This window comes from Phocoena sinus, chromosome 1 (assembly GCF_008692025.1).
Source record: "Phocoena sinus isolate mPhoSin1 chromosome 1, mPhoSin1.pri, whole genome shotgun sequence".
NCBI classification, from domain to species: domain Eukaryota; kingdom Metazoa; phylum Chordata; class Mammalia; order Artiodactyla; family Phocoenidae; genus Phocoena; species Phocoena sinus.
Genome location: NC_045763.1, coordinates 119,797,380 through 119,869,468, shown reverse-complemented (window position 1 = coordinate 119,869,468; position 72,089 = coordinate 119,797,380). Strand labels below are relative to the sequence as shown.

Sequence of the window (72,089 nt, the reverse complement as noted above, 5' to 3'; positions counted from 1 at the left end):
AGCACAATTAAAGTAGGTGAGGCTAAGCTATAATGTTTGGTAGCTTAGGTGTATTAAATGCACTACAACTTACAATATTTTCACTGAGATGGATTTATTGGGACGTAACTGCATCGTAAGTTGAGGAAAATCTGTATATGGAAATATGGAAGTAAATACCAGAAGAAAAAGCTACAAGAATTTAAAGTGGTTACTTCTACAGAACAGGACTGGGAGGGAGGTTCAGTAGAAGTGGGGCAGAGGATTAGTACTGTTTTAATAATCCTTTTACTATCACTTAATTTTCTAAACACATCAAGGAAAGTAACAAATGAAATCCGTGAAGCATCATTTTAGTATTAATAAATTTATCAGATCCTTTTCGCAAAAGGGCTTTTGTTGGAGCGAAATCTGGAGAGAGCATATGAAAGTAAGAAGATTTCACAAATTTCTTTAACCCATACTGTTGGTACTGTTTCTGGGACTCGGTCCGGGCCCCGTCCTACTCTGTCCTTCCTTGTCTTACTCTACGGTCATTACCATTTTATCCACATCTAGACCTTTAATTACTCTCAATAAATTGATGACCCCCAAATCCTAACTCCAGCTCAGACCTAGAATCTAGTCTGAACTTTGTCACTAATGAGACATGCGACCTGGGGGGAGTCACTTCTCTTTGCCTCTGGGTTGCCTTGTCTGTAAAGTGAAGTACTCGGATGAGTGATCTCTTACGCCTTCCGCAGATAAGAGTGGTAACGAAGGAGACACGTTTGTGTGGGTCTCGTTGTGGTAGGACTCCTCCTGAAATGTTAATCTGGAGCGGGAAGTGGACTCACGGAGCACTTATGCTGGCATTCTGAGATACACATACATATTCCAACATTCTGGAACCTCAAGTTCCCACTTTTCTCCTAATGGCTGAGCATTTGAAACTGCTGCCCTCTACTGCACAGAAATAATCCCACCAGGAAGGCTAGGAGGCCTCCAAGAACCAAAGCCAGCCAGGACAAGGCCCTCTGGGAGGCAAGTGAGTCACAGGAACTAACCTATAAAGCAGTCAGAAAATAAGTGAAAAATCAAGCTATAAAAATCTGCTTAAGCAAATACATTCTGCTCCAGTACTTCAGATATGACCTCATCATTACCCTCAAGTTTTGCTTACTCCAGCCCCCTGATAGCCAGGCAAATTAAGGTAGGACAAGCAAGGGGGCCAAGGGATGCTGCCACATTCCAGAGGACTCCAGAAAACTCCAGAAACAAGTCCCTGGGAGTGTCACTATTGGAAGGCCACTGAAAGATGGATACAAGGATAGGGTGAGGCAAAAAAGCACTTTCCTAATAGCTGTTAGTTGAAAGAGTACTATGGGCCCTTAATTTGATCACCATTAGGGTATTCTCATCTCTGAGAATAGGCCAATAAGCAAAGTAGTTAGTCTTACAACTTTGTTCTCTGCGGGGATAAGTTTTCAACTTCCACCTGCAACCCAAAGTACAACTGTAGCTCTGTGTTTGTTTTTCTTCTCACTCCCCAGAAGCAAGTTATCAAGATTCCCATTCCATTTCCCAACAGCTCAGTAAATGGGATTGAATAGAATTTAGTGTCCTCTGGCCTTTTTCTCTGCTGAGACAACCCAACCAGTGCCAAATTCAGCCTGCCAAATGCGCTGCCCCTTAGTATGGCTTTTATGAGCAGTGGACAGATGTGGGCTGAGAATACAAGAAAGGGAGGGGGGAAAAGTATGAGAAAAACTTTTCCATTGAAACAACTACACTTATCTAAATATAGCCCAAGTCTACTCTCGAATGTTGGTTAGTTACTCCCAGAACTGCTCTTTGCTATTCCCCGCAACTACACACACACATACACACACACACACACACACACACACACACACACACACACACACACGCTTTCCTATAAAGAGGAAATGTAGCGTAGGCTCAAGAACAGTAATTGGCTTGGGACTGGTGTTGCATAACCTTGTCGTGATTCCCCTTATTTCACACTGACTTGAGCACAGCCCTGGCGACAGCCATCTGGTTCTGATCATCATCTGGTATCTCTCTTGTTGTGCTTAAAATCCTTCCTCCTTTGAGACTGTAGGCCGAACCAATCTCTTACCAAGTTGCCTTTCAATTGAACTGCTAATTGTGAAGTTCACTGAGAGCAACTGCTCTCCCTTCACTATTAGTTTTTTCCATTCCTCCTCAACCTTGACAACTTAGGAGTTGCAACACACAACTACTACATTACTTTTCTCTTTCAAAAGCTATAGTTGGTGCACATAGCATTTTTTAGAATGTTGTTGGGATTAGGAGAAGGCACGGCAGGAAGCAGATAGCATAGTAATGAAAAGCAGGGGTTTTAGAGTCAGATAGAGGTGGATTTTCATTCCTACTGTTCCATCTACTAAGTTACGGAATTTTAGATGTTATTTAAACTTTCTCTTTGGTCAATGAATTATTTTTCAACGTATTTTAAAACTCAAAACGCATAGGGAGTAAGATATCTATTTTTTCTTCTTAATTGAGGTAAAACTTCGAAGAGTAAACCAACTTATCAGTTCTAATAACTTTTATGTAGATCCCATAGGATTTTCTTGGTAGATGGTCATATCATCTGCAAATAAAGACAGGTTTACGTCTTCCTTTCCAAGCTGGATGCCTTCTGTATCTTTTGCTTGCCTTATCACACTGGCTAAAACTTCCATACAACATTGAAGTGGTGAGAATGGACATACTGCCTTGTTCCTGATTTGGGAGAGAAAGCATATAATAGTTCACCATTGTGATATCAAACTGTAGATTCTACATACATGACATTTGTTTATCTCATTCATCCCTCTATCCCTAGTTCAGTAAGACTTTTTATCAGCAAAGGATGTTGAATTATGTCAAATGCATTTTCTTAATCTATAATTTGTCTTTTTTAGGCTGTTAGTATGGTGAATCACATTGATTCATTTTCAAATGTTAAACCAATCATGCATTCCCAGGATAAATCCCACTTTGTTATAATACATTATCCATTTTATATATCATTGGATTCAATTTGCTAAAATGTTAAGAATTTTACACCTATGTTCATGGCAGCCAGCCTCTAAGATGGCTCCTAATGATCTCTGCCACCTTCAAGCAGTCCCTTCCAGTATTGCACAATAAGTGACCAATACAAAATTCAGTAAGTGTTGCTATGTGACTCCTGAGATTAGCTTATAGAAGCGGTGGCTTCCATCTTGCTTGCTCTCTCTCTTGCTTGGATCACTCATGCTGAGGAAAGCCAGCTTCCGTGTTATAAGCAGCAATCTGGAGAGGCTCCATAGCAAAGGAACTGGGGACTCTTGCCAACGGCCACATGAGTGAGTTTAGCATCAGATTCTCCAGCCCTAGTCAAGCCATCAGATGATTTCCACCTTGGATGACAGATTGATTGCAACCTGATGAGAGAACCGGAGCCAGAACCATGCGGCTAAGCCTGGATTCTGAATCTTCAGAAACGATAAGAAAATATATATGGTTTTGTTATGCAGCAAGAAAAAAATAATACAGACGTCATTAAATTATGTGGACACAGTTCGATCCTTTCGGCCTTGCTTTTAAGCTTTGTTAGGCTGCACAAGAACTGCACTTAGTCTAAACAAGAACTTTCTTAGTACTCTACCCAATAATGTGAATTACGAGGTTTTCCACTCCAAGCACTGTCCTTTCAGATGGTTCTTTCCTCAGCCTCAAGTAGTTTCTCTACACACATGTGATCATACTCAACTGAATACTCAAAGAAGTGCCTTTGCAGATCTTGTTTTCTTTGTGCAGCTCTCTCTTCTCTAGTATGCTGTGCTATGAACTCCAGCTACTTTGGCTTTCCCAAACTCCTAGCTCTATTTCCTCAACTCAGGGAGACAGCCATATTTTTCCTAGTTCCTCCTTCCTGGGCTATTGCCTGCAAATCCTCTCCAGGCAGCCATCTGGGACAATCACAGGGCTTACTTCATTTGTGTCCTGTCTCCCAGGGATTACTGACCTTCACTGCCTGATGGCCAATGTCTTCAGTGCCATTGTTTCATTTATTTAATCTGTTTTTTTAGTTGTTTCAGGTAGGAGGGCAAACCCAGTTAGTCTCTCTTAAGCTCCAGAGAAACAGACCAATAGGATGTGTGTATATATTGAGAGATTTGTTTCAAGTAATTAGCTCATGCAATTGTAGAGACTGGTAAATCCAAAATCTGTAGGGTAGGCCAGAAAGCTAGAGACCAAGGGAAGAGCCAATGTTGCAGTTCAAGTTCAAAGGCCATCTGCTGGCAGAATTCCTTCTTGCCCAGGACAGGTCAGTCCTTGTTCTATTAGGGACTTCAACTGTGATTGGAGTTGAAGGGATTGCCTGCATAAGAAGGGTAATCTGCTTTACTCAAAGTCTAACAATTTAAAGGTTAATCTTACCCAAAAACACTGTCACAGAAACATCCAGAATAATGTTTGACCAAATATCTGTACATTGTGGCCCAACCAAGTTGACACATAAAATTAACCATCACAGTAATATAAAGAAAATAAATAATTACACTGATTGTTAGGAACCAAGATTTTCAGCTTAAGAAGGGACACAAATATAAAGTCCAAAAAGTACCTGATTTTTAAAAATTGGAATTATCAGTATAACACATCATATTTTTCTTTTCACAACAAACAAAATGTATTTTCTAGCTCAGTCTCCTAAAAGAGTCTAGAACCTCTAGCAATAAATACTACTAGTGCCTAGATATTTACAGTATCTAAATACCATTTCTTATTCAAAGGAACCAAGGCTTTTTGGAGAAATGGCTTCCTTTGACAAGTTGGACTCCTTTCCCACTGCTGGGCACCACTGGGTATCTCTATCTTTAAAGGGCTTGCAATCTCATTTGAAGGTGACCTCAGTGAGGTTTGGAGGAATTATCCAGATTTAACTTGTATTGGAAGTATGCAGAACCATCTACAAAGTATTTTTTATCAAAAAAAAAAAAAGCCTGAATCTGATCAAACTTCAGATACAACTACAGTTTTCAGGAAATATGGAAGATAGAGGAAAATGCTAAAGGACACCATGAACATGAAATCCAAAATCTGCAAAATGACACTGGAAAAACAACTAATTTTTTCCAACTAATAAATACTTTTTAAAAAAGAGGGAGGAGGACCTAGATAGGTTAAAAACAGACAAATAGTCAAAGGCAATAAATGAACTCAAGCAGAGCCTGATTCAAATAAATCAATATTAAAAAGACAAATATGTGATACTTGGTGAAATGTGAACACTGGTTGGATATTAGATGATGTTTTGATCCATTCAGGCTTACTATAACAAAAATACCATAGACTGGGTGACTTGTAGACAACAGAAATTTACTTTTCACATATCTGGAGGCTGGGAAGTCTAAGGCCAAGGTGCTGGCAGATTTACTGTCTGGTGAGTTTCCACTTACTGGTTCATAGATAGATGGCTATCTTTTTTCACTGTGTCCTCACAGGGAAGAAGGGGAAAGGGAACTCTCTGGGGTATCTTGTATAAGGGCACTAATCCTATTCATGAGAACTCCACCTTCATGACCTAATCACTTCCCAAAGGCCTCACCTCCTAACATTATCACACTGAGGGTTAGTTTTCAATATATAAATTCTGGGAGGACACAAACATCCAGTCTATAGAAGATAATATAAAATAATTATATTAAGGTTTTTATGTAGAATTAAATTTAAAGTAACTCACTGGGGTTTGGGAAGTGGGAATTAAATGAAACAGGATTAGCCAATGTTAATTGTTAGGAACTAAGTAACAAAGGGTCATTATTCTGTTCTCTACTATTGTGTATGTTTGAAATTTTCTGATTAAAAAATTAACAAAAAGAGTGGGTCTCTGGATTCAGACTCTGGGTTCACTTTCCAGCTTTGCTTCTTACTGGATAGATATAAAATCTTAAACAATTTACTTAACCTCTAAGCCTCAGTTTCCTTATGGACCAAACAGTAAGAGTTCTCACCTCATAGGAAAGTAATAAGGATTAGATGAGACAATGTACATAACATGCTTAATACATGCCTGGCTCACGGTTAAGCACCATAATGAAATGCTGGGCATAGTTATCATTACTTAATTACTCACTTTGTATGTTCATGAGATTTAATCTCCCTTCTGTCAAATTTCAGATCTTTTAGAAATACATAAATTAGGAGAAATTTTAAACTTTAAAACGAAAGCTGTCAAGTCTCATTTCAATCTTATTCGTATCACCTATGTTATTTATTTTACCATATAGAATATATATATTATGAGTTCTACATATCATTTTGTTAAAAAAAACAAACAACTGTGCCTGCCAGAAGAAAATCTGTGAAGGAACACTTCCTGAGAAGTAGAGTCACTGAGACAGAAATAAGAAAACTGATGTGGAAACAATGAGTCATGAAGCTATGACGATAGACTTTTCGTTCTTACGTTGTCCTTTGTTCAGAACTTTGAAAACGCTATGTCTACATAAACATATTTGGTGTCAACACTGACTCACTGAGCTTTTGGCAAGCCTATTAGGCCTCTCATCTTTAAGAGGCCATAATAAAATATTGAATTCATGTATTACACTACAGGACTCATGTTAAGCCTCTCCCAGAAAAGCTATAACTCCAAGTGGATTACTTTGAATTCTTATAGCATATTTGCTTCATACACCAGTCTGAATTACATCATCAAATTTCACAAAGACGTTCCAAGTAATGCCCAAGCTCAGAGAGAACAGCATATGAAGACCATGTTGTTCTACACTACAGTAGTGCACTGTCAATATTCCATTATCTGAAGGTACGTTTACATCCCCCCAACTTTACCACAGCCCATTTTACCTCCAAGTTCTCTCACAGCTGTACCTAACTAGTTAATGTGAATACCCATGGTTTATCCTTTGAGCCTTCATAAAAGGAAAAACATCATAGTTACTAAGAATGAATTATCCAAAAATTTATGAGAGAAAAACACCCCACCCATAATGCCATCACCTTAACGCATCGTTTTACTTTTCACTTCTCATTCAGCTTGAAATATAGTATTTTTAAACAAAATTATTCATTAACTTTCTCTTGTCCCCTATCATCCCTTGTTTTAGGAAATGCTAAGCCAAAGATGGATAAAATTTAAAAAGAGCACTATTTAGGGTGGTTCCTTTCTAGCAGTCTGAGATATCTGCAAAATCAAATCGTCTCCAGAATGTTTGTTTCCCGGCCCCATCCATCCATCCTGTTTGTGCTGTTCTTGTCAAGTGAAATCTTCTTCACTCTTTGCCCCACCCCTTGTCTATTTTTCCAAAGCCAGAACACATTCAAACTTTTCCCCTCTCACCCTTGGTTGTTGATCTCTAAATTAAGTCAACATCTCCAAGTCAGTGATTCTCACTTCTGGCTGCCCTTTACAATCATTGAATGTTTTTTACAAATTAGCTACCCAGGCCTTCCACCAGACTGAGAATCATAACCTCTAGGACTGGAGTATGTTTTTCTTAAAGCTCTCCAAGTGATTCAGAGAACCGACAGGGCTTGGAAACCACTGTTCTAGCGATTACAATTGTACTGGTCAGGCCTTGCAAATTCCATCTTCCATTCCTCTACCAGTATTTGTACTGGTATTTTTTTTTTTTAACATCCTTATTGGAATATAATTGCTTTAAAATGGAGTGTTAATTTCTGCTGTATAACAAAGTGAATCAGCTATATGCATACATATATCCCCATATCCCCTCCCTCTTGAGCCTCCCTCCCACCCTCCCTATCCCACCCCTCTAGGTGGTCACAAAGCACCGAGCTGATCTCCCTGTGGGATACAGCTGCTTCCCACTAGCTATCTATTTTACATTTGGTAATGTATATATGTAAATGCTACTCTCTCACTTCGTTCCACCTTACCTTTCCCCTTCTTCGTGTCCTCAAGTCCATTCTCTACGTAAGCATCTTTATTCCTGTCCTGCCCCGTTCGTCAGAACCGTCTTTTTTTTTAGATTCCATATATATGTGTTAGCATATGGTATTTGTTTTTCTCTTTCTGACTTACTTCACTCTGTATGACAGACTCTAGGTCCATCCACCTCACTACAAATAACTCAATTTTGTTTCCTTTTATGGCTGAGTAACATTCCACTGTATATATGTGCCACACCTTCTCTATCCATTCATCTGTCGATGGACACTTAGGTTGCTTCCATGTCCTGGCTATTGTCAATAGTGCTGCAGTGAACATTTTGGTACATGACTCTTTTTGAATTATGGTTTTCCCAGGATATATGCCCAGGAGTGGGATTGCTCGGTCATATGGTAGTTCTATTTTTAGTTTTTTAAGGAATCTCCATACTGTTCCCCATAGTGGCTATATCAATTTACATTCCCATCAATAGTGTAAGAAGGTTCCCTTCTCTCCACACCCTCTCCAGCATTTGTTTGTAGATTTTTTGATGATGGTCATTCTGACCTGTGTGAGATGATACCTCATTGTAGTTTTGATTTGCATTTCTCTAATGTTTAGTGATGTTGAGCATCCTTTCATGTGTTTGCTGGCAATCTGTATATCTTCTTTGGAGAAATGTCTATTTAGGTCTTCTGCCCATTTTTGGATTGGGTTGTTTGTTTTTTTGATATTGAGCTGCACGAGCTGCTTGTATATTTTGGAAATTAATCCTTTGTCAGTTGCTTCGTTTGCAAATATTTTCTCCCATTCTGAGGGTTGTCTTTTCGTCTTGTTTATAGTTTCCTTTGCTGTGCAAAAGCTTTTAAGTTTCATTAGGTCACATTTTTTAGTTTTTGTTTTTATTTCCATTTCTCTAGGAGGTGGGTCAAAAAGGATCTTGCTGTGATTTATGCCATAGAGTGTTCTGTCTGTTTTCCTCTAAGAGTTTGATAGTGTCTGGCCTTACATTTAGATCTTTAATCCATTTGGAGTTTATTTTTGTGTAAGGAAGTGTTCTAATTTCATTCTTTTACATGTAGCTGTCCAGTTTTCCCAGCACCACTTATTGAAGAGGCTGTCTTTTCTCCATTGTATTCTCTTGCCTCCTTTATCAAAGATAAGGTGACCATAGGTGTGTGGGTCTATCTCTGGGCTTTCTATACTGTTCCACTGATCTATATTTCTATTTTTGTGCCAGTACCATACTGCCTTGATTACTGTAGCTTTGTAGTATAGTCTGAAGTCCAGGAGGCTGATTCCTCCAGCTCTGTTTTTCTTTCTCAAGATTGCTTTGGCTATTCGGGGTCTTTTGTGTTTCCATACAAATTGTGAAATTTTTTGTTCTAGTTCTGTGAAAAATGCAGTTGGTAGTTTGATAGGGATTGCATTGAATCTGTAGATTGCTTTGGCTAGTATAGTCATTTTCACAATGCTCATTCCTCCAATCCAAGAACTTGGTATATCTCTCCATCTGTTTGTATCATCTTTAATTTCTTTCATCAGTGTCTTATAGTTTTCTGTATATAGGTCTTTTGTCTCCTTAGGTAGGTTTATTCCTAGGTATTTTATTCTTTTTGTTGCAGTGGTAAATGGGAGTGTTTCCTTAATTTCTGTTTCAGATTTTTCATCATTAGTGCATAGGAATGCAAGAGAGTTCCCTTGGTATTTTAAAGAATAAAGCTATTTAGTTTCTGGCTCAACTATTCTTGCTCTAGGAAACTCTGTTTCTCCCCTCATTTATGTTCTCTTTTTGGTACCATCTCAGAATGTTTGCTTAGCCACCCTGAATTCTCTTATGGCAGTGGTTCTCAAATTTGAGTATGCAACAAAATCACCTGGAGGGCTTGTTAGAACACAAATTTCTGGGCCCCACCCACAAATGTGTAATGTAGCAATTCTGATAATTTGCATTTCTAACAAGTTTCCAGGTGATACTGATGTTCCTGATCAGGAGACCACACTTAGAAAATCACTGTCACAGATTTTATTAACCCATAACTTGGACATAACCTGGCAACTTCACACAGGTAAGTGACTCCTTCTTCCCAGAATAATAATCTGCCTTTAAAAATCCATTTCTGGGGCTTCCCTGGTGGCGCAGTGGTTGAGAGTCCGCCTGCCGATGCAGGGGACGCGGGTTCGTGCCCCGGTCCGGGAGGATCCCATATGCCGCGGAGCGGCTGGGCCCGTGAGCCATGGCCGCTGAGCCTGCGCGTCCGGAGCCTGTGCTCCACAACGGGAGAGGCCACAGCAGTGAGAGGCCCGCGTAACGCTAAAAAAAAAAAAAAAAGAAAAAAAAAAAAAAAATCCATTTCTGAATCACAATATACGTTTGCATTTTAAGGCAATTAAAGTCAATAAGTCAGAGTAAACATTGAGTGCTTACTAGGGGCAAAACAGGGTTCTGATTACTAAAAACCTCACTGACTTTTCATTATACATGTTAGAATTATTGACATACATTTTCTTGTTAGAACATAAACTTCTGACCCCAATTTGAGAAGGGAAATGAGGAGGTTCTTTGTTGAGTTCTGCCACACCAAACTCCAGGTCATAACGATGACCTTTAACTGTTACTGAACTTTTCATTCCTTACATTTTAGTACTAGATTATCTTTCCAATGTGTTAAGTGGGTTACTTTTATCTCTTTAAGCAGAATGCAAGCTTTGTAAGGAGACGACCCTATGTTACACTTTTTATCCCTTAGTAGTGCTGGACATGTGATAGGAACTCAACCTTTATTGGCTGACTCATTCATTCATCACTTCCCAACATGCTTTTCCTAAATCGGGGCTCCAAAGAGGATCATGAATTGCAAAAGCATCAGTCTCAGCCAGAGAAAGAACAGATTTCTAAGCCAACTGAATGACTTGTGTTTTAGTCACTCTCCTGGGTTATGCATGATTTTTCCTTGCCTCTTTTCTACCTGGATAACTGAGATCTTACTGTACCATGATGAATCATCAAGAGGAAATGCTGGAGAGAGATAGAGTTAGAAATGAAATTACATATTACCAGTGACAGCCCGAACTTCTAGGAATAGAAGGACTAGAAATTGAAAATGGAATTCTTTTTGTTCACCATCCTATAGATAACACTAATAATTCCTTTTTAGACATCAAAACTGGATCAATCTTGAGAAGCAAGAGAGAAACTGAGGAAAAAGAAATATTCAAATATCACACTCTATTGGGTTTATACGTTCATTTGTGGCTATCGGCAAAGTTATTAACACATAGCAAGGGTGATTTTGACCAAACTCAGTGATTATTAACTCTAACATAAATTCTACCATGCTGTTGCCAAGTGATTCTAATTCATATTTTGATAAACATTTTACCCAATTCTATATTTGCTGAATTAGAACAATAATTTGACAAGGACTCATGAAGGTACATAATGCTACCACCTTATAATTTCATGGCTCAGAGGCTCTCCAACTCTTTGCCCTTAATATACCCAGTGTTCCCCAGCCATTCTTCCCCTATAAAACCACTACCACAACCCCATGCTGCCAGTGCTCCCCTTCCCTGGCACTACTAGTATGATCTTAAAGATGGGGAGACAGGAAATAGCAGATGAAAGTTCAGAAAAAAGGAAATGAAGCATACCATTCAGATGCTAAAGACTCGGCAGTTCTGTACTCACAATCCATTTTGGAGATTGTTCTGATGAAGAACTCAAACCTCACACCCTTTTGAGAAATGGAACAGATAACAATAGCAAAATTGGGCTGTTATTGAAATAAAACAGAAAATATGCTAGACACAATATTTAAGCCTTAGCACACACACACAAAAATTTTAACTAGATATAAATATCATACAGTCTTCAAAAAAAAAAGTGATCCTTAAACTTTGTACTTATAAAGAACAAAAGACCCACCCATGACATTCTATCATGTGACAACTTATCAATGGAAAATAAAATTTACTAATGTCTCCTTTAGACATAATTTTTAGAATTTTTCATTTATCCAGATGTCAATTTTTATGCTTTTGGTCAGTACTTAAAGGCTATATAAAATGCATTTATAAAACTCAACATTTTTATGCAAACTACATGTTAGACATAGAGAATCCTTACTAACAACCAATGATCTATGGCCCATATTTAAAGAACCACCTTTGTCCTTTTTTTTTTTAAATATGACATCTTTTTAAAAAAAATATTTATTTATTTGTTTGGCTGCACTGGGTCTTAGCTGCAGCATACGGATCTTTAGTTGTGGCACGTGGGCTCTTTTAGTTGCGGCACGAGTACACTTATTTGCAGCACGCGTGTGGGATCTAGTTCCCTGATCAGGGATTGAACCCGGGCCCACTGCACTGGGAGCGTGGAGTCTTAGCCACCGGACCACCAGGGAAGTCCAAAAACCACTTTGTCTTTTTAATCCTCTAGCTGAAAACAGCAGAACAAAACTGGAATAGTAGTGATTAACTCACCTGGGGAAATGTAGGAATTATATTCTTTTGAAATCCCAAGTGCCACCAAATATTCGGGCAAAAGAGGATAGCCAATGATATACAAGGTTTTTCAACCTTTACAGTATGGGTCAGATAATTCTTGTTTATAGGTGGTTGTCCTGTGCATTGCAGGATGGGTAGCAATATTCCTGGTCTCTATTCATTAGATGCCAGTTCTACTATCCCACCCTCTCAGTTATGACAACAAAAAATGTCTCTAGGGCTTCCCTGGTGGCGCAGTGGTTGAGAGTTCACCTGCCGATGCAGGGGGCGTGGGTTCGTGCCCCGGTCCGGGAAGATTCCACGTGCCGCGGGGCGGCTGGGCCCGTGAGTCATGGCCGCTGAGTCTGCGCATCCGGAGCCTGTGCTCCACAACGGGAGAGGCCACAACAGTGAGAGGCTCGCATACCGCAAAAAAAAAAAAAAAAAAAAAATGTCTCTAGACATTGCCAAACGTCCCTTGGAGGAAGGCAAAACCATCTCTGGTTGAGGGCCACTATTATAAAGTGATAGGAGGATAAAGTTCAAAATTAGATATTCATAAAAAAAAAACTAGAAGATTACAGTCACAGAGGTATCAATTTGATTTTTTGCATTATCTCGAAGTTTCTCCAAAGATTCACATTTTCCCAATGGAAAATTGGGTACAAGGTTACAAACGACACTCCAGAGACAAGAAGAAAAGTTCAATTTATTGTCCAATCATTTTCTTAAAAAAATTTAATTTTTGATAAAATAAAACAAACTTTTAGTACCATAGAAACCTTTCAACATGTACAACGACATATTATTACTATGTACAGCTTCAAAAACAAACGCTGCCAGCTCCAAGTAAAGTGATGCTGATGAACACCCTGACTACATGTAAGCTGTAGGAAATTTCCTAGATGGCCAATGTGTTCCTTAGCTTGGAAAAAAAAGGATACAATTGAAAAATATAAATAAGACCTTCAATCAGTTGAGAATCATAAAAACACTTTCTGAAGTTCAGTCATCTGGATCTTGGGGAATATGTAGTAGTTACGAGAGTTCAACAATTAAAATGAAAGCCTGTGGATATTGAAAACTGAGTATTCCAGGAGAGGTCCTGTAGGTTCACAGTCGGTCTATCAAAAATAAAAGCTATTCTTATTGTGGTGGAACTTGGTATCTGGCTCATATACCATTCTTCACCAGCTCATGGACTCCATTCTCATCAATGATTAAAGGTGCGTGGAATTCTTTATCTGCCACATAACTTTCTAGTCCCTACAAGAAGGGTTGAAATGAAACACAGTTAGAAATTTGGTGGACACTAGTCATGTAATGCTGGACTTAATGGCTATAATAATGACTTGGGTTGAGATACAGAATTTACAAGTCAATAAAAAATCTACTTAGTTTACTTTTTAAACTGGGCTTAATGACCTATTTATGGAATCATAAAACAAACAACAAAAAGAGGGAAAGTTATTCTGATTATAATAAAAGTTTTAAAGTTAATAAGATGATAATCATTCTTCCTTATAATCATCACTTAGTAGAGTTAACATTCTAAGCAAGGTGGCTGTTTCTGATGCTAGAAGTGAACAATCTGACAAGGATCTCCAGAAAAAAATATTACGTATTAGAATAAAGGGGTCCCTACATCCCCCAGTCTTAAAGGTGAAAGTATTAAGCATATGAACAAAACAGACCCACTGAAAGGAAAAATTACATCACACTAAAAAATGACAGACGATTTACCTAAAAAACAAGGATTATTTTTTAAAAGCCCATTGCATTTCAATGTGTAGGTGAAATGAAGTAAACATTAAACATTCTGTTCATGGCAACTAATGGATAGATGCAAAGCCATAACAGGAACTCTCGAAGAGAAGGTTTCTCATTCCCAGGACGAGCTCCTCAGGGCAGGGCCACTGGAAAATGATGTGTCTTCTCTAAGGACAACTCTACTTCAACATAAAACAATATCACAATCCTACTTCTAAAAGAACAGGGAAAAAAGCAAAAAGCAAACTTACTTCTCCAGCATAGGAGATAAGAGGAGAGATTTCACATTGTATTGGTACATCATTGGCATCCTTCAAGCTAAGAAAAAAAATCAGACATGGTAAAGATTCTGCTTCCCATGTTACTTGCCAGAGCGAAGATACAGACCATAATTTCCCTCTGAGAAACCTGCAGATAACAAAATTCTCCTAAACAAACAGAGCAGGTCCTACCTTCATGATCACTTAATTCCCTGAGGAGTAAGTTAACATGAAATCATCATGGTCCAAAAGACACTATCTGGGGTAATCACCAGTAGCTCTTCAAAGTACTTCGCCAACATTGATACACTTACCCCCTAATGTACGTATCATTTTTTATCATTTCCAAATTTTAAGTTCATAGACAAGGGACTAGTTACTGAGTACGCACTGTGTTCCAGGCTCACTGCGAGGCATTTTGAATCCTTCGTATTTGATTTTAACCCCTGCCACAGCCTTGCATGTTACGTACTAATGTTGACCAACATTCTAAAGCTGCACTGTCCAAGACAGTGGCCACAAGCCACATATGGTTATTTAAACTTAGATTAATTAAAATTTTAAAAATGAATTAAAAATTTAAAATTCAGTCCCTCAGTCATAATAACCACACTTCAAGTGTTCTGTAGCCATAAATGGCTAATGACTACCAAATTGGATAGCACAGATACAGAACATTTCCTTCATTACAGAAAATTCCATTGGACTAAACGGTCAGTTAAATTATTTCCCAGTACAGCCCAAATCTCCTAGATTAGCTGAGCTGATTTATTCAATGTTTCAAGGTGCTTCTCGGTTACTTTCACCAAGGTCCCTTTTTTAAGAGCTAAGGCAGAATGCACCCAAGTGAAGGCAAGGCCAAAGTCACCACTTGCTTCCTCTAGATCACGTTCTAACATTTACAGCCACCTGCGATCCTGAGTTTCTAAATTACGTAACACAAAAGTCAATAAACAGTGCTTTTAATATGCTTAAAGTCACTAACTTCACTAACTTTGGTGGAGTCAATAAAATCAGAGGGCTTCTGAGGTTAGCCACACCCAATCTTTCTGTCAACAGAACCATTTAGTGAGCCTTCAAGGCACTCTATACCCTACTCCAACTCACTTGTCCTGCTACTTCCCACTCAAACCAGCCCAGACACATGCACTTTAGATTATTCCAAGTCATTCTCAGCTATGGTCCCTCTAACTATCCAAATCATACCCACCCTCCAAGACATAACTCAAGCCCCAACCTTCCTTTGACCAATGCATTTCACAGTGATTGCTCTCATTCAGTTATTTATAAAAAAATAAATAAATTTATTAGACATGTGATAAGTCACTGCCTCCTAGGGTAATTATTATTTACACCACACATTTAACACATACTGCCTGATGACGTTACTTAACTTTTATGTATGTGCATCTTGAATCTCCCAGTAGGCTGTAAGAAATGACTTATTTCTCTTGTGTAAGCTACTTCAGCACCTGGGATACTAACAGTACCTGAAGGTCTGTGTGCAGGCCTACAAACGCTTGCTGGCTGAATGAATAAACGAACTATGAGGGTAGATGGATGGCAGACTAATTCAGGTAAAAGATGAACTAAAAGATGGAGCACATATCTCTCCAGCCAGAGTTGCAGATATGTATCAGATTCTATCAAAAGAGCTCAAGAGATCTGGTCCAGACCCTCTGGGGCAGCTTGGAGTCCTATAAAACCAAATGGGAAAATGAGGACCCATTCCACTGATAAGATGTATATAACCCAGCCCCACCTGAACCCCTAAAGGATTTGGTGTGCCAGGAACTGAAGGTGTTTTTGAACCGGAGGAACACATAGCCGACCTGAATATAACTTCCCTTCTAGTACCACAAAGATCCCCCAAAAAACTAAGAAAGTTGGATGCCCGAGAGGAGAAAAGAGACGAGCTCCCGTCACCAAATGTAAAATCTCAGGAGATAGGCAAATCAGCCCCCAACAGCCCTGTCCCCTAATTCTTTAGTCAAGCATCCTTCTGGTAGCTAACTCTGTTGAGTAGGTATTCAGGTAAAAAATAAAAATAATGTCATTTTGTCAAAATTCAGCATCCTTGCTTCCATTCTTTCAGAATACCTCCAAGCTGTTTCTTCTCTCTTTTATAAAAAATACGTTCTTTCCATCTCTCATTTTTAAGTAATCTTTTCTACTCTATGAGGGCATCCTTTAATGCTAAGAATTTCAGCAGGACTTATTTCTAATTCCATGATCTCATTTGGGGCCAAACTTTGATTTCAGTTTAACTATTCAACAAATGGTTAAAATGAAGTAAATTGGGATGGGGGGAGTGTGAGATAAAAGAACCCAAACAAGAACTAAATAATGTTTAAAACTTTTTGTATCTTAACTGAGATAGCTGGATGTTGTTTTCGGTTGTATAATTAAGAAGTTGTTTCACTTAACAGGTTAAAAGCTGTGGTTCAATCAGAAGGAAATTTAGGGTCAAAAATTTATTTTTTTAATTGTAAAAGCAGGTTGCTTCCACATATTAAAGACGATGGATGGGACAGAAAATGACAAAGGGCACTGCGTCCCAGCTGCCATGGCATGAAGGGCAATAGTTAGCTATGGCTGCTATAAGAAACTAGCCAGCTCTGTGAGTCCACTTCCTTGTCTCCAGGGCCACATCCCAGAAACAATGACACTCACAGGGACTTGTCTCTACAGGGCAAAGATGAGTGGCACAGGCAGGAAAAAACATACAGATGAAACTCACATCATTGCCACTCTATTTCTGAGAAAACCCCCATCTCCAGATCCTTGGCTATGTACACATTTCCCAAATTATCTTAAAAACTTAAAATTCAAACTAACCTTATTACTTTTAAAGTGTAATAAGAATACCAAGCTGTCTCTTTAGCTATAAAGATAATAGCTTTTTCAAACTCTGTCAGTACCCAAACAAGAGAGGATACATGCTACTTCTAGCTAAAAATTATCAACCATTAAGACAAAAAGACACTTTCTTTAGGAGCAGGAAATAACTGACTAAAATTAACACAGAGAGACGAAAAATGGAGCTGTTACTATGAGAATAAATCAAAAGGACAGTTTTCTCCACGTTAAGAGCCATCAAATATGTCAGGAGTAGTTAGCCTTTATACTGACAGCATATATCCAATTTGATAAGACACATCTGCAGAATGTTATTTTTATCTAGCTTATGCTAAAAGGGGTACGCTGGGATCCAAATTTGTTCTCCCTGGCCTGTAACCTGCTCTAGATTTTATCTTTTACTTGTTAACTTGTCACTACAGGCTCAAATACCTATGGTCAAATTCTTTAGAAAAGCATGCTCCCCATTTCCAGCATGCACTGAGATTCTGAGTTAGTGTCATCCAGCGAGATACCTGCCACCAAATAAGCAGTACCCCCACCAAAGCTTCAATCATCCACCCCCCCCGCCAGACCACCAAAAGGCAGAGAGCACTAAACTACAATGCCAGTTAGTATGGAGGGAAGCACAGCCCCATCACCATGCACTGCAGGCAGGCTGGTATATTTACTTGTGATTGACATCAGCTGTGATGGTCTCTGACTTTCCATTTGTAGCACTGCTATGTAGGAACAAATAAGCATTAATGGGAAAGGAAACATACCAAACAATAAAAATGAAGTGGAACTGCAAAATATACTTGACTGAAAGGCATGTATTTATGGTAAATTATAAACTTGGCAAAGGAGATCTGAGGGGGTAAAAAAAAACGAAAAACAAAAAACTCAATGGTCAAAGATGAAGCATGAGGACAATATGACATGGCACAGAGCAAGCCTGTTGACAAGACAGAGCCTGAAAGTAGCCTTGGACTGCGAGACAGTCTACTACTGCTCCTTCTTGTAAAAACACAGTTATGGACCAGTAAGTTCCAAGGCCCAATGTTCTAACCTTTACCAAGGCATTCTAGCGCTTTTGTGCATACAAACAATCTTTTTATCCCTTAAGAATATAAATTATACGGCAGAATGTTTTTTACAAAAGTATAGAAACATCGAATGATTTAGAAAGGGGAAATTCTAGGTGCCAAGAGGTTTTATCAAAAAACATAAGACGTAACTTACTTTATCTCACATTTGAATAGCTCCAAGGATCTTCTTTTTTTTTTTTTTTTTAATTCTAAAATCCTAAAACATTTCCAAAGTTTGAGTATCAGTGAATGTAAGTAGCATGCACATCCCTTCCTGGCACCTCCCTCAGCAATCTGAAAGTGCCATGGTGAGAACTGAAGTACGCCTATGTCTCATAGGCAGCCTGTGGGTGGCAGGTCTTTTGAGGGTTGGAGGGCAGGGGCTCGTAGATAGCACTTAAGTGAGGCCACAGACATATGGGCAGCAAAAATCAATCCTCTTGCACTGTGACATAGTGGCCTCTGATGGACTTTAACCATGGGGCACACCAGAAGAATTACCTTCTGACCATCATTCAGTAGGAGTCAGTTCACTGACACAGTAGAGAGGCATCCAAAAAACCAAGAGTTTTAGAAGATTCCTCTTTAAGGGGAAGTAAAGCTACTGTTCTCTTTGTAACAGGCCAAGCCTTCATTACTTCACATCAGGATCTGCCCACAACAATACTCTGCTTTTTTTAAAGTTCTAGGAATACATCAGAGATAGAGGAAAAAGAAGTCCAAGAGGAGAAGCCCAGGAAGCGTACACACAAAAGAGAAAAGGCATCAACCTACCGCGGAATTGCTGGGAGGCGAGAGCCATTTTCATCTATGAAGTGGCCCCCGGCATTGAGGACCCAGCAGTGATGGAGGGACATCAAAGCATGCCTTGCAGTAGTGGGGTTGTCCTTCCCATTCTGACTGTCTGCATTCTTCAGTGGGGAAAACTCATCTTCCCGTAATACTTCATACACCACAAACTTCCTAGAGTAGAACCATACAAACACTGCTTTATTATGAAATAAAACTGTGCACACAGCTTCTGACTCCTCTCTATATAGCTAAGCCTTTGGTCTTCAATTACAGTCTCTCTTAATCCAATTTCAAACGAATGCTGAAAGAAATAATGTTCATCCCTGGATGAAATAAAGTTGGAATTCCCTTCTTTCTCTCTGCAAAATGAAATATTATTTCCAACCCCAACAATAAAATACTTCATCTAATCTTAAGTCAGATTAGAAATCTTAATACAAAAAGATCATATTAGTACCTATTCTGGAACAAAAAAAAACAGGCAAAAAGGATGATTTAGAAACGTATATAGGAAGATTACTCTTCTGCATTTTCATATTGGTCAAATTCTGAGACACAAATCTCAACATCAATGTGATCTTTAACAGAGAGCTATATAAGATAAAAACATGTTCACTGAAACATTTACTCAGATCAGTAAGACATCCTAAACACAAAATGGGCCAATTCTCTATCTCAACCTTTTCTGTCTCTCAGCCAAAATAAGTGACTTTAACAATTTTGCAGGAGAGTCAGATAATAAACTAATTGAAATTTTTAAAAAAGTACTCACAGGCAACTCAAACCATATTCTTGGATTGGTGGTTTCACACTAGAGGATGATAATGAGTCAAAACTATACACTCACGATCAAAATGCCATAACTGACATATATGCTGTCAACTGTTTTCTGAAAAGAGTGTTCTGCCTAGAAGAGTAAAGGGCAACGTTTCAAGACATACTTAATCTTACTGATGCTATTCGAAACATACTTTGCAAACTGGAAGATGTCAAAGACAAATTTTTCCATCTTTATTCCATTTGGTTTGTCTGGCTTAATTAACTGCCCCTGGGAATCCACATATGGAATCTTCTTTTGAGCCACATGGTGCTGCAACTGAGGTTCATAAATACTAAGTAGGAAAAGACAAAAAAAAAAAAATCACTTTCCAAATTTAAAATGCCAGAGAATCTGATAAACATACTCAGGAGCAAACGCACCAACAATGAGTACTAAGATCTCAAAGGGAAAAGCATTTGTTAAATTTCAGTTCACGTTTAAATGAAGAGACTTCCCTATTCATTTCCTTAAATTAAAAAAAAAATCAAATCATGATCTCCAAAATAAAAAAGTACACACACAGCTCACACCAATATCTCTCCCATGATTTCCATGTCTTTTATAAAATGTTCCATTCTTCACCCCAACTTTCCCAACTGAGATACCATCAAGTGTTAGATGGAAAGATGAGTATTTATAATACTTTGGATGAATTAATAACACAGCTACAAAAAGCACAGTGGAATGGGAAATATTTTGGGACTGGAGTTGAAATTCTAAAGTAAACCTGAAAATGGAAATCAAAAGAAAGCTGGAGTAGCAATTCTCATATCAGACAAAACAGACTTTAAAGACATTACAAAAGACAGAGAAGGACACTACATAATGATCAAGGGATTAATCCAAGAAGAAGATATAACAGTAAATATTTATGCACCCAACATAGGAGCACCTCAGTACATAAGGCAAATGCTAACAGCCATAAAAGGGGAAATCGACTGTAACACAATAATAGTAGGGGACGTTAACACCGCACTTTCACCAATGTACAGATCATCCAAAATGAAAAAAAAGTAAGGAAACACAAGCTTTAAATGATACACTGAACAAGACGGACATGACTGATACTTATACGACATTCCATCCAAAAACAACAGAATACACTTTCTTCTCAAGTGCTCATGGAACATTCTCCGGGATAGACCATATCTTGGTCACAAATCAAGCCTTGGTAAACTTAAGAAAACTGAAATCATATCAAGAATCTTTTCCAACAACAATGCTATGAGACTAGATATCAATTACAGGAAAAAAACTGTAAAAAAATACAAACACATGGAAGCTAAATAATACACTACTAAATAACCAAGAGATCACTGAAGACATCAAAGACAAAATCAAAAAATACCTAGAAACAAAAGACAATGAAAAGATAACAACCCAAAACCTATGGGATGCAGCAAAAGCAGTCCTAAGAGGGAAGTTTATAGCAATACAGTCCTACCTCAAGAAACAAGAAAAATCTTAAATAAACAACCTAACCCTATACCTAAAGCAATAGAAGAAGAAGAACAAAAAAACCCAAAGTTAACAGAAGGAAAGAAATCATAAAGATCAGATCAGAAATAAAGAAATGAAGGAAATAACAGCAAAAATCAATAAAACTAAAAAATGGTCCTTTGAGAAGATAAACAAAATTGATAAACCATTAGCCAGACTCATCAAGAAAAAAGGGAGAAAACTAAAATCAACAGAATTAGAAATGAAAAAGGAAAATAACACCTGACACTGAAGAAACACAAAGGATCATGAGAGATTAATACAAGCAATTATATGCCGATAAAATAGACAACCTGGAAGAAATGGACAAATCCTAAGTAAAGCACAACCTTCTGAGGCTGAACCAGGAAGAAATAGAAAATATAAACAGACCAATCACAAGCACTGAAATTAACACTGTGATTAAAAGTCTTCCAATTAACAAAAGCCCAGGACAGGATGGCTTCACAGGTGAATTCTACCAAACATTTAGAGAAGAGCTAACACCTACCCTTCTCAAACTCTTCCAAAATACACTGGAGGGAGGAATACTCCCAAACTCATTCTATGAGGTCACCATCACCCTGATACCCAAACCAGACACAGATATCACAAAAAAGGAAAACTAAAGGCCAATATCACTGATGAACATAGATGCAAAAATCCTCAACAAAATACCAGCAAACAGAATCCAACAGCACGTTAAAAGGATCATACACCATGATCAAGTGGGGTTTATCCCAGGAATGCAAGGATTCTTCAATATACACAAATCAATCAATGTGATACACAATATTAACAAATTGAAGAACAAAAACCATATGATAATCTCAATAGATGCAGAAAAAACTTTGGCCAAAATTCAACACCCATTTATGATAAAAACTTTCCAGAAAGTAGGCACAGAGGTAACCTACCTCAACATAATAAAGGCCATATATGATAAACCCACAGTCAACATCATTCTCAATGGTGAAGAACTGAAACCATTTCCTCTAATAGCAAGAACAAGACAAGGCTGCCCACTCTCACCACTATTATTCAACATAGTATTGGAAGTTTTAGCCACAGCAATCAGAGAAGAAAAAGAAGTGAAAGGAATCCAAATCAGAAAAGAAGAAGTAAAACTGTCACTGTTTGCAGATGACATGATCCTATACGTAGAGAATCCTAAAGATGCTACCAAAAAACTACTAGAGCTAATCAATGAATATGGTAGAGTAGCAGGATACAAAATTAATGCACAGAAATCTCTTGCATTCCTATGCACTAATGATGAAAAATTAAGGAAACACTCCCATTTACCACTGCAACAAAAAGAATAAAATACCTAGGAATAAACCTACCTAAGGAGACAAAAGACCTGTATACAGAAAACTATAAGACACTGATGAAAGAAATTAAAGATGATACAAACAGATGGAGAGATATACCAAGTTCTTGGATTGGAAGAATGAGCCTGTGAAAATGACTATACTACCCAAAGCAATCTACAGATTCAATGCAATCCCTATCAAACTACCAACTGCATTTTTCACAGAACTAGAACAAAAAATTTCACAATTTGTATGGAAACACAAAAGACCCCGAATAGCCAAAGCAATCTTGAGAAAGAAAAACAGAGCTGGAGGAATCAGCCTCCTGCACTTCAGACTATACTACTAAGCTACAGTAATCAAGGCAGTATGGTACTGCCACAAAAATAGAAATATAGATCAGTGGAACAGTATAGAAAGCCCAGAGATAGACCTACACACCTATGGTCAGCTTATCTTTGATAAAGGAGGCAAGAGAATACAATGGAGAAAAGACAGCCTCTTCAATAAGTGGTGCTGGGAAAACTGGACAGCTACATGTAAAAGAATGAAATTAGAACGCTTCCTTACACAAAAATAAACTCCAAATGGATTAAAGACCTAAATGTAAGGCCAGACACTATCAAACTCTTAGAGGAAAACATAGACAGAACACTCTATGACATAAGTCACAGCAAGATCCTTTTTGACCCACCTCCTAGAGAAATGGAAATAAAAACAAACAAATGGGATCTAATGAAACTTAAAAGCAAAGGAAACTACAAACAAGATGAAAAGACAACCCTCAGAATGGGAGAAAATATTTGCAAACGAAGCAACTGACAAAGGATTAATCTCCAAAATACACAAGCAGCTCATGCAGCTCAATATCAGAAAACCAAACAACCCAATCCAATAATGGGCAGAAGACCCAAATAGACATTTCTCCAAAACAGATAAACAGATTGCCGAAAAACACATGAAAAGATGCTCAACATCACTAATCATTAGATAAATGCAAATCAAAACTACAATGAGGTATCACCTCACACAGGTCAGAATGGCCATCATCAAAAAATCTACAAACAATAAATGCTGGAGAGGGTGTGGAGAAAAGGGAACCCTCTTGCATTGTTGGTGGAATATAAATTGATACAGCCATTATGGAGAACAGTATGGAGGTTCCTTAAAAAACTAAAAATAGAACTACCATATGACCCAGCAATCCCACTAGCGGCCATATACCCTAAGAAAACCATAATTCAAAAAGAGTCTTGTACCACAATGTTCATTGCAGCACTATTTACAATAGCCAGGACATGGAAGCAACCTAAGTGTCCTTCGACAGATGAATGGATAAAGAATATGTGGCACATATATACAATGGAATATTACTCAGCCATAAGAAGAAACGAAATTGAATTATTTGTAGTGAGGTGGATGGACCTAGAGTCTGTCATACAGAGCGAATTAAGTCAGAAAGAGAAAAACAAACATCATATGCTAACACATATATATGGAATCTAAAAAAAAGGTTCTCATGAACCGAAGGGCAGGACAGGAATAAAGACAGAGACATACGGAATGGACTTGAGGACCCGGGGAGGGTGAAGGGTAAGCTGGGACGAAGTGAGAGAGTGGCATGGACATATACACACTACCAAATGTAAAACAGATAGCTAGTGGGAAGCAGCTGCATAGCACAGGCAGATCAGCTCGGTGCTTTGTGACCACCTAGAGGGGTGGGATAGGGAGGGTGGAGGGAGACACAAGAGGGAGGGGAAATGGGGATATACATATGCACATAGCTGATTCACTTTGTTATACAGCAGAAACTAACACAACAGTGTAAAGCAATTATACTCCAGTAAAGATGTTTAAAAGAAAAGTAAAGCTGAGTAACTTTTTAAGAAGTAGTCATCTTAAATGTCTAAAAAGCAATGAAGTGAAGAATCAGATATTGAGAATGTCCTTTATTTAAAAATCTGGTGTGGGCTTCCCTGGTGGCACAGTGGTTGAGAGTCCGCCTGCCCATGCAGGGTACACGGGTTCGTGCTCCGGTCCAGGAGGATCCCACATGCCGCGGAGTGGCTGGGCCCATGAGCCATGGCCGCTGAGCCTGCTCATCCGGAGCCTGTGCTCCGCAATGGGAGAGGCCACAACAGTGAGAGGCCCGCGTACCGCAAAAAAAGAAAAAAAAACAACAACAACAGATGTCTGCATCGACCTCCAGAAATTCTGATTCAGTAGATGTAGGGTAGACATCTGTATTTTTTAAGGTTTCCAGTTGTGGTAGAGAGAGGGTATTCCCTTTCTTATTCTTTGCTTCTCCAGAACCTAGCACAGTTGGAGGGAGGGAAGTAAGAGAAGAAGAGGGAGAACTGCTTTGGACTCCAGTTAATGCACTGAGGAGAACGGGCTACTACTAATTTGCACTCGATGATATATCGTACTAAAAACAACTACAATGTCAGGTAAACTTCCATTTGATAAAGATGCTCATCAGAAAGGAAGATGAATCATGTACGATATGGACTTGAAGTTTCTTCCTACTTCTCAAGTGACTTAGCTTCGAATTAACAATAAATAAAAAATTTTAAAAGCCCCCATCTTGCGCATACTTGACAACATCTCTCAGAAACGGTACAGTGAAGAAATGGTTGGCAATGTTCCCCGCATTGAACAGCAGTCGTCCATCTGAGCTTCGTTTTTGAGCCGTAGACAGAGAAATCTCACTATATTCCACCACCTGGTATACTCCATCTACTCGGCAAACCACTCCAACTGGTTCTGTAGGGTTCGTTTTCTCTACCACCTGCCACCAAAGGAAGACAACAGTAGAGAAAGAAATTTAATCAGGCGCTGCACTGGAGATCTGTCATTTTCCAAGATCACATTTACAATTTTACTTACTTTATCTTTAAGGTATTAAGTCCAGAGGAATCTTCAGATAATCATCTATCTGAAAAGAGGTAAATTATCTCCCTCCTATTTATCATCTAACTAAACTGTACAGTAGAAAGTCCATCATACACATAGGGCCCAGAAGAAATCACACTGGACTGGGAATAACTAAATGAGGAGTCTACGCCCCCCCCGAATATGTTTTTATTACTGAATTTATCCTTAACCACACTCAACTACTTTGAGAATAAATGAAACAAAATCTCTCTGAGATTCACAAAACAAGAGAAGTAAGGCATTTTGCCTCTCATTTTGCACAAATCAATATTTCATTTGAAAATGGTGTTTCTTTCATTTTCATTCATGAATACAGCAAATTCCTTATGTTTCAGGGGCTTGGCTAGGAGGTAGGAGGGTTAGAGCGGGCAGGTCACAGGGTTCCACTCCAACTTCAGTCAGAAAAGCCCACTCATATTTATGTTTTGCAGGCTAGGTTTTGTTTGAAGTAAGAGGTTCTATGCTTTTTTAAAAAGTCTGAAAACCAGTGATTTGATAATCTAGCAAAGACTCTCGGATGATCAGGGAGCTGAGAGAAAAGTATTTGGTCAAAATCAGAGGGAAAACATAAGAGTATGTAATTTTTAAAAACCTCACAGGTGATTCTGATACCCCACTACCCTAAGCATATATCACTGACCTAAATTAAGTGTTTAGAATAAAATCATGAAACAACTGTATGCAATGCACTAATAGAAAACCCAAGCCTCAGATGAGATGAATATCCAGCAGAAGAATCAAACAATTAAAATATATGAAGATACTATTTTTGCCCTGTTCGATTAACAATTCAGCATATTCCAGAGTATTTTGAAAAATCTGTCCCCACTTTGAAAAGTCTATCCAAACCATACATGAAATTATATCAATAAAATTAAAGATTTTCTTCAGCAACTGATCTCTTAAAATAAATACAGCCAGTGGTAGTCCCTTCCAGACAACTAAAGCCAGTATTGAGCACTTAGTTTACACAGCAATTAGAGATATAGGCACTGAGTGTAGCTCAGTGAGGCTGGGCTACTGGATACGTAGGCCTGCTGTGTAGTTTCATTGTCTGCTGCCCTGAAAGGAGTACAGTATTCAATGAAAAGAAACCTTCTACCACAGAAGTGGATTAAACTGGAGGGAAACATACAGCAAAATTATTTAAACCAATCATGGACCTATTTGCAATTCTAGTCTATCACTTCACATTCTCTACAGTAGGTATCTCAGTAGACAGGGAATCTGGAATAGATTCCTCCCATTCCCATTAAAACACACACACACACACACACACACACACACACACACACACACACACACACACGAGGTTTGTTTTCCAATCACTTCTATACAACCCTACTCCTAACCAGCCATGGAAAATAAAAATAAGCATATTCACACTTTACTTCCCAAGTGTTAATCTGCCAGTAAAAGGTTTACTTTTATAACAACTCTGAACCTCCAAATACTGTAAAAGTCCAGATTACAAAAGAAAGCATTTGTAAAGTACATGAAGTTGGAAGTCAGTTTACATTCTACAGAAAAGATTTACAGCATAAAATTAAGAGGTCTCTTGATTTCCTACAAGTTAAATCCTGAAAAGCTGAGTTCAAAGTAACACTTCAACCTCAAAGTTACTGCAACTGCTTTACAAAATCATCTTTTCTTTTTTTAAACATTTTTTAAAGGAATTTTTTTCTTTCTTTTTTAAATTTAATTTATGTATTTACTTATTTATTTTTGGCTACACTGGGTCTTCATTGCTGCACGTGGGCTTTCTCTAGCTGCGGTGAGCGGGGGCTACTCTTTGTTGCGGTATGTGGGCTTCTCATTGCGGTGGCTTCTCTTGCTGCAGAGCACAGGCTCTAGGCACGCAAGCTTCAGTAGTTGTGGCACGCGGGCTTCAGTATTTGTGGCTTGCAGGCTCTAGAGCGCAGGCTCAGTAGTTGTGGCACACAGGCTTAGTTGCTCCACGGCATGTGGGATCTTCCCGGACCAGGGATCAAACCCATGTCCCCTGCATCAGCAGGTGGATTCTTAACCTCTGTGCCACCAGGGAAGCCCTAAAATTATCTTTAATTAACAATCATTCCTACTCTCTCAGCTATGAACTTTTGTAAACCACTCCACTAAGTCTTTTCTCAAGGCTCTCACTCCATAAAAAATACTTAATTCACCAAGACAGGAGCCTATTAAAGAATTAAAAAAGAATTCCCTGCATAGAATTCTACTACACACTATGAATCACTCCCTAATTTAGGTGTTTTTAAAAATATACTTTAACATCTTGATTTTTTTTAAATTAAAAGTGTGGGAGGACAGATTATATAAATGGTTTCTACTATTTCTAAAAGTTTTTAACATATACCAGTCTTGTAATATTTCGGTTCCATTTGAATATGTATTTATGCATTCATTGAGTGACGATTACATTATATGCCAGACACAGAACTAAGCAGGAAGACTGAGACAGGATTTGTCCTAGAGGACCCAGGGGAAATGGAGAAGAGAGAATGGTTATATTTACATTCCTGTATGATTAATATACTCATAAAAGTTGGCACACCAATTCAACGCTTTTTGAGCTGCCAGCAAGAACATAATTAATCTAAAGAATTTGGCTTTATAAATGTGATATAATACTAAGAATAAGGGTTGGGAAACAGTTCTAATCCTGCCTCTGCTAATGTGATGAAGGACCTTGAGCCTGGAACTTATTTAGTACTGGAACTCAGAGTGTCCATTTCTGAGATCAAAGGGGTTGACCAGATACATGATCTCTGACGTCCCTCCCAGGTTCAACATTCTCTAATCACTTAGAATTTAAATTGATTCTGAAGCTCAGAGCAGTAAAATTTTAAGTTTCCATTTTAGAAAGAAGAGTGACACCAAGTGGAACAAAGTCAGAAATACAGTTTTGTTTTGTTTTTTAAAGCTTAGTAGCTACGTAATTAAAATCCAATGCACTATTTCTATTACAGTTTAGTAGCTATTTACAATACAGCACAGATACTCATAGAGTACTGAAATGGATAGAGGTCTTCAATCAATGAACTAAACCAACCCTTTACTTTCAGAGTCAGGAGTCATCTTCTTAGGTCTACCAGCTTATTCTCTCAAAACTTGTACTAGTAAATTTAAGACTTCAGCTTCTGTGACTTTGCATTAGATTTGTAGATTAATTTGGAGTGAAATTACATCTTTGTAATAGAAAATTTCCAACCAAGGATATGATATGTCTCTTATGGCAGCTCTTCTTTTAAAATTCATATATTTAAAATTTATATGTAGTTTAATTTGTTTTTGTCGGAAGCCTATACGGTTTTTGCTTCTGGGAAATAGGTCTTCCCTTCATGTTGATTATAAAATTATTCTAACACAACACTGTAAATCAACTAAACTCAAATAAAAAAATAAAAATAAATAAAATTATTCTCAACTTTCTTCTATCATCTTTATGGTTTTTTTTACTTGGTAATGCCTTTGAAATTGATCTTGGTATGAGCTCTGAGGGAGACATTTTACTTTATTTTTATCCAGTTATCCCATTCATTTCCCCCCAGTGAGTTGAAATGCCATCTTTACGTGAGTTTGTTTCTGACTGATCTGTTCCATTAACCTATCATTCTATTCTGGTTTCAGTACTACACTCCTAGTTATTATATTTACAACCCATTTTAATATCTGATAGATTGTCTTCAACCCTCTTCCTTCCTTATCATCATTTTTTTACAACCTAAACTTTATTTATTTTTAATTTAATTTTAAAATTATTTATAATTTTTTTACAATCTAAACTTTATTTATTTATTCTAAACTTTACAATCATTTTGTCGAATGTCCCCAAAATAGTCTCACTAGGACTTTGATCAGGATTGTGTTATACTTTAATTCTGTGAGAACTGATACCTTTACAGATTTCCAGGAAAGTAATATTTACATTAATATTTTCAAATCTTCCAAAGTGTTATTAAGGTCTTTCATGTCATAAAGGCAAGTCTCTTATATTATCATCTATGCAACCAAAAAACAATGCTAAAAAGAACTATGCCAAGGACAGCTGTATTATATGGCATTACAAACCTCCCTCTGTCTCAATATCAGTATGTTTGTGGTCATTCATGCAGTTATTTAATCTCGTTAATTGTCCTTATCCCCTATCTGCATATTTCCATCTTATTCACAAGACTATCATGAGTTACCCTGTCAAATGCCTTACTGACGTCTACATCTGCTATTTCTACCATATTTCCTTTACCTACTACTCCAGTAACTATCATAGGAAGAAACTGGGTTAATCTGATCAAATACAACTTGATATTAATGAATCCAACCACTTGATATTAATAAGCCCATCCCAGGCCTAGTGGTGACCATTCACTTTCCCAGGTACTTACAAATCATCCTCGTATATTTTAAACTCTTACTTGTGATGGACTAAGCATACATCATTACGTCTAGAATCAAATGTTGCCAATTTAAGAAAAAAAGTGGGTGAGGGACAGTTTAGTTACTTTAGAAGATGAATGGTTCTAAAATATCCAAATCACCCTAATAAATCTAGTTTGACTCCTGGAATGTATATACTGACAAGAGAAAGACCACTTAAAGCCTCATTATAGTTGAGAAAGGCATTACCTTTGCTCCACAGTCTGCTCCTTTCTGAATGCAAAATCCAATGAACCGTGGGTCTGCCACTTTTACTAATATGTTGTCAACACAATAGACATGAATGCTCCAAATGCCTCTTTGCTCCATATCCTCCACGATATTCTGGGCTGCAAGAGCCCGATAAAGACCACCATTCCCATCTGGGAAACAAAATAGCCTGTTAGTAGCACACCAAAACTCAGTGTGACAGTAACCCAAAGATTGTTTAATGTTTCTCAACTGGGATGAAGATCTCTGAAAACCAGTTTTACATTACAGGGCCAAGAAAACTGAATGTTCATAAGGAAGGATTCAGGTGTCAAAAAGTTATACTACGTGATTTTGAAGGTAATTTAGCGTAAGTATAATAACATTATTAATGTGGGGCTAGGCAACTCCAAAGAACATACTTTTCTTTTTAACTCAGCCCTTTTACCAATTTGGCCTATAATATATTGTGAAACATAAAATTCTTTAACAGGCAATATTTTTTTATAACATTTCAAGTTAGCTCTGTATTTATAGCCCCAACACTGACAATTTCATCCATCTCAAAAATAAAAATACATGAGTATTGATACCAAATGATTCGTTAAGAAACCAGATTAATATGAAGGTCTATGGTGATTTAAACTAAATATATGCAAAAGCCTCTTCTTTCCCCATCTATTTTTAGTGCTGCTTTAATGTACTTCTTCCATCAACAACCTCAGCTACAGCTTAAATGACAAAAAATTAGACAACTTCACAAAACAAAGCTAAAAATAGTAAACTCTTCCATTAATTAAAAAGAATTGAGTGGGGGGGAGAAAAAGAGTTGAGATGAAATAAAAGCCTACACCTGCAAAGCCCCACTGTAAATACTGTTTTTATTTCCTTTCAGCCTTTCCTTCAAGAAGAGCTTCACATAGATGAGAATCAGTTGACACATTTACTTTATATTATAGTGGGATCATACTTATGGTCACTATATGTGGCTACAGAGGCAACACACTGCCCAATCCTAGGGATGCCATTAGCAAGCTACAACTGTGCAGGTAGCTCTGTATTTCTCATTCTCTTACTTAACCTACTGAAACTATTTCGCTTTATCAATTAATATCTCCACACAATTATTTCAATACTGTTTAAGAATTAATGCTACAGGTAAACTATAATCTAGCCTCTTATTTTTTAAGCAGCAGATGGTTTCCAATTTTTCACTACAATAAACAATGTAGCCATGAACAATACTGTATATAAAATACTCTGAATGCTGCTCAAATTGCTCTCAAGAGCAGACATCCACAGAAGTATAAAAGCATATCCATTTCACCCATGGGCATTTCCATTTTTTTAATCATTGCCAAATTTAAAAATAATTAAAATATTAATTTTTAACATCCAAATCACCGTATTAAAAAAATATATATCAAAACTTAAAGAGCTACATATCGTAAATCAACCGTACTTCAAAAAAACAATTTAATGAGTTGTGTTACCACCACTTCTAGTCACCATTAAATAAGAATGGTTACAAACCTGGAGCCATAGAAACCTTGTTCTTCTCTTCCAAAATAATTTTCCCATCAAAACTCATAGCAGGCAGCATTCCCTGCTGAAAAAAGATTACATTCTCTTTTTTTAAACCAAAGTACTTGTGCTTTGTGAAGAATTCCTTTGTAGATTCCATTGTTCTGCCACTGGTCATTATATACCTTGCAAGAGAAAAGTAAATCTTCTAAGCCATAGCACTATGTGAAAGTCTTGTCTATTTCCTAAGCTAAAGAAAATTTTTGAGGGCACTGTTTATTGTTTTCACTTCCTTCATCCTCTTCCTGGATAAGGCAGCATTAGCTGCTACCCAAGGGGAATTTCTTCCAGTAACTTCATCAATCCTCATGTATAAAATAAATCTGTAACAATATTAAAACATATCTCCTGCAACAGAAAGCCTACAACTGGCTCAAGTAAACATTTTAGAACTCTGAAAAGTGTATTCTAGGTTGAAATCTCCTATTCTAGTAATAGGGAGAAAAGGATAAATGTAATACATTCTAATTATCTCTTATGGTTCTTTTTACAAAAAAATTGAAATGGAATCTGGGCTCTGCTCACCCTTTATTTAAAATCATAAAAGTGTAATTATACTCTCTGTTGTCACAAAAATCCAACCCATGCCACTGTAGCAAAAGAGAAAAAAATTCTATCTAAAACCATAATTAGTGACTACAATAGCTTTTCCCCTTACTAAAATGTAAACCATATATAAGTAGGGATTTTTGTCTGTTTTGGTTCTATCTGTCTCGGTTCCCAGCACCCAGAAGTAGGTACTCAATTAATATCTGTTAAATGAAGAACATTATATAATTTCCCAGCACAGTCAATATCTGTCTGATTAACAAATTATCCTGGGTATTATGAGTATTATGAACCCTGGGCACAAAATCTTTGGGTATCATGATTTAGATGACAAAAGAAGTGACTAAACTGTTCCACATAAGAAAAATAAATTCTGAGCTGTGAGGAGAAAGAAAAAGAAGAAAATCCAACATGATAGTGGGAGGCCAGGGCTCTAAGTAGAATTTTGGCCACTTAGAACACAGACGTCCTTCAAAAATCCCTGAGGGAATCAAAATGAAGAAAATAGTTCACAGCTGGCCAATACCAACCTTAATAGCTAGAAAAGCTGAGGAAATTACAAAAAGCCTATTTTTAAAGGCATCAGAGAGCTACAAAAGCAACATGGATTAGAACTAAAATTCAAGAGAGTGAGAATCTTTCAAAGGAGAGCTAAAGATATGCAGCTGCCTTTTCCTGGGGGTATTTGCTGATCTGGGGTAAAGGCTAGTGGTAGAGAATCTGAGCTTGGACCAGGCAGAAGGGCAGAGAAACCAGCAGAGTTTTTGTTGGTCACCTGGAGCTAAAATAACAAGATTAGGGACTTGAGGGATTTCAAACGCACAGCTGGTTTCCCCCTCAAAACATGCTAACTTCCAAAGCTGCTCTGAGAAACACATTCAAGAGCTAAATCAAAACCTTTTAAAAAACAGAGCAGAATTTCCTGTAATCTCTTGGTGTTTAGAAGATGAACACTGGCCAAGATAGGCCCTGAGGACCTGGCATACTATCAGAGACTGAGAATCCCAGTTTGGCCCACAGCAGAGAAATCAATGGGGTTTCAGCTGGTGTGTATGGGAGAAAGGTGAGGTTTCAGGAGGACTAAATAACCCAATACTTAAGGATATGAGTTTCTAGAGTGAGAGAACCCACTGAGTGCCCACAGCAGTGACTGAAAATAGATCCATACCACGTCGTCATGAAATTTCAGTTACTAAAGATAAAAAGAGACCCCAAATTCTTTCAGAGCAAAAGGGGGGAAAAAAAAAAAAGACTGGGAATCAGAATGGCAATGGACCTCTCCAAAGCAATGCTGAAACAATAGAGCAATGCTTTCAAATTTCAGAGGGAAACTGATTTTCAATCAGAAATTCTATACATAGACAAAGTACCACTCAATATGAAGTTTCTAGACCACGAGAACCATCTGAGCACCCAAAGGTACTCAGGTAGGGATTAAAAGTTGGAGGTGAGTATATATTGCTCATTAAGGCTACAGTGATTATCTATCTAGCTGTAACACATATTTTAACATATATAGTAAATTATAGCTCCCAAGAAAATCTGTAGTAACAGGAAATACATCTGCCTATGAATAAAGTACATATGCATTTTGAATATTATAAACCAATACATGTTCAGACACTGTCCCATAATGAGAAATATCTTACCACGGAATGATGCATTTGTTGCCATGATATTTTTCAGCTAACTGTTGAAGCTTCAGGATACGCTCTGCTTGAATCTGAAAAAGTGTCTTATGGGATGGCAAACCAACATCATACATCCCCTTGGGATATGCAACACCAAGTCTTGTCCCCTGCCCACCAGCTAGAAGAAGAACTGCTACTTTGTTCTGAGAAATCTGGAAAAGTCCTAAAAAAGAAAATACGTGTATCACTCTATAATTCAACACTTTAGGATTACATATACAAAGGTAGCTGCAAAGAGTCACCCTATCTGCATAAGGTGTAAAGACAAGGAATTCACAAGTAATCATGGATGACTATCTTGTTAATAAAAACATTTTTATTATTAAAAAATTAAATTTATATAACCCAACCAAACACCAAACAATGAATAATATACTTTAATGAACTAATAATTTTTATTCTGATAAGGTTGGAAGGCAAAGACCAAGAGATGTTATAAATGTTATACAAGCACTTGACAACTTATCAGATGTGGCAAGTTAAGAAAAAGATAGGATAAAAGCAGATCCCTAGGCTTCAGGATGAATGATGATGCTATTAAATTACCTCCAGCTGATCAATCAATCAATAACAATTAATCAGCCAATGAGGATGTAAGTATACTAGACAAGCTACCATCCAGTAAATGTAAAGAAAAGAAACCCTGAGTTGGGAAAGCAGTGTAGTGCAGCGGTTGAGAAGCCGGGCTCTGAAGTCAGGAAAGCTGGGTTTGAAACCCAACTCAAGTGAATGAGCTCAGGGGATTTGCCTGCAAAAGGGCATCAGGAGACTTTGTGGAATGATGGAAATGTATATCTGACTGGGGTGGTAGTTACATGGGTGTGTAAATTTTCTAAAAACTCATAAAACTAGTGCATTTTATTGTATGTAATTATACTTCAGTAAAATTTATTAAAATGCCTTTTTTTTTAAATGGGTCATCTATTGCAGCTCAGAAGGATGTGACACGGAGTTTTTTTGAAACTGTAAGTGAAACTATAAATGTTATTAAGAGACAGAGGCTCTCACTTTTGATTAAAAAATAAAATAAAATAAAATCTTGCCATGTACCATTTCTAAGAGCCACCTCATAACTCTAAGGTAGACAGCTTCAGCACCAGAAGGTAGAGTAGCTTATGGGAAGAGGCAACATAGAAACTGGATCTCTGGGAAGCTAGAAAAGCTGTAAAAGGTCAGATGTGATAAAGCAATGGTTGATGGCTTTTGTTCTATTTTCTGAATTTCATACTTTCATTAAAATTCTCAGAAATTCTATGAACAAGGCAGGCCACTATCCACAACTGTAGGCCAAGCCAGAGGGGGCAATGGTGGCCAGTATCAATTATTTTTTACATCTTTAGGGAATGCAAGTTTGTCTAATTTACCAGCTTTAGGCTTTACGTGTTTTTGATATATTGGGCTTTCCTAAAGCTAATATACTAGTACATTGTGAACTTAAAGAAATATTCTTAATAAATCCATTATAAAATCAGAACTGTCCTGATTCTACAATCTGTCTTCACCAGTAACTAAGTACAGCCAAGGATGTTATGCAAGAACTTTCTAGCAATTTTTTCAATCAAAAAATTTAAAAGCACATTAGATATTTCCATAATTCTCACCTTTGATGTAAAGCTGCGAGCTTAGCTATCTGAGAATTAATTTTCTCTCTTTCTTCATTGCCTATAACTAGATTGTCCTTGTCCTTTTCTCCATGGCATTTCATTGTACCTTATCAGAGTTTGAAAATAAAATACCAGGGGTAATGTTAGACTCCAAAATAGTAACTAAAAATCTAAAAGGCAGGTATAATTTTCCCCATTTTAGAGATAATAGGCTCAGATGAGTTAATGATCTTGCCCAAGGTCACACAACTAAAAAGTGTGAATCAGGATTAGAACTTGACCCCAGGGCCTATTCACCAGCACTGCACTGCCCACAAAGGTCTCTTATCACACCCAAACATTTAACAGATAAATTACATAGCACCATAATTTTTAGGGGTGTAAACTGTCCTTCCTATTTCCTTCTTGCCCTTCCTACTCTTTTCCACTGAATTCATGAGAGGTTGTGCTGCCTTTTCTTATCTATCTTACCCATCACCCTACATGGAAAAGCTGCTGAGCCGGGAAGAGCCCACATTCTCCAAAACTTGCTGAACACTGAATTTCTAACAGCATTCCAGCTCCGTGTTGTGCTTAAACACTCCCCACAACCACCATGTAACGAAGACTGGCTGAGATGAAGCAATCTGAAGGGAACAGGGAACCATATAAAGCAGTTTTGAAAACCATTTTACATTTGGTTATTCCTTGAGTTATGAAAGAAACTATGGTTTCTAGGAAATAAATTTAACTCTGCTGTCACTGACCCAAAAAGCATTATTTTAAAATACAGGTCCACAATCCCTTACCTAAACCAGATTTATTTCAGCATTTTATTTCAGAATGCAGAACTCTTCAAAATTTAGAAAAGGAATATAGTACATAGACAATATGTTATATTTTACCCCAGCAGATCTGAGACAGTACCTTATAATCACATTAAGTGGGATAAAAAAAGTTTATCAAGTCTCATGTCTGTTCAGGTCAGGTTTCACACCATTTTAGAATGGCAGACAAATAACTTCAGTCTGTCTGGACCCTCACATACCACCAAAGGTGCTGGAATCAAAAATATTTCTAAACATGTTCCCAAAAAGTCCCAGATAAATATTCTGGACACAAAGGTCTTTGTTTTTTTGGTACTATTTATTTTCTTTATAGAGCACATGTGTTTTAAGTTGTACTCTTAATATGGCTCTAATCATCCTTCCTGCCTTCTTACTTTTACCTTCGGTCCAAAAGTAAGTTTCTTCTCTCAGCTCCCTTACCTGTAAAAGGTAAGAGCCACACTCCCAGAGTCAGCTCCACATCTGAGCTCCTGCTTGCCAGATGGCCAAGCAACAACAACCAGCACTTTCCACAGATTCTTACTGGTTATCAAAATATCACTGTATAACCTTTTCTCTTCCTTGGATCAGTTCCCTAAACTACTGCTTCATTCCAAATTTCCAAATGTTTCCATTCTAAAGCTGTGCTAACCAACAGCTGACAGTGGTCTCTTTCTTCATTGAAATAAATGGCATGTGTTTATTTCCTAAGCCCCCAACAGCCATACTTTCTCCAATTCTTCTTTCCATCTGTGGACCTGATAACCCATCTAATCACTATGTCTTAAAAGTAGCATTGAGACCATGCTTGCCAGGGGTACATTTCCAGGCAGATCTACATTTACATCTCATCTCCATCTAGCCACAACTATTATAATGAATTATAACACAATCCATAAATATTTGTGATAAAAAGGTGTCTCTGCATTAACTTCTACCTGCTGTATGCATCTCACTTATGAACAGAGAAAAACAAGAGGAAAGAAAGCAGTCCCTAGAGTATCAAAGCCAGCTTCAATTCAAGAACTAAATAAATGTAGCTACAGCTGTTGTTAACAATACCAAATCGTGTGGGGCTGAAGTATTCATCCATTTCATCTGTGTTACTACAATAAAACTGCAATGTTTATCAAAAGTGTGTAACACATAAAGTAGTATGTCTTATAATGACAGATAAAATACTTCTTGAAATTAAGCAGGCCAATAAAATTCAGTAAGCCTTTTAGTTACATGGCAATATACATGATTTCAAACTGTATGGGTCATACCATAAATTTTACACAGGCAGCATTGCACCTATTTGAAAAATGTTAACTGATTATAAATGTATTTAACCCATGTGACAATTAGGAAATTATGAACTTCTATCCCAAAACTTCTGCAAATATATGGAAAAAAAAACCCTGAAAAGTACATTACTATATAATCTTTTCATTACAGGTCACTAGAGTTAATTACCTTCCCACAGAAATCAGGACCTAACACACACTAAATCAGAAGTTTAAAAAAATCAAGCCAGAATGGGCCATTTCCAGGGCAGGGGTGTACCTCTCTCCTTGGGGAGTCATGCATGTTAGCCCAACAGAGTCCGAGCACTTTTCCTGATAACATTTACAACAAACAGAGAGAAGAGTTTACAGTGGCCTCTCACAGGTCAACTGCTTCCTGGATAACTTCCTGCTTGGACTAGCTCCTCTCATACATACTCTTTGATTTGGGCATGTGCCTGAAACAAGGAGGTTGGCACAGGTGCTTCTGATGTAGAGCATTGCCAGAGCTTTCTATCTAAACTTTCAGCACTCCTGGACAAGGGATGGGGTAAACAGGCTTTTCAACTGGTGGAAATGAAGAAAGACTATACACGAGAGAGAAGATATTTTAAGTCTAATTTTTAATCACATTTTACAGGTGAAACAATTATTTTATGGATTAACTACTTCCCCAAAATATTAAGCACAAAAAGTAGACTAATAAGGGAAATCTCTATTTGAACTGGTTTCAGATACTGGGGGATTATTGTGAATTTCACTAGGTATAATAATGGCATTGTAATTAGGAAGAAAATGTCCTTATACTTAAGAGATGTATACTGAATTTTATGAGGGTAAACATAATGTTTGCAAGTTGCCTTAAAATACTACAGCAGAGAAAAATGAAAGAGGGATAGATTAAGCAAAATTAACAAAATTTTGATAATTATTTAATTAAGGTAATGCATATATAGAAGTTCATTATACTATTTTTTGTCCCCAAATATCTGCTTCCAAATACGCTTGAAATTTTTCATAATAACAATTTCTGGAGCAGGCTACAAGACTATACATAAACTATAATCCTAATGTACGTGTATATATATAAGAAAATACTATAAAATATTACTAGTGAGTATTTATCTCTGGATTGTGGGACAGCAGAGATTTATCTTTTTTCCTTTGTAATTCTTAGTATTTTCCAACTTCTCCAAAATAAGTATGTGTTACTTTTAAAATAAAACAAATCTATTAGAAATATCACTGCACTAGATTTCAGGAAATGCAGAGGAGGATAATGTTATGAATACATTTTTTCTAAACAATCCATTTACTTTTCTACAATGCTATATAGATTAATTTTTTAAATGTCTCACAGGTTAAAAAAGGGCTAACACTGAATATTAATTTCTTATTATAACACAGAATTACAAGATTGTTTTGTGCTCAGTTTAAGCATGCATTTCTTTTCATAAAGAACGGGATTTTTTTTAAAGCAAATATATTTTCCCAGTGTGAATATCTTTTCTAAAATGATATTCTCATTGAAGCTTCTGAACTACTTCTTCCAAGATCTCAGTTTTGTAAGATAGAGGTTTTTCAGTTACCCCTCTACGTTCCATTTTCTACAACTGGCCAGAACACTTCAAGAATTAAATCAAAACAAGATCTCTCTTCAATAAAGAGCACAGTGGTAGCTTACGTATTTATCCTTAACCAATAATTTTCCACCCTAGGTGTTAAAATGTCTAAGGTCAATAGCCACCAGACACTTTGAAATTATTGTACAATGCTTTTATTTCCCTGATCCTGGGGCAGTGGGATGGGGGCAGGCGCAGCGGGGGCTGGGGGGGAGGTTGTCTTTGATACAATTATCAGGAATTTCCTACTATCTGAAATAAAGCATTGGAATCTTTGCAATGGCAATCTCTTTCCTTTGATAACTTACTGCAGAAACTTCCTTTTGTTATGAATTTGCACACATATGGCAGTTTCTACCTAATGAAAAGGTTGTTAATGTCAGTTAAAAAGTCTCCCTCTCCACCCCTACTGCTTAAGCCACAAATAAATATTCTTCCCTTGACAGCAAGCCAAAAGGAAGTTTGCTTTGCACCTTCTTATACTAGACTTGCTTGTAACAGTTCTGGATTTTAATCCAAATGAGAAGTCATAAAGGTGGACTTTTAGTTCCACAGATTCCAACAAAAAGGCCATAAAGAAGAGACTCAAACTATAGGAAGTCTTGACTGTTGCTCATGTTCCCCATTATACAAGGCCAAAGCTTGGCTTTCCATAAGAGTTAATTCTAAGACTTTATCTCCATAAAATCACAAGGAGAAATATAGGCAGCTGGAATACCAGAGGGTAAGAAGAGGTCCTGTGTGGCTTCTGGTGAAACCCAGGGAGGGAGGGAAAGATTAATGAATCCAAAGTTAGTGGGGGTCACAGTGTCACTACTGTCCTCCATTCAGAAGGATCCATCTGGAAGCCACTCTCTCACATCTTAGTGGCAGAGCCCTGTTCTAAGTAAGAAGCAAGGTTAGCCACTACCAAGCATTTTAAATATGAAAGGGCCCTCCTTGAAGATCATCCAATTATTTTCAATGTTTTTAATCTTCAACCCCTTTTAAGTAAAACTTCATGTAAAGAGGTTTATTTATGTATCAAACACATAAAAACAGGTCAAAGTAGAACTGCTCCTGGAGTGGGGAGATGAAGGGGCTGGAGACCTACCTGTTTAGTATCTGTTCCCCCCTCTCCACAGTTTCACCAGCAGTTGAAACCCTAGAGGTCTTTGGAACAGTTTGAAAAACAGATCTGTAAGCCCAGAGAAAGACATGAAGATAATGGCAGAGAAGAAGGTTGATAATGGCAGTTATGTTTCTTTTTTGGGGGGTTGCAGGGAGTGCCAAAAAGTGAAAGACAATAAAAATACCCATAGTGTGGTGCAAATTTAGACTATAAATCATATCTATAAAAGTAAATATGTATATAATCAAGTACTAGGTGGCAATGTGGACAAATAAAAACATAGATTTGATGAGGTTATGGGCAATTTCTCTACTGTAGTTCTGTTACTTTGATATTATTTTTGCGATAGAGTAATGTTTTTTTAAAAAGGAAAAAGTATTAGTCCAATCTGTTCATTCGACAACTGAGGAAATGAGGTCCAGATTTGACAATAGCATGTACAAACACTCAAGGGCCTGCAATATTTAGTCACTTTTACTTATGGAGGAGTAGTAGATTATAAAAACCACAGTTCTTAACCCTACCAAAAAAAGCTAAATTTTAGCTATTTTGCCATTGTCAAAAGCACTCATTAGTATTAGTTATGAGGACAGATTTTATGATATGCTTTAGAGGAAAAAGCATTGGGGAAATTCAACAAACATTTATCGACCAACATATAACTGCAAAACACCGCTCTAAATGCTATGTGACATACATAGACACCTAGGACACGGGCTGCTCTTTAAAAGTTTACAATGTAATGATGAAGATAGACATAAACAACCCTTATTATAAGGAAAAATGAAAGATGAGCATGGACAAATAATTTCAACCTGGGACACTGACAGAAAGGTGACAGATGAAAGAGTATGTGTGGTGAACCTTGGAGAATGAGTGTAAGTTTCCCGAGTGGCACAGCCACCTCACTGCACAGCTCCAGGAGACGGGTGGCGTCACAAGGTGATCCAGCTACATGGAGAAGGGGTAAAGGCCAGACCCAGCTAAGGACGAGCATGAGCAAAGGCAGGAAAGGCATACTAGAAGGTTCAGAGAAAGGTGAATTACAGGGTCCAGCCGAAAGGTGTGGGGCAGTAGCAGTGGAGAGAAACATAAGAGACAAGATTGGATAGGGCCGTGTTAGGGAAGGGTTTTGGAGTAAGCTAGAATAAACTGAATCATGCAGCTTGTGCTTCAGGAAGGGAAATCTAATAGAAGTACGGACACTGAGAAAGGAAAGAGACTTAGAGGCAAATTATGACTTGAATGAGAAGGGCCTTGAATCAGGCACCAGAAATGAAAAGAGAATGGAGACATGGGCAACAGGAGCCACTGTGGCCTCTTGGCCACACAATCTGTCACTCTCAGATCAGTCACCTGGCTTAAGGTCTTAAGGAAGTGAAAATACTGTTACTTTAATGGTTTTAGTACATCTCATAATAAGCCTTAGAGCAAATCTTCCCAGGCTCAGTACCTTCACTTTCCCAGGCCTGCAGCTGATCGTGATCCCTGGTAGCACTGCCCAACACCTCTCGAGGGACAGCTTCCATCCGTGAGTCCACTTTCTCTGGCTGGGAAGAATGGTTAAATCCTTCAATGGCCTTTTGGAAAAAGAAGTTCAGCTCCTCAAAGTTCATGGCCTGGAGCTCTGTGAAAAGTTCTACCTGTTGGGCTTCTTCCAGCTCATTCCAGAATTGCAATAGGTGTTCTTGCCCAGCTTTGGACAACCTGAGTTTGAGGTCATTAACATTCATAATGCTCTGGTAGCCAAGTTTTGTGATAACTGGGGTGTAATTTCTGCACCTGTAAACCTGAAAGAGAAAAGAAATGAAGAGCAGGTCAAAGTCCAACCTCAAAACCTGAGATTTTTCCTGCTAAAAATAAGTACATTAAAAAAAAAAAAAAGGGGGGGCTTCCCTGGTGGCGCAGTGGTTGAGAGTCCGCCTGCCGATGCAGGGGACACGGGTTCGTGCCCCGGTCCGGGAAGATCCCACATGCCACGGAGCGGCTGGGCCCGTGAGCCATGGCCGCTGAGCCTACGCGTCCGGAGCCTGTGCTCCGCAACGGGAAAGGCCACAACAGTGAGAGGCCCGCATACCACAAAAAAAAAAAAAAAAAAAAATCTTGGGAGTTCCCTGTGGTCCAGTGGTTAGGACTCAGCACTTTCACTGCCAGGGCCCGGGTTCAATCCCTGGTCGGGGAAGTAAGATCCTGCAAGCCCCACAGCATGGCCAAAAAAAATTTTTAATAAAATAAAAAAAAATTTTTCAACCCTTGATGTTAAGGAAATTCTGCCTTTCCATCATGATCATACTCATAAGAGATCAAACTTGTAAGACAATGCTAATTATTCTTATATACCAGGCCCTGCACCAAGTACTTTACCTACACGGTCTCATGTAATTTTCAACAACTCTATGACATAAATACTATTATTATCATCGCTTTACAGTTGAGAAGAATGAGGCACAGAGAGGCAAAGCAACCCGGCTGACTGGTGGAGCTAGGGTGTGAATGCAGACAGTCTGATCCCAGGGCTCTAGTTGCCTCTATACTACTCCTCTGACCACTAAGCTACTACTGAAAGAACACTTGACTGTTTAATATTTCAACCCTTCTCCTTTTATCTCTAAGGACAGAAACACAGAATTCAGAATACAACAGTATCAAGAAGACAGGAACCCTATAATTATAAAAAATACATTTTAGGGCTTCCCTGGTGGCACAGTGGTTGAGAGTCCGCCTGCCGATGCAGGGCACACGGGTTCGTGCCCCGGTCCGGGAGGATCCCGCATGCCGTGGAGTGGCTGGGCCCGTGAGCCATGGCCGCTGGGCCTGCACATCCGGAGCCTGTGCTCCGCGGCAGGAGAGGCCACAGCAGTGAGAGGCCCGCGTACCGCAAAAAAAAAAAAAAAAAAAAAAAAAAACAACATTTTATTTAAAGAGCAACTTCCACAAAGAAGCAATAAAATATATCCACTGTCTTTACTAAGAATTGAGCCCTAGGAGATTGGTCCAAGATGGTGGAAAAGAAGGATGTGCGCTCACTCCCTCTTGCGAGAGCACCAGAATCACAACTGTTGAACAATGATCGACAGGAGGACACTGGAACTCACCAAAAAAGATGCCTCACATCTAAGGACAGGGGAGAAACCACAATGAGATGGTAGGAGGGGCGCAATCACAATAAAATCAAATCCCATAGTCGCTGGGTGGGTGACTCACTAACTGGAGAACACTTATACCACAGAGGTCCACCCACTGGAGTGAAGGTTCTGAGCCCCACATCAGGCTTCCCAAACTGCGGGTCGGCAAGAGAAGGAGGAATTCCTAGAGAATCAGACTTTGAAGGCTGGTGGGATTTGATTGCGGGACTTTGACAGGATTGAAGGAAGTGGAGACTCCACTCTCGGAGGGCACACATGAAGTAGTGTGTGCATCGGGACCCAGGGGAGAGAGCGGTGAGCCCACGGGAGACTGAACTGGACCTACCTTCTAGTGTTGGAGGGTCTACTGCAGAGGTGGGGGGGGGGGTGGCTGTGACTCACCGCGGGGACAAGGATACTGGTGGCAGAAGTTCTGGGAAGTGCTCCTTGGCGTGAGCCCTCCCAGAGTCCGCCATTAGCCCCACCAAAGAGCTCCACTGGTAGGCTCCAGTGCTGGGTCTTCTCAGGCCGAACAACCAACAGGGAGGGAACCCAGCCCCACCCATCAGCAGACAAGCAGATTAAAGTTGTACTGAGCTCTGCCTACCAGAGCAACACCCAGCTCTACCCACCACCAGTCCCTCCCATCAGGAAGCTTGCACAAGCCTCTTAGATAGAATAGCCTCATCCACCACAGGGCAGACAGCAGAAGCAAGAATAACTACAATTCTGCAGCCTGTGGAATGAAAATCACATTCACAGAAAGACAGACAAAGCGAAAAGGCAGAGGACGTTGTACCAGATGAAGGAACAACTAAATAAAGTGGAGATAGCAAACTTCCAGAAAAAGAATCCAGAATAATGATAGTGAAGATGATACAGGACCTCAGAAAAAGAATGGAGGCAAAGATCGAGAAGATGCAAGAAATGTTTAACAAACTCCTAATAGAATTAAAGAACAAATAAACAGAGATGAACAATACAATAACTGAAATGAAAAATACACTAGAAGGAACCAACAGCAGAATAACTGAGGCAGAAGAACGGATAAGTGACCTGGAAGACAGAATGGTGGAATTCACTGCTGCAGAACAGAATAAAGAAAAAAGAATGAAAAGAAATGAAGACAGCCTAAGAGACCTCTGGGACAACATTAAACACAACAACATTTGCATTATAGGGTCCCAGAAGGAGAAGAGAGAGAGAAAGGACCTGAGAAAATATTTGAAGAGAATATAGTAGAAAACTTCCCTAACACGGGAAAGGAAATAGCCACGCAAGTCCAGGAAGCACAAAGAGTCCCAGGCAGGATAAACCCAAGGAGAAACACGCTAAGACACACAGTAATCAAACTGACAAAAATTAAAGACAAAGAAACATTATTGAAAGCAACAAGGGTAAAACGCCAAATAACATATAAGGGAACTCCCATAAGGTTAACAGCTGATTTCTCAGCACAAACTCTACAAGCCAGAAAGGAGTGGCACAATTTATTTAAAGTGATGAAAGGGAAGAACCTACAACCAAGATTACTCTACCCAGCAAGGATCTCATTCAGATTCGATGGAGAAATCAAAAGCTTTACAGACAAGCAAAAGCTAAGAGAATTCAGCAGCACCAAACCAGCTCTACAACAAATGTTAAAGGAACTTCTCTAAGTGGGAAAAACATGAGAAGAAAAGGACCTACAAAAACAAACCCATAACAATTAAGAAAATGGTAATATGAACATACATGTCGATAATTACCTTCAAAGTGAATGGATTAAATGTTCTAACCAAAAGACACAGGCTCGTTGAATGGATACAAAAAAAAGACCACTATATATGCTGTCTACAAGAGACCCACTTCAGACCTAGGGACACATACAGACTGAAAGTGAGGGGATGGAAAAAGATATTCCATGCAAATGGAAATCGAAAGAAAGCTGGGGTAGCAATACGCATATCAGATAAAATAGACTTAAAATAAAGACTGTTACAAGAGACAAGGAAGGACACTACATAATGATCAAGGGATCAATCCAAGAAGAAGATATAACAATTATAAATATATATGCACCCAACATAGGAGCACCTCAATACATAAGGCAACTGCTAACAGCTTTAAAAGAGGAAATTGACAGTAACACAATAACAGTGGGGGCCTTTAATACTTCACTTACACCAATGGACAGATCATCTAGACAGAAAATTAAAACGGATACACAAGCTTTAAATGACACAATAGAGCAGACAGATTTAACTGTTATTTATAGGACATTCCATCCAAAAGTGGCAGAATACACTTTCTTCTCAAGTGCACATGGAACATTCTCCAGGATAGATCACATCTTGGGTCACAAATCAAGCCTTGGAAAATTTAAGAAAACTGAAGTATCAAGCATCTTTTCTGACCAAAACGCTATGAGATCAGAAATCAATTACAGGAAAAAAACTGTAAAAAACACAAATACGTGGAGGCTAAACAGTGCACTACTAATAAACCAAGATATCACTGAAGAAATCAAAGAGGAAATCAAAAAATACCTAGAGACAAATTACAATGACAACATGAAGATCTATAACATATGGGATGCAGCAAAAGCAGTTCTAAGACGGAAGTTTATAGCATTACAATCCTACCTCAAGAAAAAAGAAAAATCTCAAATAATCAAACCTTACACCTAAAGGAACTAGAGAAAGAAGAATAAACAAAACATGAAGTTAGTAGAAGGAAAGAAATCATAAAGATCAGAGCAGAAATAAATGAAACAGAAACAAAGAAAACAAGAGCAAATATCAATAAAACTAAAAGATGGTTCTTTAAGAAGACAAAATTGATAAACCTTTAGCTAGACTCATCAAGAAAAAGAGGGAGAGGACTCAAATCAATAAAATTAGAAATGAAAAAGGAGAAGTTACAATGGACACCACAGAAATACAAAGCATCATAAGAGACTAGTACAAGCAACTCTGTGCCAATAAAATGGACAACTTGGAAGAAATGGACAAATTCTTAGAAAGGTATAACCTTCCAACACTGAACCAGGAAGAAATAGAAAATATGAACAGACCAATCACAAGTAATGAAATGGAAACTGTGATTAAAAATCTTCCAACAGGGCTTCCCTGGTGGCGCAGTGGTTGAGAGTCCGCCTGCCGATGCAGGGGACACGGGTTCGCGCCCCGGTCCGGGAAGATCCCACATGCCGCGGAGAGGCTGGGCCCGTGAGCCATGGCCACTGAGCCTGCATGTCAGGAGCCTGTGCCCCACAACAGTGAGAGGCCCTCGTACCGCCAAAAAAAAAAAAAAAATCTTCCAACAAACAAAGTCCAGGACCAGTTGGCTTCACAGGACCACAAGAGCTCCTGTTTGAGCTCTTCTCAAACACTTAGAGAAGAGCTAACACCCATCCTTCTCAAACTCTCCCAAAAAATTGCAGAGGAAGGAACACTCCCAAACTCATTCTATGAGGCCACCATCACCCTGATACCAAAACCAGACAAAGATACTACCAAAACGAAAATTACAGACCAATATCACTGATGAATATAGATGCAAAAATCCTCAACAAAATAAAAGCAAACAGAATCCAACAGCAGATTAAAAGGATCATACACCATGATCGAGTAGGATTTATGCCAGGGATGCAAGGATTATTCAATATCCACAAATCAATCACTGTGATACACCATATTAACAAATTGAAGAATAAAAACCATATGATCATCTCAATAGATGCAGAAAAAGCTTTTGACAAAATTCTACACCCATTTATGATAAAAACTCTCCAGAAAGCGGGCATAGTGGGAAACTACCTCAACATCATAAAGGCCATATACAACAAACCCACAGCAAATATCATTCTCAATGGTGTAAAACTGAAAGCGTTTCCTCTAAGATCAGGAACAAGACAAGGATGTCTACTTTTGCCACTATTATTCAACATACTTTTGGAAGTCCTAGTCGCAGCAATCAGAGAAGAAAAAGAAGTAAAAGGAATACAAATTGGAAATGAAGAAGTAAAACTGTCACTGTTTGCAGATGACATGATACTATATGTAGAGAATCCTAAAGAGGCCACCAGAAAATTACTAGAGCTAATCAATGAATTTGGTAAAGTTGCAGGATACAAAATTAATGCACAGAAATCTCTTGCATTCCTATACACTAACAACAAAAGATCAGAAAGAGAAATTAAGGAAACAATCCTTAATTTCACCATTGCAACGAAAAGAATAAAATACCTAGGAATAAACCTACCTAAGGAGGTAAAAGACCTGTACTCAGAAAACTGTAATACACTGATGAAAGAAATCAAAGATGACACAAATGGATGGAGAGATATACCGTGTTCTTGGACTGGAAGAATCAATATCGTGATAATGACCATACTACCCAAAGCAATCTGTAGATTCAGTGCAATCCCTATCAAATTACCAGTGGCTTTTTTTACAGAACTAGAACAAAAAAATCTTAAAATTTGTATGGAGACACAAAAGATCCCAAATAGCCAAAGCAGTCTTGAGGGAAAAAAAATGGAGTTGGAGGAATCAGGCTCCTTAAGACTATACTACAAATCTACAGTAATCAAGACAATATGGTACTGGCACAAAAACAGAAATATAGATCAATGAAACAGGATAGGAAGTCCAGAGATAAACCCACACACTATGGTCAACTAATCTATGATAAAGGAGGCAAGGATATAGAACAGAGAAAAGACAGTCTCTTCAATAAGTGGTGCTGGGAAAAATGGACAGCTACATGTAAAAGAATGAAATCAGAACACTCCCTAACACCATAAACAAAAATAAACTCAAAATGGATTAGAGACCTAAATTAAGACTGGACACTATAAAACTCTTAGAGGAAAACATAGGAAGAACACTCTTTCGACATAAATCACAGCAAGATCTTTTTTGATCCACCTCCTAGAGTAATGGAAATAAAAACAAAAATAAATAAATGGGACCTAATGAAACTTAAAAGCTCTTGCAAAGTAAAGGAAACTATAAACAAGACGAAAAGACAACCCTCAGAATGGGAGAAAATATTTGCAAACAAATCAACAGACAGAGGATTAATCTCCAAAATATGTAAATAGCTCAAGCAGCTCAATATTAAAAAAAAAACTCAACCAAAAAATGGGCAGGAGACCTAAACAGACTTTTCTCCAAAGAAGACATACAGATGGCCAAGAAGCACATTAAAAGGTGCTCAACATCACTAATTGTTAGAGAAATGTAAATCAAAACTACAATGAGGTATCACCTCACACCAGTTAGAATGGGCATCATCAGAAAATCTACAAACAACAAATGCTGGAGAGGGTATGGAGAAAAGGGAACCCTCATGCACTGTTAGTGGGAATGTAAATTGATACAGCCACTATGGAGGTTCCTTAAAAAACTAAAAATAGAATTACCATATGACCCGGCAATCCCACTACTGGGCATATACCCAGAGAAAACAATAATTCAAAAAGACACATGCACCCCAATGTTCACTGCAGCACTATTTACAATAGCCAGGTCATGGAAGCAACCTAAATGCCCATCGACAGATGAATGGATAAAGAAGATTTGGTACATATATACAATAGAGTATTACTCAGCCACAAAAAGGAACGAAACTGAGTCATTTCTAGAGACGTGGATGGATCTAGAGACTGTCATACAGAGTGAAGTAAGTCAGAAAGAGAAAAACAAATATCGTATATTAACATGTATATGTGGAATCCAAAAAAATGGTACAGATGAACCAGTTTGCATGGCAGAAATAGTGACACAGATGTAGAGAGCAAACGTATGGACACCAAGGGGGGAACGTGGTGGGTGGCAGTGGGATGAACTGGGAGATTGGGATTGACATGTATACACTAATACGTATAAAACAGATAATAAGAACCTGCTGTATAACAAATAAATTAATTTAAATTAAAAAAAAGAATTGAGCCCTAAAGGACAAGCAATACACACATAACAATCAAGTGATATGGTAATGCTTTTTAAGAGCATTCCATAATAATCCAGCCAAATGTTAATAGTAATAAAAAACAGGAGAAAGAGGAAATATTTAATCTACTCAGCTAATACAGATAAATGCAAGAGAAGACAGGCATTGTCCAGAAAGAGTTAACAAAGGAAGTATGATCTAGCTGTGCCTCAACGGTTGAACAGATTATATAGACAAGATTAGGAAACAAGCAGAGTCTGGTGGCCATGGTAAGTAAACGTGTAGGATGGAGAGCAGTAAGAAAGTTCAAGTTTTATGTAGAATGATGGGAAATGATGTAGGTTAGGGCTAACCCATGAAGAGCCTTGAAAACTAAGCAAAGGAATTTAGACCAAACAGAGTAGGTAACAGGAAGCCAACACAGATTACTAAACAGGGCCGTTCCACCATGCTTTAGAGAGATGAGAGAAAAGAGCATGGCACAAAACAGTCTGTAAGGAAGGACAACTAGAAGCAGGAAAACAAGTTAAAAGACAATTGCAGGTGTGAAAAACCAAAGAGCAACCAGATTTGTTGCAGAGGAAATAAGAGTGAAAGGGATAAATTTGAGACACACTGGAAAGAATCATCACTGCATTATAATTGCTTAGCTTAGATATAAAGGACAGAGGAAAAGTAGGTGTCAAAGAAAAAGCAAGAATCTTCTCATGTAAGAATAGTAAAAGGCAATATACAAGGTAGTTGAGAGCAAAATTCTGGAGTTCAGCTGAATTACTTAATTTCCCTATGCCTCCGTTTCCCCACCTTTAAAGTGGGATTAATAATACTCTCTACCTCATGAGGACTATTAAACATCAAACACCATTTACAAACTCAGGTTAAGAGAACCTACATCTGTGGGTCCCTTGAAGGGGCAATAACAACGAACACTACCATATATATGGCAGCACGATTCTTATCGCTTTATAGATAGCTGCTAATCCTCAAAACAACTCTAAAGTACTGTTATTGGGATTACTTTACAGAGGAAGAAATTGAGCCACAGAGATAACTTGCTCAAGGTCCAAAACCAGTAAAGTGACGGAGCTAGGATTCAAACCCTAACAGCCTGACTCCTAAATTCATGCTCTTAACCATCATGCTATACGGACTCTCAAGAGAAAGACTCTGTTATCTCCATGTGCATGTGTATGTGCATGTGTGTATGTGTGTAAGAGAGGGGTGGCAAGAGAAAGAGAAACAGGTGATTTGTACTTTATTCAAAAATACAGACACAGTTGATTTTCTTATACCTGACTCACTTTGCAAAACTGAGTTCATAAGCCAACAGAATGGAGAAAGGAAGAAAATGTACAGGACAAGTAGGAGAGGAACTTTACAGGATGAACCAGATATAACCACCTCCATGCCACAAAAATAGTAGTATTTTCTCCATTAATTCTGATAAGAGGTGTGTGCGTGTGTGTAATGGGTAAGCAGTAGTGAATAAGAGAATTAGACAAGGATTTTTACTTTGACAACCAAAGTCTGAAAAAGTCGAAGATCTGGAAATTATGACAGAACTTGCTACATGACATATTTGGCAGTAGCCCACCATTATCAAACATAACTTTATTAGAATTTAAATTCCAGTTTAAAAGATATTTAGTATTTCCCCCTCCTCTTCTGGTCTCCTTCCTACCTCTATCTCTGCGGCTATATTATGTCCCCCAAGTTGATGGGTAACCTCTCAGAGCGTTTGAAAAATAGTCATGGGGAGGAGCCATAACCATTGAATGCTTTAAATGCTTCACAGCATAGCCTATTAAGTCTTTTTTAGCCCAAGCTAAGTGAGGCAACTCAGTAACCGTGAAGGAACAGAAACTGCCTTCTGTCCACACCTAGTTAATTTCACCAGAAAGCCCTTAAACTAAAGGCACTACATAATAACATACACACATTATCATAATCACTATTCCCTGATTTCAGATTTCATAAACCATGTACAAATAAATATAGCATAGGGTCAGGCCAAACCTAACAAAATCTTCGGGAAGCCATACAGCACATGTGTGCTCTGAACCCTCCAATCCCATGTTGCTGCTTGGCCAAGCCAGGAGAAAGCCAGAAATTTCAACCCTCTTCCATCATCATATTAAAACAAAACGGCAAGTAGGTTTTGTCCCACTCTCATGGCCCCCACAAGTATCTCCAATCCTTACCATCAACGCTTTCAGCGTCTTTTCCTTATATACTCAGGACACCCCAACTCACTCCCACCGCACAGTTCCAACGACTTGTCCCCACTGTAGGCCCCCCAAGCTTGGCAAAACTGTCCACAAGGCCCTAGCCTGAGAACCTCAAGGCCCCCATCCCGGGTCCAGGCGAGGCTCCACTCCCAACCTCTTGACAAACCCCTGATTGCAGACACTGCCCATGTGGGCGCCCTCATGCCAGCACTCCCAGCGGGGTCGCCGAGGCTGAGAAGCGCTGCGGGCCACACGGGAGCAGTGTGGGTGGGCAGCGCACTCCTCGGCGTGTGCCAGGTTGCTGGCTCTTTGCACGTACGTGCGCCGCGTGTCCACGTCGCGCGCGTGGCCGTGGAAGCGGGTGCGTGGCGGCACCAGGCCCCCACCTTCCCCGGGTCCCGAGTCCCGCCGTCTCCTCCAGGGTGGCAAGAGTAGACAGCGAATGAGCTGGGAGTCCCTCACCTCTCTCGGCGCGACCACAGCTACGCCCAGCTCCGGCTCCTTCGGCGCGGCCACTCATCGGCGTCCAGCGCCAGCTCCGAATATATACCCTCATCCGTGGGGCCGGGGCGGCAGGGCGGGCCAGGAGCTGGGGCCAGGGGGAGCGCCGGCCCCGGCCACCCCGCCCCTTCGTCGCCGCGACGAGTGGCTGCCCGCGCGGGGAGGAGTCGCAACCACCCGCCCAGACACGTCAGCGCCCACAGCGCAAGCGACGAGGCGGGCGCGGAGAGGAGCGCCGCGAAGGAGCGGGGCGGGGGGGCGGGGCCTCTAGCGTCACTCATTCTCCAGTCCAATGGGGATGGCGCGAGGGTCCTGTCAGTAGGTGGCCCCGCCCCCCAGCGTCCTCGCGGCTGGGAGGGGTGTACTTTGCGTTCGCTGGGTGGGGCGAGTTCCGAGCGCGGCTAGGCCTTAAGATCCCTGACGTCACGGTGTTGTTCCTCGAGGTGCCCTCCTGCGGCTCTTAGTCTTCCCTGTGGCCCCACGGCTCGGGGCGTCCCCCTTTTCCCAAAACGGACAGCGGAGCTGGACTGGGAGCTGTGTCATCCGGGTGGCGTGTGTCCGACCACCCACACGGAGGGTTGCGAAAGCGCGGCAGCCGCCGACGTCTCAGCGCAGAACCCCAGGGGCAGGCCTGGCGCGCCCTCTGACCTTGCGCCACTATTTCGTCTTAAGCTGGCCAGGTAGTCAGGGCCCTGACCGTCTTTCTGTTCTATGGTGTTTGGGGTCGCAAGCACGTGAAGCCAGACCCATTTACCTTTGCACAAATGGGCACCAAAAAAAAAAAAAAAAACCAAGAGAGAAAATGCAAGCAAATTTATTAGGTAACCTGAGAAAATGAAAAGCGCGCGCGCCATAGAGAGTAAGCCCGATGTCAGCTTTGTGTGACTGTGCTCTTAACCTCTCTGGGCCTCAGTATACGGCACGAAAAGTGTTGTTGGACTGGTTGACCTCCAAGGCCGTTGCTGTGCGACTGGTTATAATTGCCTGTATACCATATAACCTTGTGTGGATGTGCACATGCGATTATATGCTCGGCACTGTGCCTTTAAAAGCTGTGTTTACGCGTGGCACTTGGCACATTTTCTGCAAGAGGTCCAAAATGTTGAAATACCAAAACATCTAGATTTAACAAAATACCTGACTAAGAAATTCAGGCATCTTGGTGCCTTTCTTCTACCTTCTTGAGTGCAAAAGCCTTTTAATTTTATCAATTTCAAAATCATCCACTGCATTAAGTAACTGAAAAATTTACCCTGGATGAGTAATGCTGGTAGTTACACATTCAGGAGGTTGAACACTATCTTTCATGATCACAGAATGTCATCCATTTGTTTGAAAGATTTATAGTTGTAGTAGTTATGAACATGAGATCTGCAGAATTCCAGCTTCTTTATTGCTTGGAATCTTTGGCAAGTTAACTTTTCTACATCAGTTTTCTCATCTATAAAATACAGACAATAATAAATATGCCCCTTAGGGGTGTTGTGAGGATTAAACCAGTCAATACAAGAACAGAATGTGGAACAGAGTAAATAATAAATAGTAATTGTTTTTATGTGAGTGCTTATGCTATGTCAGGCACTGTTCTAGGTCCTGAATACCTTGATATACTTAGCATCATCTAGAAAACCTTTTGTTGTTTGGATCCCTGATACTACAAAGAACATTTCTTGGGCTTCCCTGGTAGCGCAGTGGTTGGGAGTCCGCCTGCCGATGCAGGGGATGCGGGTTCGTGCCCCGGTCCGGGAAGATCCCACATGCCGCGGAGCGGCTGGGCCCGTGAGCCATGGCCGCTGAGCCTGCGTGTCCGGAGGCTGCGCTCCGCAGCGGGAGAGGCCACAACAGTGAGAGGCCCGCGTACCGCAAAAAAAAAAAAAAAAAAAGCCATTTCTCTCAAACCTTTCCTGATAACTAAAAACAAAATTACTCCCATTAATTAATGTTGCTGAGGTCCCACTTGAAGAGACCTAGAAGCCTCCACACAATAATACAGCTTTGTGACCTTTAACGAAGGGAAGAGAATGTAAAACAATTGCTTTCTAAAAATATACTGTGTCACTCATCTACATTTCTACTCCATGAGGAAGAAATATATGAGAATTTAGAAAAATTTGACCTAGGAGACCAGATTCAAAATCACAGTTCAACCCTGAATTCTTCCTTTATAAAATGAGGATAATACCTAACTCACGTGGGTGTAGTAAAAATTAAAAGATAAAGACTCTGTAATAGTGTCTGGAGTATTATAGGCATTCTATAAATCTTAGATGAATGAATGAATAAAGAGAAAAATCACTATTAAAGAGTTCATTAAAGAAAAAGGAAGAACTGAGCCCAGCACAAGTGTTTTCAACGCACTATTATAAAATCAAATTTTTACTTTTACCCTTTGTGCTAAAAATATTTTTCTAGTTTCTAGGCATAAAAAGGGCCATAATTTCATCTTACCAGATAAATATCCAGAAACATCTTACCTAAAGAGTTATTTCTGTCTTTTAAAATATTTTTTATATACATAGTCTTTTAAAAACTAATGGCAGTGACTTCCCTGGCAGTCCAGTGGTTAAGACTTCGCACTTCCACTGCAGGGGGTGTGGGTTCGATCCCTGCTTGGGGAACTAAGACCCCGCATGCCACGTGGGGTGCAAAAAATTAATAAAATAAAATTTAAAAATAATGGCAGAGAGGGCAAGGATGCTCACTATCCATGATTATTTAACATTACACTGAAGATCTCTTCTAATGCAATTAAGAGGAATTGAAAGAAACTTAAGAATTAGAAAAGAATAAGCAGAACTACCTTGAATTTCAAATGACATGAGAGTACCTGGAAAACTCTAGAAAATAAGATTAACTCAAACTATGAGAATTAATGATAAGACTAAATCATAAAAGATTTCAGTAAGGCTATAAAATGAACAGATAGAAGTCAATCGTTTTCATATACACAAACAACTAGTTAGAAGACATGATAATAGAGGAAAATCCCATTTACGATAACAGCAAAGGACATTAAATGTAACACAAAATGTGCAAAAGCTGTATAAAGAAAGCTGTAAAACATTCCTACACAAAAGCCACAAAGATACTTGATAAAAGGAAAAACACCCTTTGTTAATGTATAAATTACACTCCATGTTATATTATAAATGTATAAACTAGACAAGCTGATACCAAAGTGCTCATGGAAAAAGAAACATGAAAGGATAGCCAGGAAAACACTGAAAAAAAACAAAAAACTACAATAAGAAGCCTACCTACCAGATATTAAAATATTCTATGAAACCCCTATAATTAAAACAATGTGGTAGATTGTGAATAGATGTGAACAATGTGAACAACTGTGAATAGTCAAATGGAATAGACTAGACAGTCCACCTTTATGATATAGTACTTGGGCCTAAATAGGCCCAAGTACTATATCATAAAGGTGGCATCTCAAACCACTAGACTTTTGAGTAAATGGGACAACTAGGTAGCCACTTGGAAAAAGATGAAACTAGATCCATACTTCACGCCATTCGTAAGAATAAACTCCAAACACATCAGAGATCTAAGAGTAAAGTATGAAATCATACAGGTAGTAGAAGAAAACATGGAATACTACATAGCTACATGGAATACTACAAAAAACAAAAAGAAAGACATACGAACTGAAAAGGGGTGACTTTCAGGACATTGGTATGTGTGAAAAAAAGCAAAGTGCAAACAAGTACACATAATGAAAGAAGGGGAAATAAGAAAATGTACACACATCTGCTTATTTTTGGAAACAAAACAAAGCAGGAAAGACAAACCAGAAACCAATAAGATTAGTTACCTGCAGCGGGTGGGTAGGAATCAAGTGGAGGAATGGGGAGGGAAGTCGCACTTTTCTAAATACAACTTTCTGTATAGTTTTGACTTTTGGAACCCTGTTAATGCTTTACATATTCAAAAACTGAAATAAAAATAACAAAGAGGGAGGTTGAACCCTGAAACAGAAACCAAACAGAAACAAATCAACCTAACTGTATCTTAAATAACATAACTTTTTACTGAAGGTTCCTTGGGGGAATTAACCCAAGTAAATTTTGAAGACAGTATTTTTTCACAGCTTTATTGAGGTTGACTTAAAATAAACTACAGATATTTAAAACGGACAATTTGGTGATTTTTGACATATGAATATACCTGTGGGCACGGTATTTTAACTTTCTACCCTCAATCTAAAGACAAAATGAATTGTAAACAAGTGTTAAACTCTAGTTAGTAGGTTGGCTTTTCACAGTGGTGTGGGTTAGCAATTCTGAAACTATTTTGTTTGTATCGTGGAGGTGAGCAAATGACTAAATGTATTGAAGATAATGAGAGAGAAGTTACTTCTGGAGAAGAAAATTACACATATGGAAAGGCAGAGAGGCTAGAATTACCTCTTTAGTGCAGATTGGAATTGAAGTCAGCATGAACTCATGATTATTAATCCCAGTACAGAAATTGGCATACATATGTGTGTATATGGGATAGAAATGCATATTTGGGGGGAAATGCTAGCAATTAGTGAATTTGGGTAACGGGTATATGGAACTTCTTTATACTGCTCGACAATTTCTCTGTAAGGTTGAAATTATATAAAAATTTTAAAGTTCAAAAAATTAGACTACCACTAATGGTGGAGTTCTTCACTATCAGTCCAAACAAGAAAAGAAAATCTTTAACCCACGGAGCACACAGCTCTGGAGGAAAGGACCGAGGGTGTGAGAGTCAACAGAATCATTTGCCTGTCCCCTGTCACATGCCCTCAATCACCGGGTCGGAAAGCCTCATCACCTGGGAAGCTGTAAATGCCACACAGTGCTGTTTTGGGTGACAGCTGTGCTCCCTTAGGACAGGCATAATGCTAGGAAAGTGTTTTCTCTAATTCTCAACCTTCCAGTTGAAAACAGGCTTAGATGAGGAGTATGGAAACGTGTTGTGCAGAGTGGGGAATGGCCTGGCATCCCTGGATATTTATATGTATGTCCCTGGGCTTGAACTATTCTCTTAGGAACAAACTGGCACATTTTTCAGTATTCAATCAAGAACAAATAGATGTTTTTTCAAAATATGTTTACTGGGTTGTTCTGTGCCAGTCCTTGTGATAGATACCACAGGGGATCAAAAGCTAGGGTCTGGGTCCGCAGGGAATATATAAACATGGGGGAGATGTTCCATTTTCAAGCCAAGGGGCCATAAGTGCCACAGTGAACGCACAAATGAAGGATTTCAGAGCTCAGAGAAGGGAGAGAATAAAATAAAGAAATTTCTTAAAAGGATAGGCCAGTAGGGTTTGAGAGAGCCAGGAGGTGAGAAGCCTCACTCTTCTAAGAGTGCCACCCCTTGATCCTCAGCCTTAATAATGGGGCTTCTATGAGCCAGTTATTTATTTTCACACTGGCAACACCTGATGCCTCCTTAGCAAAAGAAACCAAGGAATTTGTACTCAGAGAATTTAGCAAGAGATCTAGTAGGGTTGGTACTAAATAAACTGTGACATCAGAAGCATCGAAAAGGGAATATTTACCAAAGGGTATGTATTTTGGGTAGTATGTATGATCCCAACTTGGCTTTAAAAAAAAAAAAAGATAATACTTTCATTAGTTAGATAGATAGGTAAGATAGATTAGATAGATGAGATAATAGGTAGATAGAGGCTGTGAGATTAGGAAAAATCACCCTAATTCACTGAACTTCCCTTTCCTTATCTACAAAATAGAGATAACAATACATGCAATATATCTCACAGAGTTGGAAAGAGAATTAAAAGAGAAAGGACCTAGCACACAGCAATTATTCAATAAGTGTTAGGTGAATAAATAAGAGAAGGAAAGAAAAATAAAGAAAATAAGGGAAATGGAGTGGTCCTCTATTAAAAATACAGAACCATGTTGGGATTCCAACAAAGGTGTTTTAAATGGGCTATTATCAGACACATTCAAAAATTCAGAAGTATATGCCAAAGAAGATCTTATGTTTTACCTTTTAGGGACAATGGAATTCCGGTGACTTTGGGGTGTTTTCTAAATTTACTAAAGTGAAAATTATTTTACAATTAAGAGAATATATATTTTTTAATTTCAGAAAAGCAGGTATGTTACTTAACAAGTAAAGAGGCTACTTGCTTGCTTGTTTTTCCCTGCAGTTGTATCGGATATGTGCCAGTCTGTCCACACTTCCTTTTGTAGTACAACCAGTGAGGATCCACACAGACTTTTCAAACAGTGGGCTGGTATTAGTGAGCGTATACCAGGAGTCCTCCCTTCACTGTCCTGACTGTGATGGCCTCAGCTAGGCCCCTGAAAATCTAAAGGACCCAGGTTATTTCCCAGCAGTTCATCAGATCACCAGGAGGTCTGGCTTAGCTCAAGGCTCGCATGAGTGTTTCATGAGATCACTATTTCCAAGAGACAAACAGATGAGTGGTGGAGGAATTAGGGCTTTGACTTTCCCATTGATATTTTCCTAGGACTTGAGTCATCCTAACGTAATAGCTCATCACTCCTCCCACTCTCTAAATTTTCTGTAGCTCAGGCTGTGTTTTGAAATATTGTGAAATAACAAATACACCCTGTTATTTATATATATATATACTCAAAGTACAGCCCCTCTAAACTGACTATAATCTAGGAAGTAAATAAATAACAGGAAGAAATGAACCAGGGAGAGAGTAGATGAGTGCTGTGTGTAATAATTACAGAGATACACAGCCTCAGGACTACAAATTGAGTAGGCTGTCATGGTGTGGGAGAGTGGACTTTAAATTCCATTCCAGTGCTGTTAGCCAGAGATTGTCTGGCCCATCTCCCTTAATTAATAGAAAAGGAAACAAAACCCCCCCTAAAGTTAAGTGATTTATCGAAGGATAGAATAGATAATTAAGAAGCAGAACCAAGATTAGAAGCCTATCACTGTATAACAGGGTTTTTCTGGATTTAATGAGTGGAAAATAATCCAGTCATTAAAAACCTCAACCACCATAATAAATGTTTAGAGTATATTTTCTTCTCTTCAAGCTAAAAGGCTCTCTACATTCTGACTCCTGGGTCAAATATTTAATGCACCCTCTTGGGAGGCCACTTAGCTGGATATTTCTAAAGCACAGGGGGGCTATCCCCAGGGGAAATTCCTTAGAAACTTGGCCTAGAATGGCATCTGGCCAGCACTGAAACCAGAGCTGCAACATATTTTGTTCTAAACCTGTCTCACCACCTATCTGGTCATTGTTCTCTTATGCATCTCAACTCAATATGAATGAAAAACCAAGGTATAGCATAAGTTGTTATTGTTGGAGATATCTCCTAGTCACCTATTCCCTCCTTATGAATCTACTACAGCTGAAATTTATTTTATATTTTCCAGGTAATATCTTTAAATAAGGAAAAGATAAAAATGGCATGTCACCTCCGAGAAATCTCATGCACGGCAAGGAGTTCCACAGATTTTTTTTTTTTTAATTTCTTTATTATTTATTTTATTTTGGCTGAATTGGGTCTTCATCACTGTGCGCAGGCTTTTCTCTAGTTGGGGAGAGGGGGGCTACTCTTCGTTGCAGTGCGTGGGCTTCTCATTGCGGTGGCTTCTGTTGTTGTGGAGCACGGGCTGTAGGTGCGTGGGCTTCAGTAGTTGTGGCATGCGGGTTCAGTAGTTGTGGCTCACGGGCTCTAGAGCGCAGGCTCAGTAGTTGTGGCGCACGGGCTCAGTTGCTCCGCGGCATGTGGGATCTTCCCGGACCAGGGCTCAAACCCGCGTCCCCTGCATTGGCAGGTGGATTCTTAACCACTGCGCCACCAGGGAAGCCCCACAGATTTTTTTTGTTCCAGGCTCCACCTCTCCACTTGGCCTGTGTTACTTAATGTTAATAGAAAAAAGACCTAAAATCACAATAAAAGTCTCTGATAGTGCCAACTGGCTTAGCATCAAAATTGAAATACAAAATGCAGTTTCAAAACTTACTTGGTTCTCAGAGCTGCTGGGTAATTATTTCCTGTACCTCTCAACAGCACTCATTTACTCATTCACTTTGGTTTTGGCCGCTTAGCATAATAGGTGAGAATATGGACTCTGAAGCCAGAGAGCATGAGTTTAAGCGCTGACTATGCAATTACTTAGCCGAATGACCTTGAATTAATTGATGTCTCTGTCCCTCATCCCCCCATCTGTAAAATGGGGATAATGATAAGACCTACCTACTAGGGTTGCTGTGGGGATTAATATTTTTAAAGTGCTTAGAGCAGTTTCTGACTCAGAATAAAAAGCTTGGTAAGCTTTTGTTTAAAAAATAATATTTACTAAGTTTGGTTTACTGGGTATCAGGTATTGGGACGAGAATGGTGCAGCAGACAGACTCTAAAGTAACTCCCATGATCCCTGCCTCCTGGGTTGTGTAATCCCCTCCCCTCGAAGGTGGGCAGGACCCATGACTCACTTCCAATAGAATATGGAAAAGGTGATGAGATAATCATTCCCATGAATACATTACGCTATATGACAAAAGTGATGGGATGTCACTCCAATTATTAGGTTATATTATTTAAGACTTTTTGCTAGCAGACTCACTTTGACTTTTTCTACTGGCCTTGAAGAAACAAACTGCTATGTTGAGAACTGCCTATGGAGAGAGCCACATGGCAGGGAACTTCACACATGTTCTAGGAGCTGAGAGTGGCCTCCAGCCAGTAAAAATACAAATAAACAAAAACCCCTGAAGTCTGCAGTCCTACAGCCATGAGGAAATAAATTCTGCCAACAACCTGCCAGCTTGGAAGTGGATTCTACTCCAGTCGAGCCTCCAGAAGAGAATGCAGCCCAGCTGACACCTTGATTGCACTGCAGTGAGACCCTGAAGCAGAAAACTAAGCCTTGCCCAACACCTTGATTACAGCCTTTTGAGAGACCCTGAACCAGACGCCCCAGGTAGCTGAACAGGTTGGAGAAAAACACACAACCATTCTGACTGGAGTCACTTTAAATTCATAACTACAATACTACACAAATACCATAGACAAAATTTCTATAGTCCACTCATTTTGCAATTCTCCTAGATAACTGTTTCACATCTTTTATTTCTCTCAAAGAGAAACGTTTGTAATAACCTTCTCCCCCATGCTCATTCTCAGCAGATAACCTTGCTTCTCCTTTCATTGAGAAAATAGGAACAATCAGAAAAGAGCTTCCTCAAGCTCCCACCACCACATCCACCCACCTACTGTATCTGTACCTGTATTTTTATCTTGTCTCCAAGTGCTTAGAATAAACTATCATGGTCCAATCCTTCTACCCATGAGCTAGGTCCCATCCCCTTATGCCTCCTTAAGGATATCATGATTCCTAATAGGTATCTCAAAATTGGCATGTCTTTAACTAAGCTCCTGATCTACTCCTATTATCCTCTCCACCCTGCCCCACATACAAACCTGCTTCTCTCAGTCTCCTCTGTCTCTCTGGTAACTGCATGCCCCTGGTTTCTCAGGCCAAAAAACTTAGAGTCATCCTTGGCACCTTCTCTCGTCCCAGAGCCAATCTACAGTAAATCCCATGCACTCTATCTTCAAAATATGTCCAGAATCCTACCCATTTTCACCATCACTTTCTTCCATCCATGTCTAATCCAGCATCATCTCTTACTTGAATTGTACAGAGCAATAACCCCGCAACAGATCTCCTTGCTTCTACCCTTGCCCCTCTGCCAGCCATTCTCAATATAGCAGCCAGAATGATCTCTCGAGTTGCATCACTCTTCTGCACGAAACCCTCTAACGGCTTTTTATCTCACTGGGAATAAAAGGCAAAATCATCAAAAGAGGGCTTCCCTGGTGGCGCGGTGGTTGAGAGTCCACCTGCCAATGCAGGGGACACGGGTTCGTGCCCCGGTCCGGGAGGATCCCACACGCCACGCAGCGGCTGGGCCCGTGAGCCATGGCCGCTGAGCCTGCGCGTCTGGAGCCTGTGCTCCGCAACAGGAGAGGCCGCGGCGGTGAGAGGCCCGCGTACCGGGAGAAAAAAAAAAAAATCATCAAAAGACCCGCAAGGTCCTACAAGATATCCCCCCCTCCACCCCCCCACCCCCACATACAGTCCTTCTCTAACTCCTCCCTTTTACGTTCTCCATATCCTGCCCTGGTTCACCAGACCCCAGCCACACTGGAGCTTAGAATTTGTCCTGAGAGTGGTGGGAAGGCCCTGACGAGTTTTACAAGCCATCTTTCTTTCTTCTCTGCCTATAACATAGGACAAAAGATAGACAGTTAATATCACAGACCTGCACTACTACGAAATTGTTGCGATGGGCCTTGCTGCCCCCAGCAAGGTCACAAAGGATCCCTTTGCATAGTTGGTGGGGCTTGAGATACATTTCTTATTTTCCTTTTTGTGCCAAAAGAAAGATTAAAAGCAGAAAATTTAAAGACTGAAACTCTTAATGTTTTTAAAAGTTTTTTCTTAATTTTTTGTATTATACAAGTATTATAAGTATTAAAATTTGGAATGTACAAAAGAGGTAAGGAAGGAAGGAGGGAGAAAGGGAGGGAAGGAGAGGGAGGAAAGGGGGAGGGAGAGAAAAAGAGATAGAAAAGTAAGAAAGGAAGGAGGGAGGGAGGGAGGGAAGGAAGGAAGGAAAGAAGGAAGGAAGGGAAAGAAAGAAAAGAGATGAAAGAAAGAGAGAGAGAAAGAAAGAAAGAAAGAAAGAAAAAGAAAGAAAGAGAAAGAAAGGAAGAACTAAGGAAGGAAGGAAGGAAGGAAGAAAAGGAAAAAAAATCATCCGAAGAGCCTGCCACATAAAACAGTTCCTATTAACAATTATGTTAAATTACTTTTTAAACCACCCCCACCCCTCCCCTCCCCAGGGAAGTGGAAGGAACAGTGGCTTCTCCTCTGAAGGCCTGACTTCATTTAGGATGCCACACCCTGCCCTGGCTGAGTTCACTTCTCACCCACAAGTTTTAGAAAAGACTTCCTGGGGTTTGCTTATGAGTCCATGACCTTTCTGGCATTTCACTCAAGTAACTTCTGACTAGGTTTTGTCTTGGCCATAAGGCTGTTTTTAAAAGAGATTCTTGATTTTTCTCTTGACAGAAAAAGGATAAATTTAGTTGCACTACATTTTCAGCAGTTTTAATGAATGAGTGATAAAATATAAGCAGGCTACCCAAGAATAGAATAAATCTTTTCAAATTGAAATGACCATACAAACTCTCTTCTTCTCACTAGAATCCCTCATTAAATTATATCAGGATAGAATTCTACTGATCTCTGTGTTTTGTAAAAATTGATTTCTCCTTTTATTTATCTGTCACTGAATATACTATCCTATTAGTATTAGGTTCTATTGTAACTATTTTAAAAAGCTATAATATTTTGTTTGGACATCACCATTTTTGTTTATATAACTCTTTAAAGATTGCTATTTATTGTTAGCCATAAAAGATGAAGCTTTAGGTCACAATTTAGTACACAGAAATAGTAATTGATAAAAAGTAATTTCGAAATTTTAAAATATAAATGAAACTTGCCAAATGGCAGTTGGTGACTCATTGATTACAGCATCCAATTATAGCCAGTTTGGATTATTTTTAGAATGAGAAAAGTACACATTTAATTAACAAACAATATGAAATCTTTCCAATTATGTGCTTAAAAATTTTCTGACCACAAAAATTTAAGAACATTTTCTAATAATTATTTTGGTCATTTTTTCATCACCCATTCTCTTCACAATGGATCCAATAAAAGTATCTATGAACAATGCCCTAAATATGATAGTTACAAGATTGGCAGATTTCCAGAATTTCATTATTAAATATATTGACTTGACATTTGTTATGCACAACAAAGTACATTTGGCTAAATTTAGTATAAAATTAATGTATGCAAATCCTTTAGTTATTTATAACTATAGGTAAATTTCCATTATTTCTTAGGTGCATATTGTGAAATAGTAGGCCTAAAACACAACTTTTTTAAAATGTGAAAGTGCCCCTTAAGTGATTCTATGCTGTCATAACTTCTCTCAGAAATCAAGTTTCAACAAAAGAAATAAATATCAATCAAGTGAATCATGGCTTAGAAAGCAAGGATGTTTCTAAATCATTGAGCTCTTCTCAAAATCAACTAAGATGTACAGAACAATTTCTATTGAATTTTACATGCATTTTTTTCTTATAGTCTCATTTCATCTTCATAATAATCCACTAGGCTAATTTCAATATCATCTTCATCTTATACATCAATAACCTTAGGCTTAGAAATGTTAAGTGACTTTTTTTTAAACATCTTTATTGGAGTATAATTGCTTTACAATTTTGTGTTAGTTTCTGCTGTGAAACAAAGTGAATCAGCTATATGTATACATATATCCCCATATCCCCTCCCTCCTGCACCTCCCTCCCACCCTCCCTCTCCTGTCCCTCTAGGTGGTCACAAAGCACCGAGCTGATCTCCCTGTGCTATGCAGCTGCTTCCCACTAGCTATCTATTTTACATGAAATGTTAGGTGACTTTTGCAAGGTCTCATACCAGTGGCAGATTTTGAATTTGAACACATATTTGTCTGACTAAAAATTTCATTCTCTTAATCACTGTTTTAATAAGTCCATATCTCCAACCCTTTAATTTCCAAAACAGTAAGTACTCTCCTCATCACTCACCACCCATTTAGATATATATTGCTTGGTGATGTCTAAAAAAGACAATGGTGACAAATTAAGTATCTGTGTACTTCTAATCAGTAATGTAGTGATATCTTATTGTTTTAATTTGCATTTCCCTGATGACATAGGATGTGGACCATCTTTTCATATGCTTATTTACCAACCATCTGTATATTTTCTTTGGTGAGGTGTTTGTTAAGGTCTTTGGCCCATTTTTTTTAACTGAGTTGGTATATTATATTTTATCTTTTTATTTTCAACCAATTTGTGTCTTTTATTCTGAAGTTTATCTCTTATAGACAGCATATAGTTGTATCCTGACCTTTTTCCAGTCTGACAACCTCTGCCACTTTATTAGTGTTTAGCCCATTTACATTTAATGTGATTATTAATATGGTTGGATTTATACCTGAAATTTTGCTATTTGTTTTCTTTATGTCTCATGTCTTTTTTGGACCTCCATTCTTCCTGTATTGCTTTCCTTATGTTAAACAATTATTTTTCGTGTAGCATTTTAATTCCTCTGCTGATTTAACTATAATTGTTTGGTGTTATTTTTTAACAGTTACTTTAAGAAATACAATATGCCTTGTAAGTTTTCACAATCTACTTTTGGTTAATAATCACAATTCTGGTAAAGTTTAACAAACTTGCTCTAATATAGCTTCATTTTCTCTTATATATTACATATTTATATGTTATAAACCCAAAAGTAAAGTGTTAAAGTTATTCTTTTATACGATCTTAGGTCTTTTTTTTTTTTAAGTTAAGAGAAGAAAAGATTAAAATCTATCTTTGTCTTATATTTACACATATTTACCATTTCTGATGCTCTTCATTTCTTTGTGTGGATTCAAACTGCCATCTGGCACCACATCCTGTCAGCCTGAAGTACATCCTTTAGTATTTCTTGAAGGCAGGCCTGCTAGGAATAAATTCCCTAAGATTTTTTTAATCTGGAAATATTTGTAATTTACCCTCATTTTTTGAATCATGGTTTTCCAGAACATGAAGTTTACTCATTTATTTCTCATCAAATTTTCTATTTTTACTGACAATTCCAAAGGATATGGGTTTCTCACTTTCCACCCAGATCAAGCCAGCCCTTCTAGCAGTGAAGCTGCTGGTTTTTACAGCCAGCCCCACCTTGGTAGCACTATCAAGGTATTAGGGTTGGGGAGTTGGAAACATCCCCAGGCAAGAATACCACAGACTCCCACTGCTTGTATAGAAGTTCAGTAGTTTCTCACAATTAAATATTTCTTAATTTGTTGTTTGTCTTTGGTCTTTTCCCAGACTCCTGAAATGATCATTTTTTGAAATTTTTGTCTAGTTTTATACTTGTTTTTTGGGGAGAGCATTTTCTGCCGGAAGCACTGCTCTCTGATTTATATAGATTAAATATTCTCAAAGGATGTAATGCTTAGAACAGCCATTGACTTAAGAACGCTTTATAATTTTGGCTGCTCAGGGCAGTAGGGGTGATTTCCTATCTTATTATAGAAACTTATTGCTCTAGAGTGTCACATTTTAACTTTATTTTTTCCTGTTGGAAGTACAGCTAGTTCCTTTTCATCAGAGATAACAGGGGACTTACATTTACTGAGCATATACCAGGCTACTGACATGATACACTCTCTCATGCTCTATTTCTCTTTAAAATAATGATTGTGGGCTTTTTATAACTGTAAATGCAACATAAACTGGTTTTTGAAAAATTGAACAATACAGAAAAGATTCATCTCTCCAGAAGTATTTTATAATGTCACCATCTAGAGAAAGACATACTTATCATCAGTCTACTTCCCCTCTCCCCCTCCACCCTTTAAATCTGTGTGTGTGTGTTTTGAAATTACTTGCAGAAGGTGGGAATTAAATCTGCTCTCAAGATCATAGCCCTCTTCCAAGGTTCTAAGATTTGTAAAAATCTTTTTCTCATTCCAACTACTGGGGTAGAAGAGAAAGCCATAGCCCTTTGAACTTGAACAGTGCCTAAGACATACATTTTGGTTATACAAAGATAAGCAAAGATTCTGTTCTTTAAGGAGAAACCAGATGTTTAGCTCCAAAAACTATATTGCCCTCTATATGCAAGAGTTTTTTCTCTGTGGGTGCATATTTTATCCTCTAAGAATTTTTAAAATATAAATATGGATTGATACTGCTTTGCTCTTAAAAATTATTGTTAACAGTAGGATAGACTGCTATCAGGAGAAAACTTGGACTAGAGAAGAAAATAATCTTAATTTGAGCTGGTGCTTCCCCCTTTTTCTTTCTTTCTTTTTTTTTTTTTTTTATAGAAAGCAAAATGTAATTTACAGCCAGGCCCAGGAAGAAGCAAATCTTCAATAACCAAGGGTATGTTGGTTGAAAGGAGCAGCCAAACCAAGAGCAATCTTTAACGTCTTGTCTTCTTTCTCCCAAGAGGGAAAAAATAAATGCTGTTCTTGGTTAGTTTGAGTTTTACTCATTTTTTTAGGTGAAGTGAGTAGGAAATCGTTGGCTGCTCTCATTGATGGGGAAACAAATAGAACTGGAGTATCCCCATAACTCTCAGTCCAGAAAGGACAGCTAGTTCCTCTTTTCCCAGGAGCTGACACAGTCTGAGTGGAAGGGAGTCATCATTACCATCTAACCAAAGCCTGAAGCATTCCCCTGAAATGTTGAGAAAGAGGGGAAAAAGTTTCTTCTCCAGTAGATGGGACTGGAATCTCCCAAGAGAACAGAACCTGTGAGGCCACTCAGTTGAGGGAGTTTGATGGCAGAGGCTGTGAGAGAACAGAGGAGAACTGAGGGAAGAGGGGGTTGTGGAAGAAGAGATTGATTGATCAGTCAGTGCAGACTCTGTAAACCCATTTGGTAGCCATGGTGAGGATCTGCTCTTGACTCAGTTCTAGGGAAGCTATCAGTCTAAGATGCATGTGGGTACTGCACCAGAGTTCCAAACTATCTCAAATGGACCCAATATGTAGTCCATCTGGACTGTATTTTTTTAGCTTCTAAGAGCAAGATATTTTTGAAATCCAAATAAGATAATCCCAATTTCATGTCTTTGGGTTCGCCACAAGCAGAAAATCAGGTGACCACTCAACATGCTCTGTACCCAAGGAACACAATCTTGGACATACAAAGCAGTTGGGCTCCTTATTTCCACACACCCGTCTGTGAGTACTATCTTTACATAGCCCAAATGCCCATTAAATTGCTCCCCCAAAGAAAAGATGAATTCTCTTTGGAGGTATAAAATGCAGCTTGTGAAATCGTAATAGTTTTTCAATCTGGGAAAGCCACCCCAAAACTCTGCTAAAATGATCAGGGAGTCCCTGGTTTCTTGTTCAGAACTTATATCTAGGATCTTAATTATTCCATTTAGATTTTTTTTTAACATGGTGCCTGTTTTTTTGTGAACAATGTCTTTGGACTGGAAAAATATAACTTCCTATATCATACCAATTCCCTAGATTAGAAAGAGAAGGGTTATGTCACCCATCAGGCTTGGCTGCTAACTCAGCGTAGTCGGGCAAACCTGCCCTTTTCTGTAGATGGACTATGAGCATTTGTTGAGTTGTTCTAACAGAGATCACAGTTATTGTACTTACCCTTGATTGAGAACTTTGTTTTTCCATAAACAAAGTTTCGAGTTTCTGTGTTGCTAAGGAACTTCAGAAGGGCTGAAGGTGTGGTAGTGGTGGTACAGGGCAAGAATAATGAAAGGCCTATGAACTCAGACAACTGGAAGGCTGAGACATGTCGTAGTCCAAGTCCATTCATATCATGAGGTCAGTCATTACTAGTATAATTTTTGTTTTCTCTTGAAAAAGTAGAAAATCAGTGTCCCAGATCATGTTCCTGGAACTCAAAGAAATATCATGAGCAATGAATGAAGTGTGGATTTCATCTAAGCACTGTAGTCTGTCTACATAGAACATATGTATGTGGGGCATATCTACAAAATTGTTCAGCTTTATTGAAGCTAACTGTGAAAAGCGTAATTAAAGAGAGACTTAAGGCTAGAAATTCTGGCTACCCTGGGGATAGACTGAATTAGGCCACAAAACTTTACTCTTAGCATATTAAACCAATAGCTTAAGAAACAATTAGCCCACATGGGCCCTCACCTACATTAATAGTAAAATATCCTTTGTAAATTAATCATCAGCCAACTAACCCAGCTTTTCATCCTGAAGTAATAATCCTCTTTTAGCTAGTCACACAGCTATAAACTATAAGCAAAATGAAGAGCTCATAATCTTTGCAAGGAAAAGATAATATTAAAATCCCAAACAAAACTCTTGCCCAAAGCTTCATTTAGACCTGCCTGACAGCAAAATTATGTTAATGAGGTTAACTTTAATATAATAATTCTATATGAAACAAAAATTTGATGGTTGCAATATTTATTTTTTGCCCACAACATCAAAGGGTAAAGAATATATAGTTTATACTTAATCATCCTTAGACAGGCTTAAGAACTTAAAAGAATAATAACAGTAATAACAAGGAAGAAGGAAAAAACCTTAATAACTATACGCTGGATCCATCATAGTTGACACATTTTCCAACTATTGCAAGTAGAAATGAGTTTTCCAAATGTAAACTTGATAGAAATTAAAAGTATGGATTTGCCAAAAAATCCTGCTATTTGGGATGTTCCTTACATCAAACGTAGGGTGAACTAGGTACTAAACCAACACGGTTAGAGAAATGGAGATAATACTGAAAGGAAAAAGCTTTGAAAAGTTCAACCTGCAGCATGACATGATCAGAATAATCAGGATGAGGATGAGAACAAAGCAAAAGTACAGAAAAAACTCTTAATGGGGCGTTTCATGTGAATTAGCTCATTTAGTCATCATAAGAATTTTATGATGTAATTACAACTATTATCTCTGTTACGAATGAGAAAACCAAGGCTTGTAGAGTTTAAGCAGCTGCTTCAGTCACAGAATTTACACGTGAGGAAGTCTCTCCAACTGTAAAACTGCCATGGTGAATCATACAATCCCTTATCACTCAAACTTACCTGTCTGTCTGCATTTCCAAGTCACCTCCTTTGCCTGGTCTTTAAATCTCTAATTCTGTCTCTGTCTGTCTTTCTGTCTCTCTCTCTCTCACACACACACACGTATGGCATCTGATTATCTCTGTCTCTTACCCTAGTAATTTGGCCTTTGTAAGCAGGCAAGTGGCCCTGATGTTCTGTCCAAAAAGATATTGGGGAACATATAGCATTAAAACGAACAGATATGAAAAAGAAAAAAAAAAACCTTCTGTTCCTTAACCCTTGGCCATTATGTCCACGTGTGATACCAACCAATGTTGCACCATCAACAGCCTTGCCAGATCTTCCCTATTCCTAAAGCTCAGCCAATTAGCTGATTTTCCTTTGGATTGGAAGAAGAAAATGATTATGTGCATGAATAGATAATATGCGTTAAGCGGCCGGAAGCCATTTTGAGTGACAGAATTCCAATTTGCCGAAACCATGAAAGTGACACCAAGTCACCACTTCGAAGCAGCCTAGGTCAGCGGCTATAGCTCCATGTTACCTATCATCACAGCACCAACCTCCAAGTTCTCTTTCTTGGCTACAATCTAAAAGTCAGATGCTGAGGCCCTTGATGGATATGCAGCAATGATAAGAAGAGAGTGCTTTACCACGAGCTGGAAGCCATCTCTGAATCAAAGTGCTGAGTGAACACTTAGTCCCCACCCCGGCTGCTCCATGTGGAAAGTGCACCTTTAGAGTCTCACTCTTGCCATCACTCCACGTGCTTACCTACTCATTTCCAGAGGACCACGAGGGAACCGACGGGTAAGTTTGGGAATAGGAGCTGGGCTTTCATAACCCATCTTTTCTTTGGTTCTGCAGAAAGCATAGGTTTTCTGCAAATGTCAGCCATTTGCTAAGCTTAGTAGTGAATCCTCTGCACTCGCCGTCACGGGATGTTAAGTCTAATTCTATGGTGCAGTATTAGGAAGCTTATTATAGTCATGTACCTGAACTGCGTTCTCCAGCTGTGTATCAGTAAACAGTAGCCATTTGAGCTCCAATTGCCTGACTTCTTTATCTCAATAAATTCTGGACCTGGTTCAGAGAAGAGGGGTATCATTTTTTTTTAATTATTTTATTTTATTTATTTTTCGCTACGTTGGGTCTTCATTGCTGTGTGCAGGTTTTCTCTAGTTGTGGCGAGAGGGGGCTACTCTTTGTTGTGGTGTGCGGGCTTCTCATTGCGGTGGCTTCTCTTGTTGCGGAGCATGGGCTCTAGGCACGCGGGCCCCAACAGTTGTGGCATGCAGGCTCAGTGGTTGTGGCTCACGGGCTCTAGAGCACAGGCTCGGTAGTTGTACAGCACGGGCTTAGTTGCTCCGCAGCATGCAGGATCCTCCCAGACCAGGGCTCGAGCCCATGTCCCCTGCACTGGCATGCAGACTCTTAACCACTGTGCCACCAGGGAAGCCCGGTATCATTTTTTTTTAACTCTCTCTTTCCCTGACAGAAATAATGTAGTGTTCCTATTAAAACATATGTCCTTTTAGATGCAAGATAAATAAAACTCAGTTACTGCTCTTAAAGTTCTCAAATGCAATGGGGAGAAACAGAAAAGTTATTTAGCGTGAAGAAATTCTAACAGAGGTGGAGCAGAAGATTCACTGGAGCACCAAGGAAAGAGTAGTTGAGTCAATCACAGACCATAGCTTTACAAAGATGGTGGTGGTGTACAGGCTGATTCTTAAAGGATGAGTAGTTGTTTGCCAAGCACTGATGCACAGAAATGGACAAAGTACTCTGAGCAGATATTGGAACACTGGGTCCAACGTCCAATACAGAGTTGGGGAGGAGAAGGCAGGGTATGTGTTGAAGAGTTTGGTAAACATTGGAAGCAATTGGAGTGCTTGTTAAAAACACAAATGGAGGCTTCCCTGGTGGCGCAGTGGTTGAGAGTCCGCCTACCGATGCAGGGGACACGGGTTCTGTGCCCCGGTCTGGGAAGATCCCACATGCCGCGGAGCAGCTGGGCCCGTGAGCCATGGCTGCTGGGCCTGCATGTCAGGAGCCTGTGCTCCACAACGGGAGAGG

At 38.9% G+C, this 72,089-nt stretch overlaps 1 protein-coding gene across 5 annotated transcripts; it reads right to left on the bottom strand.

Moving 5' to 3' along the window:
• Positions 1–13,063: 13,063 nt before the first annotated feature.
• Positions 13,064–52,608, bottom strand: UAP1 (UDP-N-acetylglucosamine pyrophosphorylase 1). Of its 5 annotated transcripts, XM_032621165.1 has the most exons (12): positions 52,305–52,530; positions 42,003–42,339; positions 34,097–34,301; positions 31,848–32,023; positions 30,315–30,487; positions 25,352–25,545; positions 20,108–20,248; positions 19,119–19,307; positions 18,499–18,561; positions 17,946–17,996; positions 14,407–14,473; positions 13,075–13,651 (listed from the first exon to the last, which is right to left on the bottom strand). In XM_032621165.1, the coding sequence occupies exons 2-12, from the start codon at positions 42,280–42,282 to the stop codon at positions 13,559–13,561; spliced, it is 1,632 nt and encodes a 543-aa protein (XP_032477056.1). In that variant the 5' UTR covers positions 42,283–42,339; positions 52,305–52,530; the 3' UTR covers positions 13,075–13,558. The 5 variants fall into 5 exon arrangements, with proteins under 5 accessions (XP_032477066.1, XP_032477056.1, XP_032477077.1 ...); XM_032621175.1 differs by lacking the exon at positions 18,499–18,561 and having other exon boundaries at positions 13,064–13,651; positions 52,305–52,608; XM_032621186.1 differs by lacking the exon at positions 18,499–18,561 and having other exon boundaries at positions 17,946–17,993; positions 52,305–52,608.
• Positions 52,609–72,089: the final 19,481 nt, after the last annotated feature.

What these genes read in the sequence shown, in the direction of transcription:
- UAP1 (XM_032621157.1), bottom strand. Translation starts at nt 52,398, where the DNA reads ATGAGGGTATATATTCGGAGCTGGCGCTGGACGCCGATGAGTGGCCGC. An exon ending in AACAAATGCATCATTCCGTG is followed by an intron (nt 32,024 to 34,096) that starts GTAAGATATTTC and finishes TTCTCTTGCAAG; the next exon opens with GTATATAATGACCAGTGGCA. An exon ending in TTTCTGAGAGATGTTGTCAA is followed by an intron (nt 20,249 to 25,351) that starts GTATGCGCAAGA and finishes TTTCCTACTTAG; the next exon opens with TATTTATGAACCTCAGTTGC.